The sequence below is a fragment of the Gordionus sp. m RMFG-2023 genome, chromosome 2 (genome assembly GCF_954871325.1).
Source record: "Gordionus sp. m RMFG-2023 chromosome 2, tfGorSpeb1-WG-v2, whole genome shotgun sequence".
In the NCBI taxonomy this organism is placed as follows: domain Eukaryota; kingdom Metazoa; phylum Nematomorpha; class Gordioida; order Chordodea; family Parachordodidae; genus Gordionus; species Gordionus sp. m RMFG-2023.
In genome coordinates, this window is record NC_088776.1 from 5297154 (window position 1) to 5364367 (window position 67214).

General features: G+C 27.0%; 2 protein-coding genes across 2 annotated transcripts; both read right to left on the reverse strand.

The window, feature by feature from the left end:
* Window positions 1-2869: 2869 nt before the first annotated feature.
* Window positions 2870-9266, reverse strand: LOC135923669 (WD repeat-containing protein 82-like). Its single transcript, XM_065458541.1, has 9 exons — window positions 9067-9266; window positions 8922-9019; window positions 8813-8879; window positions 8670-8769; window positions 8506-8622; window positions 8231-8386; window positions 7873-7942; window positions 5725-5867; window positions 2870-3162 (listed from the first exon to the last, which is right to left on the reverse strand). Exons 1-9 carry the CDS (start codon window positions 9225-9227, stop codon window positions 3133-3135), a joined length of 942 nt encoding a protein of 313 aa, XP_065314613.1. The 5' UTR covers window positions 9228-9266; the 3' UTR covers window positions 2870-3132.
* Window positions 9267-28252: 18986 nt separating this feature from the next.
* On the reverse strand, window positions 28253-60175 carry LOC135924003 (ubiquitin-like modifier-activating enzyme 1). Its single transcript, XM_065459046.1, has 27 exons — window positions 60032-60175; window positions 59811-59912; window positions 59657-59766; window positions 59441-59609; window positions 59224-59358; window positions 54700-54900; window positions 46048-46180; window positions 44299-44396; window positions 43351-43491; window positions 41815-41997; window positions 41316-41423; window positions 40044-40127; window positions 39697-39879; window positions 38850-39015; window positions 37108-37190; window positions 36617-36754; window positions 36128-36335; window positions 35858-36021; window positions 35591-35737; window positions 34928-35002; window positions 32258-32471; window positions 31847-32025; window positions 31563-31649; window positions 31302-31406; window positions 31173-31256; window positions 30688-30788; window positions 28253-29022 (listed from the first exon to the last, which is right to left on the reverse strand). Exons 1-27 carry the CDS (start codon window positions 60068-60070, stop codon window positions 28722-28724), a joined length of 3738 nt encoding a protein of 1245 aa, XP_065315118.1. The 5' UTR covers window positions 60071-60175; the 3' UTR covers window positions 28253-28721.
* Between the last annotated feature and the right edge of the window lie 7039 nt (window positions 60176-67214).

A 67214-nucleotide genomic window follows, 5' to 3' on the forward strand; every position in this document is an offset into this window, starting at 1 on the left:
TTGGGCAAAAAAATTTTTTAAATTGGTAGACAACTTGTGTAATATATTTATAGGCCAGTCTGGAATTTATGAATTTAGTTATGCAAATTTATATATTTTTTCTTCATAAAAAAATTATAACAGGCTGAACAATTGTACAATAAGTTTTTTTTAAATTAGTAAATATATTGTTTCTTTATACAAAAACAATAGTTAATTTTAATTTATTTGTTAACTTATTTTACTTTCTGCAATTTGTATATTCTAGCAATGATAAAGAGAAAGGTGATAGGAAAATTATTTTTTCCCCATAATACCAATTAAAAAGCTATGATAAAAGCCTTCCTCGTTAATTCCAATTGTGCATCATATTTTAAATTAGGATTGGGATATGCAGAGACTGAAAAATTACAAAATTGTTATAACTAACAAAAAAAACTAATTCGAAACTGAAGTTTCAAGTGTTTAGAGTTAAATTTATATAGGTAATCTAATATAAAACAATATGACTATACCAATCCAATATTTCAATTTACCATCTAGCATTGAACAAAACTATTTTTAGACAAATAAAATAACTAATTGTACTAAACTATGAGGACAAACTTTGGATATTAATTTATGTAAAATATGTAACTTAACATAAAAAAAATAATATCTACTTTAAAAACAAATAAAATTTTTATTATAAATGGTTAAAATATTATGTACAAATATTTTTTAATTGGATTCCCTAAAAGGAACCATGCCATAGTAATATTTAAATATAACAATTTGCATTTTTCCCTGAAAGAAAAATTCTCAAATGTCTTGATTTTTCAGCATAAAAGTTTGTATGTTAAAAGGGAAAATAGTTTAGTTTTATATATTTTTTTATTTTCCTTGTTAGGAAGTGATTCGAATTTTAGTTAGATGAGATACAATTGAAGTCCCTAGATTTGCCTGATCACCATGGATTTTAGGCAATCCATCTGGTCTCAGACTATCCTCTGATTATAGATTACAGGTTCGAGAATGTTTAAATATTTGATCATTTTTTTTACCCCAGACCATAATAATTTTTCTCAAAAATTACTTTTTCTAAGCATTTTAGTAATATTGAAAATTGTGGTATTTTTGACCTTAGTCTTGTTTGGGCGACTTTTATAATGGTCTTTTTGTTCAGGATATTCATTTTTTGGATTCATAATTCTGCAATTCCAAATAAATTTTACAATTCCGTCTGATGAAAACATTATTGTCTAAAGACTTCCTTTTAACATTAAATAGAATACTCAAGGAGCCCAATTAACTGTACTATTCTTTTGGTAAACCTGATCAAATCGATAAAGATAGCAATTTATTGCTGTGGGAAAATTTATTCCTTTTTACTTTTAAGGTACTAAAGATCCCAGATAATATAATAAAAATTTTCAAAAATATAAAACAAGATCAATCTTTGACGAAACTCATATCAAAAAAATAAATAATATCAACTACAAAAGTTTTTTATAGGAAAGAGTTGTTATTTTAGCTGAATGTTGGAAATTAAATCTGTAGAAAAATGTTCCCAAAAAATAATCAAATTAATTATAAATGAAGGTCTCAAGCTATTAATTTATTTTTAAAAGACTAAATGGTTTTGGATCATCCGAATATATTTACATCGAACAATCTTTAAAATTTTATTGCTAATGGGGTTCTACCACTCATTAATTCCACTATTTTTTAAAACCAGACAAATTGCTTAAATATAAAAACTTATTACAATCTCGACTTTAATATGAGCTATTTGGATGAGAGATCTATACCTGGTCCATGGAAGCCTGACCCAAAATTTATTTTTTGCCAAGCCCAGGGTGGTTAAAATTTTAAGAAAAATAAGGAACGGCTCTTTTAAAATTTTACGAAAAATCAGTAACCCGTTAAATTATTGCAAAACAATTTTCTCAGGTGATTACATTTTTATTAACAAAATCCGTAATGTATAATTTAAATTTAGACGGCTCTTAAAAAATACAAAGAAAATACGCTACCTATAATTTAATTTCAAATAGTATTAAATATTAATCCAGCAAAATGTTCTTGAAATTCAAGAAAAAAAATTTATCATCACTTATTTCCCAGTTTTAATCTTGTCCTTCTTTACCCATTGCAGAACTCTACTAAACTACCATCTAGTTTGAGGTTAATTGCCTTTTTCCTTAAATTGAAACCGAATTAGTCGATTGCTTTAAGCCCCTCGAAACAACAATCAGAAATTTTTAGGGATGTGAACCCTCCTTCTAAAAAAATGGGTTTGGTGAAAAATCTCTGAACCCGGTTCAGGGTTCGGAGACCAGAAAAATAATGACTTATTAAAATTAGTTAAAATAACAGAAATATCCTTTTTTTAAAAAAAAAATTACTTTAATTAGTTTTGCCATTAAAATAATTTATCATCATAATTATAATATATTCATGATTTTCTACTTACCTTTGTTTTACTATCAATTTAATAATCCACAAACAACAATATCCTAAAATAGATATTATTAAATATTATCATCATTTATAAAAAATAAAAAAAAAACTTTCAAAATCTGCTTTGCTGTGTAAAATTTAAAAATTTTTACGAAAAATGCCCGACTTTTAAATATAACAAAAAATGATTCCACGAAAAAATGTTTTTTTAAAATTAATCATTTTTTTTGAATAAAAAAACAATTGTTTTAAATAGGAAATCTTTTATAAATGAAAATCGTAAATTATATGTTTTTTATAAGTTTAAAATATTAAAAAATAAATTTTGAAAAAAAGCCTGGACCATGAACACTAAATTTTTAAAAAGGGTTCGGCTTTGGGTTCAGCGAAATATCGAGAATTCGGGTTGAGGTTCTCATCCCTGGAAATTTTAAAAAAGCAAATGGCGTTTGCTGTTAAATATTTATTTTTAATAAACTATTATAAAAATAAGTATAAATAACAAAATATCCAATTTACAAAAAAAAATAAATTCCAAATTAAGCATGGTTATAGAACTTTAAGATATATAAGTTTTTTTTATATAATATATTTTTATATTAATATTATATCCGATATAATAAAATGTATAATATATTATTTAATGTATCCTATTTTCTATTCGTCGTTCTCTTCTAGTCCAATTAATGTGAGATTTCGTTTCGTTAGTAATCATTCTTCCACGTTTGGGAGCCATAAATTCTAATTTATAAAATGAAAAAAATAAATTACAAATAGACAAACTTAAAATATCTACTTTTATCTATACCGGAAATGAAAAACCCCCCAATTTATGAAAGAGATTTAAGGTTCGAATTAGGATAGACGCCATTATTTTAACTTTTACCCTCCATATCTCGCGAACCAATTGAGTCATAGCTTAAAAAATTAAACTGTATGGGTTTTCAAAACATATATAATCACCGGAAACTAAATTTCACGTTGAATGTTTAATATTTCTACTAATTATACAAATATTACAAGATGAAAATTGGTCGGTTACTTTTAATTTATTTTTATTTTACTTTTTACAACAAATATATTTATTATTTTTTTGTCTTACTTTAATTTCTTCTTTTTTAAAACATACACCAATTTTTCTTTTTCAATAACTTCTCTCAACCAAAAAAAATCAACAACAAATTTTCTCCCCAGAATTAATAACGAAAAATTTTTCCAAAAACCCGATAACTAACTTTTAATTATTTTTTTCTTCTTTTTATATTCACAATACAACTTAATAATAATAATATAATAATTATTTTTTTTTAACAAAACGATTGCGCAAAATAATATAATATTGAATTAAAATAATAATAATAATATACTGAAGTACACTAATCCTATTTAAAACAAATAACTACAATTAACTTCTTTTAATGACTATATTATAATTATACTATCAACTATATTATAATTTAATATCCCCAAACATCACAGAATGATCCAATTACTTATATCTTGACACTTTCGGACGCAAACATTTAATGTGAAATAAACTTAATTTAAAAAAAAGCTGTAGGTTGCATAAATTAGCAATTAGAACCAGGGCAAGGAACTTTAAGTCGTGGATGCCTTTAGGCAGGGTTGACAAGTCAGTCGTGAATTATCGCAAAATATAAATTATACAACTATCATTACCAAGTTCTATTTATTTTGAACCTTGGTTAACCAAAAATAAGCTTTTATATAAATATATCAGACCTGCAGGCCCTGCCCTAATACCGGGTACAAGGGTAGGACGGTATATTTTAATTTTTTAAAATATATCTGGCCAGGGCCTGACCGAACAAAAAAAAATTAGAACCAGGGCAAGGAACTTTAAGTCGTGGTGCCTTTAGGCAGGGTTGACAAGTCAGTCGTGAATTATCGCAAAATATAAATTATACAACTATCATTACCAAGTTCTATTTATTTTGAACGTTGGTAACCAAAAATAACCTTTTATATAAATATATCAGACCTGCAGGCCCTGCCCTAATACCGGGTACAAGGGCCGGACGGTATATTTTAATTTTTTAAAATATATCTGGCCCGGGCCTGACCGAGCTAAAAAAATTAGAACCAGGGCAAGGAACTTTAAGTCGTGGATGCCTTTAGGCAGGGTTGACAAGTCAGTCGTGAATTATCGCAAAATATAAATTATACAACTATCATTACCAAGTTCTATTTATTTTGAACGTTGGTAACCAAAAATAACCTTTTATATAAATATATCAGACCTGCAGGCCCTGCCCTAATACCGGGTACAAGGGCCGGACGGTATATTTTAATTTTTTAAAATATATCTGGCCCGGGCCTGACCGTGCTAAAAAAAATTAGAACCAGGGCAAGGAACTTTAAGTCGTGGATGCCTTTAGGCAGGATTAACAAGTCAGTCGATTGACCTAAGGAGTATTTGACCTGGTCTAATACTCTAAAATGTTATTGATGAAAGCATTTATCAATCTAATTTGGTTACAATCTATTTAAAAATATATTTGTCATCATGGCATCTTATAATTTTATATTAAAATATAAAAATAAAATAATAAAATAATTTTTCTCATTATTAATTTGCATTTTTCATTATTATTTTTTTTTACAATATGATATAAAACAATTATTCATTGTGAAATTTATATTATAAAATATAAATTATATTATATTGTGCAAGTAGATAATATTCTCAAAATCCTTTTTACACACATGCATTTTTTTAAATAGCTATTTATTTTTATTTTATATAAAGTAAATACAATATATTATATACTCAAAATATTATTTACTTTATTTATAAAAATATTAGTTTATTCTTAGAAATGCAATATATAATATATATCCTCAAACTATTATTTACTTCTATTTATATAAATATCATTAATATATTATATTCTAAAAATATTGGCTTTATCATGCATTTTTTATATACAAATTAAAATTATCACTACATTATATCATATTCTCATAATATTATTTACACAAGTATTTTATTTAGAATGAATAAAATTTGGCTGAAAAATGGTAAAATACCAAATAGATGAATTTTTGTATACACCAGGTCGAATATAATTTTAAAAAAATTCGGGCAGGGCCTAAAATTATAAAACCCGGGCTGGGCCGTAAAAATTTATTTAAAAAAAATCCGGGCTGGGCCTATAAATGATACCTCTGCAGGATTCTGATATATATATAAATCAATTTCTCAAAAAAATAATGTTTGGTGTCCCAAAAATAAACGCAAATTGTATTTTTATAATATTTATCATGTAGTAACATTCTTACCATTGAGGTGCAAGCACTAGCCAACATCATGTATTTGGGATTAAATTGGACGCATTGCACTGTCCCAGCATGATCACCTGTCAAAGTGGCCAACTTAGCCCCGTTTTCCGTCTTCCAAACATGAATCTTACCATCAGTCGAGCCTACGAAAAAAAATTAATATGTTACACAACTTCGTTTTAAATTAAATAGGCAACGAATTATAAAGTCGATTATAGGAATGCGTGATCTGACATTTTTAAAAATGATTGAGTTAAACTCTATAAATTGATAGAATTAAAATTAACGCTAACCAATTACGATCATCCTTTAAAATTAGCATTCCAATCCCAGACCAACTACATAATTTGAAACATCAATTTTTCCTAAACTAGGTGACTAACCATTATTAAAATTTGATACATATTATACACACAAACTAAAAAACAAACAATCTTGTTTACTAGTTTTTTTCACATAATTAACACGTGTAAACATGTTAGTTATAACTAGAACCATGTACTAACCAATCCGAGTTCAGTTTGAATAAAAAGTAAGATTGGTTGACCTCAGAAAGACATTTTCTTAGATTATATTTATTTTGAACCAGATCTGACCTTAAAAATTTTCTAACCTTATAGTTTTTTTATGGAAATTATTTTCAAGAATCATAAAATTGTTAATTATCATCATGCATTTATAATTTTAATGATTTCATAAAAATATGGTGGTTTTAAAATCCAAGAAAAAATATTACTAAAAAAATTTTGGATTGGGTAAGACTGAGAGAATCTTTGGATTAGATAAGCCATACCATTTTTTTATCAGATCAGACCTGAAAAAATAGTGGGTTATAGCTAAATTCACATAAAAATCCAATTGTGCATTTGTTAGCACAACAGGAATCAGTTGGGGCATTGAGAAATAGAAGAATACAATATATACAATAACAATTACAAACCAAAAGGAATCTCTTTATACAAAAACAGTCATTTTAAAAGAAAATAATTTAGATGTCAAATAAATTACATTATTATTATTTTTTAAAATACTTATTTCAAGATTATAAAATTTTAGATTTTTACATGTACAATAATAAAATAAATTATATAAATCAACAAATTAAGCCAAATTGAACCAACTTATTTGGGATAGATTCTAAATCAGTATAACAAAATTTGGAAATTTTGCTTATATCACATAAAAAAATTTTAAAAGTAGTAATATTGAAAATCAGGGTTGGCAAATCAGTTAATTGGAAAAAAAAAATTATAAATATGTTTGCAAATAGAAAAAACAATATAAATAGAAATACACATGATCACAATGATAAATATTTATTGGGTCCCCAATATCAAGGGGAGTCTCTTACTATTAGTGAATTTATAATAAAGAATGTGATGTAATACAATACAAGTATTACTATTAGAAAGTGGTCATGATCAAAATATTTCAAGTAAAATCATAAATTTAAGAAGTAAAAGTGGCATGTTTAATGGCAAATTATGTGGAAAGCAGTATATTCCATAAGAAACAATCAGGTTGAAATGGGCTTTGATCACCTTGCCCATTAAGAGGGGTGGCATTTTACTAACAATACCTAGTTCTACTTCTTCAGATTGGTAATTTAATATTCTTACCAAAACAGAAATCGATTGAAGATCTTAACAATAGGAAAATTGATTAAAAAATATTTAAGAAAATGAAAATATTGAATATGAATCAGAACAAGACTTTGCCACAGAAAGCAAAATATTAAATGACAATGAATTTAAAAAATATTATAGATTAATTTTACTATTATACCCAAAATAAGGTTAATATTGTCTTAAAAAACAAATATTTGAATAGTTAAATATAGAACCCTATTGAAAATAATATCTAGGTAGTAAACATTTGTATTTAAATTGAGTTTCTTTAAAAAAGGAGCTAAAAATGGTGGAAATTAACATCATTGTTCTCAGAATTGGAAACAACTTTTAGGATTTATTTTTTAAAGTATATAAATTAAATATTGCATAAGAAACAAATATTTCATCTTTATTTCAAATAAGTTTTCTAAATTATGAGTTTTAGATATATAAGAATGATCCACACAATTTAAAAAATGATTGTGGTTCATGCTGGTATAAGAATGTATTTTAAGTATTAGTTTTTTAAAAAAAAAACCTGATAATAAAAATTGAGCATCAGGGCTGAATGAGGCTTCTAATGGAATTCCTTTGTTATTGGTATGACCCTAGAATGTTATAAATTTAAAAAAAATTTAACCTATTTAAATTTTAGTGTTATAAAAATGACAAATATTTTTAATCTCTTTTTTATACTGATATATCAAAAAAATTGTGACATTATTTTATTATTAATATATATTTTTGAAAGATAATGTGTCTTGGAAATTAAAAATTTAATGCAAATTTAATTGATGCTTAAATATATAAATTTGAAAGATAATGTGTCTTGAGAAATTTTGATGCAAATTTAATTGATGCTTAAATATTGTTTTATTTAAGAATATCATGTGTACCGTAAAATTTTGTAATGGTGTGCCTTGAAAGGCATCCAAAAGCCTTATAACTTGGCCATTTGTAGAAATACATATAAATTTGCCATCTGGGCTAAATTTTAATCCAGTCCAATCACATTCTTTTTCTTGAGCCAGGCAAAATGTATTAAATGGGCCCTAATAAATGAGGAGAAAACATAAATAGCTAAATTATATAAATTACAATTTTAACTTTTTAAAATACAATATAAAAAGAAATTTGGTTAAATATAAATGAGTTATTTAAATTATGTAACTTTATCAAATGAACGCAAATCATATAATTTGATAGATTCTGAATTCATTCCAGCTGCAAAAATGAGACCTTCAGGATCAAATGCTGCTATTGGTCTTCCAGGCAAATGCATTAAACCCTGTATAATTATTAGCCTAAACATATAGCATATAAAAATGATATTACCTGACAAGATGGTGATCTTAGGTCCCAAAGTCTTATTGTTTTATCTAAAGAACCAGAGAGGAATGTGTCATCAATTGGCGACATTGATAAACATACAACTCTAATAATTTAATTTAACTATAAATAAAAAAAATTGTTTTAACTTTTTAGTATGTCCAGTAAAGTATCTGATGTATTTATTATCGTGCAAAGATAAATATCTGATTGTATCTATATTAAATGTGAGGTGATAAAAATATTAAAATTAAAAACCATCAATTTTTGTTGATCCATGAAGAGCAGCATTTGGGTGATGAGTACATGTAATTAAATCGACACCATATTTTTTACTGTGCAAAGTTCTTTTAATTCTAATTAAATATAATCATATTTTAAAGGATACATTAATATAGCTTACAGGCCATTCTGACAGTCATATATGATAATTGAATCATCGTCACTACTCGATATTAATATTTCTCCATTATTAGAAAAATTTAAACAATTAATTTTATCAGTATTTTCCTTAAAGACTTTAGCAGCCTTGAAATTGCACATAACATTTTCGGTTAGCTTCATCGCTTTTTATTCAAATCGAGAAGTAGGAATGTATGAAAATTCAATCCAAAATTATTATTTATAATTTAGTTTATACGATTGTAATTTTTTTTCATAATTAATAAAATAAATTAAATTAATTATTCTTCTAAACTGGTATTTTTTTGAGGTTTACCAATTATTATATATATTTGGGTTTTTATAAATTCAATTATAATATTTAATAATGTCAACCAACCTGATATCATAGTTATTCTTGTGTACAATCATGAGAGATAAGAGTTCTTAAGACTTAATTTTATCCTATTTTTTATTTTAATTTTTAATTTAATCCATAAATACGGATTATTTATGTATATTACTCCATTTTTGTGTCTGCTCGCTCAGTAAAATACTTAATTATAAGAAATAACACTATAAAAAATAAGATACCTATGATTATCAGGAGACACTTGCTAAAATGAGATCGTGTCACTAATTTTCATTTCCCCCCGACCCTCCTCCATATCTTTTCTTAAATTTCAGTAGTTTTGATTCCTTCTTTAAAAGTATCAGATTTGAATTTTTTTTCCCACAAAATGTTTTTAATGTTAATTAAAGTATTATATATCATAGGCGTAGCCAGAGGTGGAGGGCAAGGGGAAATTCTCTCCCTTCAGAAATTTATTACTTTTGTGAATATCATTTTAAGCTAATAAAAAATATCTCCCTTAGTCCTCCCCCCGCTCCCTGACCTCTAAAAATGTATTCATATATTTTAAACAATAATTTGAAAGAAAGAATGTAAATGTTGATATTTTTTATAAAACTATTCATCATAATTTATACATTTTTGGAAAAAAGCATTTATATATATAAAAAGGGAACCAAAAATATTTTTTAAGAAATGGAATATAAGCCAAAGATAAGTCTTAAGACAAAAGTGAAATGAATTATAATTATTAATATTAGATCCATAAAATTACTAAATAATATAATATATCAAATATATTTTTTTATAAAGTGAGTAATATTTATCGTAATAAAATTAGAATATAATTATAAAACTATTGATAAAATTAAATCAGAAATTAAATAAAAAAATTAAAGCACAATACAAACAATGGAATTTTATATGTCGTAGATTTACAGTATATCTATTTATCAATATATGACAATCAAGTAATTATTAACAATATAGCGAATTATATATTTTACAGAAAAATATTGATAAGGACATCAGAAAATAACTTTTAAAGACATTGTGGGATGAATAATATGTAGATTAATTTTTAATATCATATTCTATTTAAAATAAATAGATGGCGTTAAATAATTGAATGCAAATTGTTGCTACAATTATTATCAAGAGAATTGATTAGTAAAATTTGTAAAAACTGTAATATATTCTCTAGCTGTCAAATATTTCTGTAAAAATGGAATTTTACCTAGTATTTTGTAACCAATTCTATATAATAGAGGAATATCAACTATATTTCTACTTACTTTTTATAAATAAATTTCTTATACCTGTTTGGAATAAATTATTGGTTTTATATTAATGTATATACAAGTAATTTATTATATTTTATATAAACTAATAAAAATAAATTTCTCTAGGCTTATTTTTTTTATTAAAATTAACCTCCTATCTTGTAAAAATATTTTATGACTATATATAGACTAAGGTAAGCCTGCCGAAGGCCCAGCATAAGCGGGCCGAAAGCCCGCCCAAAATGTAGTCTGGGGGCGAAGCCCCCAGTAATTAGATAATTCCCCTCCCTATTAGGAAAATCCTGGCTACGCCTGTTATATATAATATATAAATTTTATACAGCATCTACATGAGAGAGGGGTTAGAATCAATATGCATCCATTTCTATGAGGAAAGGGTGTAGGTATAGGATCAAAAATATGCTAAAAAAACACATTATTTATGGATTAAAGATAAAAAATAACTTATAAAATTTAAAATTTTATTAATAGATATTTATTGTGATTTTAATGGTTAATTAAATTTTAAATAATTTATTCACAGATAAAATTTGGTACAGTATAATTTATACAAGCTCATAGCAAAATTTTAGAATAAGTTTAGTTATAACTATTTGATTGGTTATTACCAACAAATATTTATTTGTTATTCCTAGCCTAAATTAAAAGAGTTTTAATAATATTTTGTTGGGAGTAAATGGTGGTTCATTATAAGATCTTCTTATTAATATCATGGTTTTGTTATAAAGATTATGCGAATTATGCTGACGAAGACTATATTTTTTTTAGATTGTTAAGGATGGTTTTTGGGAGAAACCATACCAACAATAAAATTTTAGTAGACACTGTTTGCATATATTAATATATATTACAGGCTTGGGAGTAACGTAAAAATATAAATACAGATTTATATTTATTTGAATATTTTGGGATATGTTTGGTATTTTTAAATATTATATAAAATAATAAAAAGTATTTAGTATTTCTAACGATATTTTTAATTCAATACAAATAAATACAAAAACTTTTACTATTTACTATTTTCTATTTATAAATTTAATTTTAATTATAAATCAACATTTATTAATTCAAACATTAAATTATTATCCCGAGATGGTGAAAAAAATAATATCTCATCTCATCCGATTTATAATATATGAAAATATTGATTCCACCATTTCGGCCATGTTTTTAGGTTTTATATTTATTATAGTATCAGCGAAATGGAGAATATAGATTGGGCTGAGTTTTTTTATTATTAATCTATTATATTTATATAAGGAAATCTGTTATAACCTCAACATCCTCTTCTAATTGTAATTTAACCATCTTAGATGGTAATTTTTTTAGAATCAGCAGTATAATAAATTAATATAGTGAAAGCTAAATGTAATTTATGCTTAACTAAAAATAACACTAAATTAAATTTTCTTAGAGATCTTTAGGTTCACTTGCCTTAGGCCTTTGGCTATATTAAACTATAAAATTAATTTTGGGCTCTCAATTATTTTTTTGTTAAAATTTATTTTTCTATAAACTTTGAATTATAGTCATTATTTAGAAAGGTTATTAATTTTTACTAATTTTTCTTTCAAGAAGGGTTAGTTTTGATCAATTTTTTTGACCAAAAACCCGTCCAAGCAATTTAACCACACTAGCTTGATATATGGAAAAATATTTAAAAGCTTTCATTAAATTTTTTTAAAATAATTATCACAACTTAACGCAGAATATGGGGAGCCCGAGATAGGTTGCCATAAGGATTAGCTGGTCACTCTCTCTAATTTTTTATATATTGGATTATTTTTTACCAAAAATTTATCAAAATGTATTTTTTTACCTTGTATCTTACACGTGTTCATTTATTCTATTGTTTATCCAATACAAAAAAGAATTTTAAAAAAATATGTTTTATCCTGTTGAAATAATATCGTCCTACATTTTATAGCATATAATTTACCTATTTATTTTCTGATATTTTATATAGATATCACTAAACTTTAAACAACATATCATATCAGTAAATATTCAAATAGTGTAACCCATGACCGGGAAAAAAATATATACAAAAAAGATCGGAGTTTTAAATGTTTTATTGAGGAATTAAATTATTAGGGGTAGTATTGTGAAATGATTCAATTAGAGCCGATTTTTAAAAAAAACACTAAATATTTTAGCTAGAAAAATATTGTCTAAGCCTCGAGATTTAGCAAATAGATGTCTAAACCTTTGTGCCATCCATGAGGAAAATTTTCAGGCTTACATGATATTTTTCTGGACAAAATTTTGAGTAAACCGTTTAACAACACCAATTAGAGGTTAAGTAGCCATAATAATCGTAATGTAAAATCTTATTAACTCAAGATTATAAATAACTATTTTAATATTTATAGATCAGATTCCTGATAAAAATAGCAGTTTGGGTTTGGATAATTTTATCATTATATTATATATCGTTATACTATATCAATTATAAACTATGGCTAGTCAACACCGGATATAGATATGTTTGGGTTACCTTATAATTTATATTTCATTAAAAGTTATATCAGTTACGAGGAAAAAAACATGGCCAATAATCCCCTTGCTTATAAAAGTCAAAAAGTAAAACTTATTTGGGAGTAAATAGCGTTTATATTGCCCAAACTCCGTTTTATGATAATATCGAATCGATGCATCTCCAGGTATTGAACCTGAACTTCATCCAGTTAACATCGAAATAGTTTCACATATGATACTATTAACACAGATGACAAAGTAGTTTTCAACAATTATAGATGATATCTCATTCTTATTTCAAAATCTTTAATTCAGTTCAAAAATAAATATTTTTTGAAAAAATTATTCTTGAGGATTAAATAATAATAGCATGGTCAACATTTGTTCTAGAATTTCTTTGAAAATAATTAATTCGGCCCAAAACAGAGTGGTTGAAATATTGGAGTAAATTATAATAGCAGACCAATTCAAAATAAACTTGAGCCGACTCATGTGGCTAATTGACCGCTCAACGTGTAATATTTTAATTAAAGAGGTGGAAAATAGTTTTCAACGACATGTTTTTCAAGATATATAAAATTTATTAAATGAACCCGGTACACTCTTGATATTCCATAACAACGGTTCTGCCTAAACATTTTTTTTAAAACCCCATATTTTAATTGGTACTAAAAAATAAAATTATGTTTTATAAATCATATATCCTAGAATAAAATTTCAAATAACAATCAATAACATACAGATACATATAATATATTTAATAAACTTTTATATCATTATATTCACATTATTATTTAATTAAAATATCATTTTATCCTTTGGTATAAATAAAACAAAAAGATTAAAAAATATCGTCTGCTTTTTAAAAATATTTTATTCATGTCAGATTGGATACACTGCAATCACTGTTCAAGACAGCCTGAAAAGGGTATTATATGTTTAATACATTGTATAATTTGTAGTTATTTACACGTAACCCTTGAGTGTTATTCTGGGGTATAGCAAAACCCCTATTTAAATTGGTTTAGTATTACAAAAAATATGATTTATATATTATCACCAAGTTTTTCAATAGCCTTATATTTTATTATAAACTATATTTCTGCAAAGTTTTATTTATTTTTATTGAAGATTTTAAAGGCTTACACATTTAAGGGGGGGGGGGGAGGATTGTAAGTCTTATAATTTAAAAAAAAAATTATTTAAAAATAAGTTTGTGGTATTAATTAGGTTTTTATATTAAATAATATGAGATAATTTTGTTTTATTTTAAGAACTGCATAAAAGTTCTCATGTTCTCATTTATTTTTATTATTTATTTAATAATAAACTTTTTATATCTATAATGAATTCAAGATTAACTTCATAAATGTTTAAAATAGGAACGCTAGTATAGCTACGTGAGATAATACTAGGGCTGTGCCGATCCTATTTTTCGATATTACTATAAAACCGATCCAATAACTGACCCAATCCGATATTTAAATTGATTTTTATTAGCCATATAACTTTTGAACCTATGTCATAAAAAAATTACCAATTAACTTTCACGAATAGATTAAGTGTATTTTTTTTTAATTCTCCAAAAGTTAAGCTTCTCGTTTAAAATATGGGCAATTTTAATGTCTAATATTGTTAAATGATTCTATTTCTCGGTTCTTAAAAGGTGCTAAATAAAGATTATAGCCAAAATATCCGCCAATATGCTTATAATATAATTTTGGCTAAAAGCTTTAGCTACTCCCATTTTGAAAATCGGGTAAATCGAGCGGTTTAGCAACACTAACTGAATGTGACTCGTTATTAAAGCCTTGCAAAGTAATATTTTTTATGACAGAAACTCGACCCAAACTTGATCATAAAATTTTGCTAACCGAACCCGGCCTGAGCCCGAGGCACGAATATTTTGTTCCAGCTTGACTCGAGTAAAATTGTTATGGAATTTGGACCAATTCTGTAAACAATTTTATAAAAATAAATAGATAGGATCAAAAATATTTATAACTGTTATATATCGCAGATAATGGCTAATAGTAGAATATAATATTAATTAAAAGTTTATACTAGGCGGCAAAATGTAAATTTAGGAAAATCATTTATTTAGGAAATGGAAATTACGTAGATGAATGGAGGATGGCATGTGTAAGATTAAAAAATAACGTGTGATTCTGATTGATATTTCGCTGAAACAAAATTATTATTGAGCATAATTTTAGGTGTGGTCGGGTCTCGGGTCGGGCTACCTCTAAAAACCAGCTTGAGCCCGAGAAAAGGGAATCTTCAATGTCCGTATTCGGGCCTAGTATTAATGTAATATAAATAATTGGAAATTAATTCTTTTTAATGAAAATTTTTGAATTTCGTGATCATTTATAACTATTATTTAACATAATTATAATACGCAGATCGGAATATAGTCAAATGGTCGTCAAAAAAAAATGGACAAACTCCCTAATTTATTATAAATGATTTTAATTTAATAAATCATTTTAAAATACTTTCAATATAATTAGTGTCATAATATGAACTTACAAGAAAGCTTCGACGACCTAAAAAATCTGATAAATACTCCGCCTACGTTAAATTCTTATAATCCGGATCTACCAATAGGCATTGCAACTGATGCTTCAAAGAAAGGTCTAAGCGCAGTCTTATTTCATATTGAAGGTGATGGTAAAGAGAAACCCATTGCTTTCGCGTCAAGAGCTATATTAAAATTAGAGTTTAATTACACTAATATAGAGAGGGAAGCTTTATCTGTTATATACGGTAAAAAAGTTTCAAGAATATTTAATTGGTACGAGATTTACAATAATCACAGATCACAAGCCACTCGTTTATATATTTACGAAGGGACTTAAGGATAATTCATTAAAATCAAATCTTAACTGCTTATGTAGTCTAGAGTGATAAAATTGCATTGTTAGGAAGGACCTGGATAACATTTTCGGAGATTATCATAGATATTTAGCGGAATTTGCAACTGAAGATGATCGCCATAAATCAGCTGATGATAGCTTAGTGACATATAAAGCTGCAAGCGATATAGCTTTGATAAAATTACAACCTACTCATAATTATCCTTAAGTCCCTTCGTAAATATATAAACGAGTGGCTTGTGATCTGTGATTATTGTAAATCTCGTACCAATTAAATATTCTTGAAACTTTTTTACCGCGTATATAACAGATAAAGATTCCCTCTCTACATTAGTGTAATTAAACTCTGATTTTAATAAAGCTCTTGACGCGAAAGCAATGGGTTTCTCTTTACCATCACCTTCAATATGAAATAAGACTGCGCCTAGACCTTTCTTTGAAGCATCAGTTGCAATGCCTATTGGTAGATCCGTTTTATAAAAATTTAACGTAGGCGGAGTACTTATCAGAGTTTTTAGGTCGTCGAAGCTTTCTTGTAAGTTCATATTATGACAACTCCATTATCCATGATAGCTTAGTCTAGTTTGATATCTAGTTTAACAATTCTCCTCATAGTTGATTGATCCATTTGACCTAAATTATATTTAGTAGAAAAAAATAAATTTAACAGATTTTAACATCCCTCCGCTGCCATCATAAAGTTTTCTAGAAATATTAAAATGTTACGAGATTATTTTATTTAATTTAAAATAAATCAAAGTTACAAATTTAATTTTATATAATTTATTTTAAAATTTTACATTTTTTTATCAAATCAGGCTTATATAACAATTTTCATAATTAATATATAAAAAAATCAATCTACACAATTTATATAAAAAAAATCAATTTATATAAACATAAAAAAAAACAATTTAAAGGTTAGTATTAATCGGTCATATCAGCAATTAGAGATCTGCAAAAGTAGATCCAGCCCCTACTCCCCCCTCACCTAAAGGGACTAAGGGCTGGGCCTTGGAAATATTTTTAAAATATATCTAAATTTATCAATTTTTATGTTGAATTTTTTATGTAAAATAAAAATATTTGATTTTATTTATAGAAACTACGCCATATAACATTATATCTTTTATTTTGACTAATTATAAAAAAAAATTACTATATTTAAATTTCAGGCCGGGTCAGTAAAACATTTTAAAAAATTACGGGTTCGGACCGGGCCAGCAAAACTTTTTTAAAAAAAATTCGGGCCAGACCAGACTTGAAAAATTAGGCCCGATGTAGATCACTAAAAATTAGAGTTGTTAAAGGATCTAGTTACAAGTATCTAGATCCTGTATCTAGATATAAAGATGTGGTATCTGTATCTGTATCTAGATAGATTTTTGATTAAAATATCTGTAACTAGATATTATTTTAGACGATGTATCTGTATCTAGATCCATTTAAAAAGTATCTTTTAACAACTCTGCTAAATATAATAACTAATTAACAGAGTTGTTAAAGGATCTAGTTACAAGTATTTAGATCCTGTATCTAGATATAAAAATGTGGTATCTGTACCTGTATCTAGATAGATTTTTGATTAAAATATCTGTATCTAGATATTATTTTAGACGATGTATCTGTATCTAGATCCATTTAAAAAGTTTATTTTAACAACTCTGCTAATTAATAAATAAAAAGGGTGAATCCTTCGTCAATATTTTAAATAACCAATCGTTTCGTTGATTGGTTTTCGTTAGCAGATATTATTGATCGTCAATATTTTCGATTTCGAGAGAACAGTAATTCGGGTGGGGGGGGGGGAGAGGGGATAAATTAGTTCGTAATTGAAAATTATTAATCATGTTTGAAAAATTAAATAAGTGTCTACTATATTTCTTGCCCAGTTTTAGAAATTAATTTTGATTATCAAAAACAGGAAAACAGCAATAAATACATTTACGCGTTCCTGTTTCGTTGCTATCAAGAAAAAATAAGGATGGCCCTTTCTACTTCCGTTCTATATTTGGGAAACATTCCAGAACACGTTTTCTGAAAAGAATCATAATTTATATCTAAATGCCGTAGTGCTCAGATTGTGTTTTGAATTTCTTTTATAAATTTACCATTTTATTCTCAAAAATAATGATGGCCGGATTGGGCGGATTTTGAACGAAAAAAATGAAGTGACCTCTTCGGGAATTGAGAAAAAAAATCTAAAAATATTTTGGTCACTTTAGTAAAATAAGTTGTCTATAAAGACATGTAATAGAAATATGTTTTAACATAAAAATTTGCGAGGATATCCGCCAGAAGAACGTTCATAAAGTTTAAAAGCCGCCAATTCTTAATCTTCGAGATTAAAATTTAACTTTTGTCTAAAGCAGCTTCATTTTTCTGTTCCCAGTTAAGTAATGTGAAGAAGGTCTGGTGGCCAGTTATCCTTTTCTAAATACTCTACATACTTACAAAAAAAAATCTATGAATAATATATAAATGCTTCAAAATAATATTTAATATAATATCTAGTTTGGTATATTGGTCAATTTCTCATTTTAAAAAGCGCACGCTAATTTTTTCCCCCATATTAGTGGGGGCATTGAGAGCGACCTTGCACGCTCCCTCGACTATAGCCATGACCTTATACAAAACAATAGTTTAGATGATTATTAAAAAATGCTTGCTAGCGTTTAATCTCTATTACAGTTTTATACCTTATTTTACCATAATTTAAATAAAGAAAGTTTCTTTAAAATATCTAGCACTTACACTTTATTTTATAGATATGAAATTTCATCTAACCAATTGTGGACATATCTATTGTGACAGCTGTTCACAAACGGGTATATATATATAAATATACTAGATTATATAATTATATCGGACTTTTTTAAGGGATACTTTTAAAACTTATCAAATGGACAACTTTTAAAAAAAAATTCAATTAAATTAATAGGAAATAAATTTGTTGTTAAATAACTTGGATTAGGTATTCTAATTTATCAAAATAAACAAATTATTCTTAATTTATTTATATTAAAAAAAAAAAATTTAGTTATAAAAATTAAATATTTGTACATTTTAATAATTTTATTGTAAAATTTAAAGGACTAAGAGACGATTAAACTATCGCAATAATAAGACGATTATATTGCAAAAGTATCGTCCGATACAATAAATATCAGGCAAACTATCGTAAAATAGTATCACGATACTTTGCCAATTCCGAATATAATATGATGTTTTTAAAACATTTTTGAATATTATTTTTTTTTAAAAAAAATTCTAGATTCAATATGCTTTATATGCCAGAAAAAATGTAACAAAACTTTATTAAGCGGACAGGTTAGAAAATATTTACCCTGAAACTTTAAAATTTGTTTATTAGCTTAAGCCAGAAATCGAAATATTTTTTCAGGACCGTTTAAATTTGTTGAAAAAACTTCAAAAACAATGCGGCCAACTTCATCAAGTAATAAATTTTTTAAATTGATTATTTTAAATACTTTATCATTATATTCAATCCCAAATTTAGATAATAGAATTTCAACAATCTCATCAAAATAGATTAAATGAATTTAGGAAGAAAAAAGTGAGTATTAATGTTTTTTTTTTCCATCTTAAAGTAATATTGATTCATTTACCAATCAATGATCCGAATAAAAAAAACCGCGAGGGTCAAACCAGAGCTTTTAAAGTCAGCTCAAGCCCGGAACATTCTCGGGTTTATGAATTTTAAAAATATGCAACCCGGGTTGGGGCCAGAAAAATCAAAAATCGGTTGTCTCATTTTAAAAAAAAACGATGATTGGAATATTGTCTAAAATTAGTTGGACACAAGGAATTGAGTAGGATTTTTTTTTTCTTCTTTAATATGGTTTTATAATAAAAACTGATTAAAAATCTTGGACTACGTAGAAGAATTTTTTAGGAGGGAGGAATTCAAAATTGTTTGGTTAGACATTTGGGGAACAAAGACAATGGCAGGGGAAAATTTATGGACAGTTTATACCCTGTGATATTTTCTAATCGGGGCGAGTTTGAAACCCCCATTTCCCATAAATCGGTTTAGATTCACTTCCGATAATCAAAATATCCATCTCAATAAGAATAGAAAATGTTTGTGATCTCTAATTCAGAACACAATTCTTTTTTAAGTTCCAGTTTAATTTTTTCAGGAATGATTTTTTTCATACAAAAATCTATCAGACGCCGTAATGATTTATGGTAACCTGGGGAAATTTCTGTAGCGTCGGTAGGCATTGCGGTAAATTTTTAGAATAATATTTTCCTTCCCATATGTGCCAATTAAATATGGGACTTTTAATGTTGCGGAATATTCCCGAAGACCGGCCCTTACTCCTCAAGAAAATATTAACTATTTGATATTTATTCGCTTTTAAGATAAGTATACTAAAAAAAAAAACATAAGTAAAATGTAATGATTGCATTTAATATTAAATATGTATAAGTATAATGTAATACCACTCCAAAACTCAATAAACTATTTTATTACATACCAAACATCACCTGATAAAATCTTAAAGAACAAAAGAATAATAATTGTTTTTCATCTCTTATTCGAAATTCATTGAAGAACGTCTTTAAATGTCAATTATATATCAACAGATACAACAATGAGAACATGATTGTATAGCCGGGAGGTAGAGAAAGTAGGGCTAACGGACTGCATTTCGGCTATAAAACGAACTTGGGCCTCTGAGAACATGCACGGGGAAAGAAATTTGGCGTGGGATTTGAGCCTCTATACGATTAAGAAGATTATTCTTTATACCTTCCTAAAATCCTTCATTTTTTTATTCTAATTGCAAGTCATCATATTTCGAAAGTTATTCGGTGTTCAATAGACCATGAAAAACCCCTTGTAATGTGTCACTTTTAATTTTTATTTTGCTTTTGATTGGTCAAAGAACTTTTGCCTTTGATCCGAGTTCTATGTCTAATATTGAAAATTCGAGTAAGAAAATCAAAAATTCATAAGTTGGTTTCAACTTTGAATCCCGATTATTTTGAAATCCTTTACAAAAAGAAGGGATTAAAAATCTAAGTTGATTTTGTTTATCGAGTCCATTGGCATCGCTAGAGAGGAAGAAAACACTCCCTTCAGCTCAACGCATAATAAATACCCCACTTAAATGATGATAAAAGCCACCTATCTTTAAAGTAATACTTATAATATATTTTTTTTTATACATGAATATAGGCAAATGAAGGTTGCAGTGATCAAATATTAATATCGTCACGAGAAAAATTGAGGGAATATGTAGCGATAGTAGAAAAGTTGGAAGAAGAGAACAGAAAATTGAAAGAAAAGATAAATCATATGGTAAAAATGTACACATTTAAATTATTTTAGTAATATAACCTAATTTTTTTTTAAAAAATCCCGATTCGGATGGATTTTATATATGTAAGCCTCTTATTTGGCAAATAAAGATCCAAGCCTTTCTTCCATTTATGAGGGCAAAATCTCCAGACTCATACATAATATTTTTGCTAAAATCTTAATCCGGTCAATTTTAAAAATCGACCTAAACCGGGCTTTTTTAATAAATCCAAAATATTAACCTATCATTTTATAAATAATAAAGAAAGAAAGAAAGAAAGAAAGAAAGAAGAGAGAAATTCTTTTATTTTAAAAAATCCTAAAATAATTTTTTGTTTTATATTTTATACAGGGGCAATATATCGAACATTTAAGGTATAATAATATTTTAAGATTTATATTTCAAATATATGGGAATATTTTAATATAGGAAATCTCGTCAGATTTCGACCAATGAACGTCAAGTAAAAATATAAGCATAATTATAGATTCTTTTTCAAAGAGTAATATTTATTAGTTGTTGCAAAGTCTCACCGGGGGAAAAAAATCCCCGATAAGGATTGGCCTATATTATAAAATATTTAAGTTTTAAAGAAAACTATTATTTGATGTATAATCTTGAATTATGGTGCTATAGTCGCTAATATTTAAAACATATTTTATTTTTGTTTTTTTAAAAAAAAAAAATTTAAAGAAAATAAATGATAAAATTAAAATTTTAAAAATCTTATCACTGGATTAGTGCTCATAAAAGGCTAGTTTAAGATTCAGGCCACTCGCGATTTGGCAAATAGATGCCCAAATTTTTCTGCCCTATCTATGACCAAAAGTCTATTGGTTTACATAAAATTATTTTGGTTATAACCTTAACTTGGGCGGTTTTTAAAAATCGCCCCCAATCGGGCTTATAAACAACCACTAACCAGGATTATGTTTGCTTGCTATAAAATAAATTTTCCTTATGCATATTACACGATTAATAAATAGAAGAGGGAAAGATATAAAATTTACTTTTTGCATTATTAACATAATTTTTAAAATTTTGGGATGCTGTAATTTCTCATTATTTATAAAAGGAGAAGGATTTCAAGGGATCGCAGATAAATCATTCTAAAGACTTGATTTTGAATCGTATCCCGGGTGTGTGTGGTACCTTACCCTAGAAATTCCCAATGGATCTGTGATCAAATTTGTAATCGATTTTGATTTTAAAATTCGTTTTTTAAAACCAAAATTTCATGAATGGGATTACGGCAAAATTAATGTCTTTGAAAAAAATAATAATGAGAGCTATAATAAAGAATCTCAGATCTTAAAGATTCTAGCTCTGCCCTACGATCGCATAGTATAATAAAAATCATGATTGTTTTTTTTAATCAAAAACCGTCAATATTTAATTAAATATCAGAGTTGTTAAAGGATCTAGATACAAGTATATCTAGATATAAAAAAGTGGTATCTGTATCTAAATCCATTTAAAAAGTATCTTTTAACAACTCTGCTAAATATATATCATTATTTAAATTAAGGGTTCGACAAAAAGCCCGACAGACAATAACGACCAGAACAATTCATTTACACGTAATAATATATAATTTTGATTAAGTTTAGATTTAAATATATATATTTAAAAATATGTAGTAAAATAAAATTCAACTAATCATTATTATTTTTTTTAAAACTTATACTCAATAATACCTAGACTGACAATGCATTCATAATAATGCATTTAAATCGTTGAATGCAAATCAGCTGGACCTGCCATTTTGGCAACCCATGTAGTAATTATTCTCATGTTAAAAACTACTATTAAATTCATAGCTTGCTTCCTTATTATCTCGATGAGCAGCCAATTCTTTTAATAAAGTTTGCGTCAAAGGAATAAATTGGCCTCTCGTTAAAATTTTTTAATAATGATATGGGTAATTAAAATGGTCTACCCAGTTGTTTTCATTGATGTACCTTTTTAATGAATGAATCGTCAGTCTAGGTATTATTATATGTCAATGACTCAGCATCGGGTATTGGCTGCCATTTTTGTTTTAATTATGCGGGTGTGAAAATTTTTTATCTAAAAATTGGATTCTTTTGTAATATATTTTATTACTATATATTCCATCCATTATCATCAGCACCCTCCCCCGACTCATAAATATCATCATCAAAAATCGAATTGACAGGGTCGATATCAGATATCGGTGAAATCGGATTCGGCTTTTACGCCCCTTCCCCATATATGTATAAATTTATACTAATCTTTTTATAATCAGACGCCACACCAATGAATAGGGTCCAGAATGAGTCGCCATTTTGTGGAGTTTCTACTACAGTCAAAGACAGTGCCGGGCTAAAACGAATGCTGAGTAGTGGAGGAAGAAATGGCTCTTTAAATAATAGTTTTAACTTGGATAACAATAGCAATCGGGACAATCGTAGTTCCAAGTATTCTAACGGTTCAAATACAACCATTCAGCGCACTCCATTACAGAATACGAATACCGGATACAATAACCCCGATAATGTCAAAAAATATTGCGCAATTACCCCTATGAAAGATCAAATGAGGGATGGTATGAACAGGTAGTTATTACATTATTCAAGGAATTAGGGATCGGATACACTGCATACAAATTTTAATATATCTTATTGCCCTCCCCCCTATCCCAACTTAAACAAAATTTGTAGTCGTTTTGTGCAATCTATATGTTTGTATAATTATTTATTTATTTTAAAATTGAAATTATTATATATATTAAACTAAATAAATTCACAATTTACCGAAAACTCATTTTTAAAATTGAGGGGAAGGGTGGGTGTGGATTCCATGGTATGACTATTGGAGTGCTCTACTCGACATATAGAAAAAAGTGGATGATAGTTAAAAATATTAAGATTTAACAGTTATATGGAATTTTTACTTTATTTATATCTTGAAGACCTGCAGATGTTAAATATTTAGGGTCGGTTCGAATTTGAAAATATTTTTACCTTCAAACCCGGAACAGATTAAAATGTTAAATCTGGCCGGATTTTTTTTGAAAAATTTTTTGGGCACCGACCGGATATTTTTAGATCTGTTCGTAATTATTAAAATCTTGCAAATTCTTTATATACCCGGTGGTTCAAAAAAAACGACTCTCTCTTTATAAAACATATAATTTAAAAAATTTATGAAACTTAACATCTTCTACATTTTTTTAGAATTCCATTTTGATAAGAAATAACCCCAAAAGTAGCGTTTTAAATTACCTAACTTTGACAATCTCGATTGTGGCTTAGTCAAGCTTTTAGCCATGAATAATTGAATTAAGCCTCTAAGTTGAGTCTCAACTTGAAGATTGATTGGAATATTTTTGATTTAAAACATGGCTAAAAGTGCTTTATAATTGCCTAAAGATAGGTAGTTTAACAACACTACCCAAAAGACCCTCAATATTTTTTTCTTCAAAAATGGGATAGATGGGTTCTATATTAGACTATAGCAGGGCAATCGCCTATGGTAAACAAATCTGATCATTAAATGCGGTTTGGTTAACACCCCAAATAAGTGCTGCTAAATGGCTCAATTTTAAATTTAGACTTTAGCCCAAATAATATTATAGATCTTCAAAGCTTTCTGCCATCTATGAGCCTAATCTCCAGGCTTGCTTAATATTTTTGGATAATATATTGAGTTAGTTTTAAAAAAATCTAGCCGTTTATCAACACTAACCAAAAAGGGCCAAATGATAAAATTTTATAAATTTATCATCAAAAAATCATATACTGACAAAATTGTGCCGCTAGGGAAAAAAAATTGAAATGCACCAAGATTGATTCTTGGATTTACCAGGAAAAATGGTATTGACACTATATACCCCAGATTATCATCCACGGTATTATCAAGTGTCAAACCAATTAAAGTCTTTAATTAAATTTTTTTTAAAAAACCTTGATAGAAAATTCGTGAAATATGGCCCTTAATTTTGCAAGGAAAAATATAATTAAGTTAACTATACCAATGGAAAAGGGAAATTGTCAGCTGTTCGTTATAAAAGACAAATAAGAACCGATCCCAATTTTATATATTTTGAGAATTTATTGTAATTTAAATAAAAATTTTAATGTATGCTTGAGTGACGATATTTAAATTTGTGAAACATTTTGAAAATTAAAGGCGAGCGTCCAGCTATAGTCCAACATATTGGGAGCCCATCTATCCCGTTTTTTTTAAAAAATAACTGGGGTCAAAATATTTAATATCTTCACACGATTTTCTCAAGTGATGCGGAAATTATCTATAGCGAAATCACCGCTGATTTATCACAAGCTATGATATTTTTTGAAACCTATATTTCACGATTTCATTATTTTCCTCAGTATTTGCTTTTAAAAATTACGCAGCGATTAATTTCGCATCGCTTGAGTAAATCGCACTTAATATAAATGAAGCGTAACTCCCTTTTAGAGTAATAAAGATTTTAAAATGCAACCTTTCATGGCATTTCAAGTAATTGAAATTATCTCTTTTTTGTCAATGAATATATTTTTGAAAACTTATTTTTTGCTATTAGGGAGGGGTGTCAAATAAGAATAGGTTTTAATAATATTGAACCTAGTGTTGTTAAACGGCTCGTTTTGAGCCGATTTTTAAAAAGGGCTAACTCAATATTTTATCCAGAAAAATATTACGCAAGCCTGAAGATTTTGCTCATCGAAGGAGCAAAGGTTTAGACATATATTATCAAAATCTCGAGGCTTAAGCAATATTTTTCTGGCTAAAATATTGAGTTAGCCGTTTTGAAAAATCGAAACGAGCCGTTTAACAACACTAATTGAACCCCAAAATTTATCCTTTTTTGGCTTAATAATTGGTAGCAAAAATAATCATTTAAACAACTTTTAAAAGTCGATTTTAATAAAAAAACATATGGTAAAGCACTCCAACAATCAAGCAAGCTCGTTTTAAAGGTAGAAAGAAAGAATTATAAAATTTATATTTCTTTCTTTCTTTAAACTTTATTATATTTTAGTTTGAACCTTTTATCAGCGAGACCCAATGTTTCCATGAAAAGTCACACCTCTTCTATTAACGACAAGTATAATAATTACGAGAAAATGATAAATAACAATGCGCTAGTAACATTAAGAAATGAAAACAGGTCGAATAATTGCGTTACCAACGAATATAAAAGTAATTTTTATAAAAAAATCAATTTTTTTTTCTTTTCAAAATAAATTCGATTTAATCCTATTTTATAATTTCATCACTTAAAAAACATTGGCCACTATTTCGAATTTTAGCCAATCAGGAAAACCTTATGGAAATAAGAAGTAACCAAAAAAATCATCCAAATTATATGAGCTCACGCATAGAATATATTTTTTACCCTCTTAGGCCATTTCCAAAAAAAACGTTTAAGCGGGTTTTGAGGTATTTCAGTAAAAAATATTTAAAAAAATAATTCTAATCCCCATTTAATCACAAATATAAAGCAAACTGATTGATTTTTTACTAACAATTAAATGCCGCCTTAATGGGTATCCATATACTATATAAAAAAATTAATTCGACAACTCGGGAGCAGAAAACCAGCGCAACCAGAGTTAGTCGAAAGTATAGAGAACAAGCTTAAATGAGCCAACAAAGCAGCCGCCGACTGGGGAGAGTTCCTAGAGCTGATAAAAATATTGTCATTTTTTTTACTAGTTTTTATTTATCGATTTTACTCTGTGTTGCTGTAAAAGAATCTCTAATTTTTTATACCTTTATAGGAACTAAAAAAAATTGCTGATAACATTATCTAAAACCATTTTGGAAAAACGTACTGTCTAGAAATAGCCTTAGTGTCTTCCGCTAATCAAGAGTGTCAACTTTGAACTCACCTAAATTCTTAATACATTTAAAAAATATGTATTTATTTAAAAGGGAACATCAATGATCCGATAAGAAATAAAATCAGCTCAAGTTTCGTAATCAAAGTTTAAAAAATAATAATATTTGATATGTTAAATATTATATGTGGCAATGGCAAGTTATAATTTACATGAATTGTTTACCATATTAATATATATTCCAAATCGAGTTTTCTAGAGAAGATTTCTTAAACATTTATATTTAGAGATTTAAAAAAAATATAATGAACCCTCAATCATAGCGATTTAGAACTAAATCCCAAAAATTTTGACCTAATCTAGGGTCTTTGTTATATATTTGAATTAGACCAGTAAGCCGAATAAACTTACAACGTTTTACAATGAGATTGGGAGGTGTGGATCCCAAAAATATTTCCATGATTTGGGTCAAAATTTTGGATCTTTTCTCATTTAAATTGCAAAAAATATGTTCAATTAAGATTAATTTAAATTTTTTTTTTATATTGTATTGTCTCAAATATAAAAAATTGTATTAAGTTTAGATTTTATTAACCATTAAATTCTAAAGTGGGATCTGACGGCAGAATTTTCTTGAAAACTTCTCCATTTAGAAAAATACTTAATAAGCTACTAACAATATTTAGAAATTAAAACTAATGTTATTTTATAATATAACCCAAGTCATTAAAAATTAGAGGTTACGTTAACGCAGATTTTTTTTTAAAATTGCTAAAAATATATTTTTTTTATTATAATTTTTTAGATGCCTCAGATCATAAATTTCCCTACCTACAAAAAATAGTCGACATCTGAAATAGAAAACACTTGTAGTTTTAATAGCTATATTTTATAATCACAATGTTTTGTTTTTAATAAATCACAAAACTATGAATATCTCTATAAAATATATATTATTCATTTAAAAAATATTTATTGACATTTAAAAAAAAATAATTAGTTTTAGCGAATTCAAACCCACCGAAAAAAATGAATAATAATATTGAGATTAATAAATTAGATTTGATTAGTTTTCATGTTAACATTTTATAGTTATATATTTTTTTGCCGCGTTTTCATGACTATAATATAAAAATAATAATTTTAGTGAAATAAATATAAAAAATTTTCTAAATGAATGATTTTAAAGATTAAAGTTAGCGAAATTTTAAAGTATTAAAGAAAAATCTTGAAACAGCAATCAAGAGGGAATGATCAATTTAACTAACGGACATAAACTTTATGAGAGTTTAGATTCAAATTCAAATATAAAAAAAAACTTTAAAATATAAATACGCAGGTATAATCTAAAAATAAATATATAAACCATTTGTATTCATTTGAGACCGAGTTATATTTAAAAAATCGTTTTAAAACGGCTAAGAAAAGACAATTTTTTTTAACATTCGCTATAAAAGAAAGTCAATCAATAAAAAAAACATTAATGAAAAAAGGGGATAATTTAAAATTCCCTGATAATCACGCGTTCATGATCTTTTTCTTCTCTTTCTGCGATCCACTCTTATTGACAGTCATAGCCTTGGACGATATAACTTTATTAGCATTTTCGGCACTCAGAGAAGGATTGGACGATATATTGATATCAATCGGTTGACTATTGCTGCCGATGTGACAATGAAAAGAAACGGGTAAAATGTATTGGATGTAAGGTATTTCGATGTCCACCCCGGAAGAATCGTTGCAACATAGTTCGAATATGAGGGCCTTCACCCAGGGGTCTATCTTTTTTTTGCTTATTTTCCGGACAAGTTCTGTCATTCTAATAAGTAAAAATATAGTTAAAAAAATATGAGATCAGAGAAAACAAATATTCTAAGATTATGATATAAACTAATTAGAATTCCCCATCAATTTGTAAAGTCGCATCATATGGATATTATTAGTTTAAAGATTTACAAAAGCTCACATCTAGGAAATAATATTAAAAAAACAGATTTGAATAACTTCGCAAATACTTGCAACAATCAACATAAAATCTATTTTTCATAATAAAGTCTATAACATTACTAATGCTTTAAAAATATACTCAAATCCATAAATTCTATGATATATAAAATTTTGGTCATTTTGAAATTTATATGGGAATAATCGCCCTGTCAAACTACTCGCAGGTAGGTGGTGATATTATACTTAAATTAATTAAATGCAACTAAATCAAATGTCTAAAAAATTGATTATTTAGATATTTTGTATATTAAAATAGATCTAGTACTATAAGAAGCAGTTAAAAGATTGTGGATCAATTTAATTCATAGTGAAAAAATTAATATACATACCTTATGGAATATTAAACAAATATTTCGATAATTTAATAATTATAAAATGGATTGGTGCATTAAAACGAGTGGTAAATGAAGGAAAATTATTTATTTTATATTGGTCGAAAAGTTAAAACTAGTTTAACCTCATTTATAAAGGTTATTTTTACTCCTTTTAAAAATTATTATATCGGTTCACTCCAGGTCCCTTATATTATGTAAGTAAAAATTATATTTATAATAAATAACAAGTCAATATTTGTAATGTTCTTTATAAATAAAATATAATTTCGAATCCCTCAACAAATACTAAGTTAGAAACCCTGAAATTCCTGTTTCTCAACTTCATAGGATTTTCCATAATTTTTTCAAATATAAAAATTGAAATATCAACAAATATTTAGTATGATTTGGAATTTGAATAAATTTGGCTCAAACTATTTCTAAGTTTAAATAAAGCATTAATGAAGAAAATACTCTTTCCCCAGAAATTGACAAGTAATGAAATCTAAACCTGAATAATTGTTTTATATTTGTCCTGCATGCGAAATCCTGACACTTAAATGACCAAAATCTTGATTTAATTGCTTTTCTAAAATAGGCTAAATCTAGGTTTTTTAACAATACTAGTCCTGAGTTAAATTCTCCTGTGACAATCACTATTCAGGTCGACTCATTTATTTATAAATGCCATCTAAAATTTTATGAGTCAAATCTTGTTTGTAACTTTATTAAAATTGATAAGATGGTTACGATATAATAATTTTTTCATATTTCATTAAGCTGTCGGTTTCATTAATTGTTAAGTTAAGATAGATATTCAAATTTTAAACTATAAAATTGTTTAAAATAAATTATGGCCCTAATATTGTATAATTACATAATTATAGTATCTTCTAGAAATAAAATAAAATGATAATTTTTTAATCCAAGATCCGTGAAAAGAATGATAAACATAGGATGGAAAATCCTATGAGGTTGGGAAATAGGGTTTCAGAATTTCTATCTGCAATATTTGTCGAGGGATGTGCGATCCGTTTTTGTAATTGTTGGTTAAAAAAAAGTTTCAGCATAAAAAGTTATAAAGATTAAGATTATCATAAAATATGAGTCAAAAAAGATAAATTAACAATTTTAGTTTTGCAAAAAAAAGTGTTAAAAGTTACTTCATGGTTAGCCGCTCCTTCTTTTTCTCGGGTGAAGTGAAAAAGGAATAAAGCATAGACACACCGTGAGATAGCATCGTAATTTCTAATTTGTAATTTACCTGTAAACAAAAAATATGCATATTTTATAACAACACATAACAATCAAGATAAATAAATGAGACACACATTTAATTTTTTTTTTTAAATCAGCAGCACAAAAATGAGATTTATTATGCCTTTATATCCAATATATTTGCTTTTTGGATATTATTTCTAATAAATATTAAGAATTGAATTCGCTATTTGTTTTGAATAGTCCGTTATTCACATTCGGCTAACACATTATGAATATGAAGAATACATTATTTAGTGACAGAAACATTTAATCGATGACTATGAAATATTCGTTTGAAAGAATTGGATAAATCTAAATCTTCCTTTTTTAAATTTAGATGCGTAAAAATGTAAGGCTATTATTTTTTGAAAAAAAATAAATAATTTACCAAGAAATATTTCAAAAAATTTTCGAGTGTTATGTCCCCTTGAACTTCAATTCTGTCCCATAGCGTAAATTCTGTATCGTAATACTAAAAAAAATGAAATGATCAAATAAATCTCATATAATATTTAACTTTCATTTTTGGTGGAGCTAAAGGTTCCGAAAATTCCATATAAGGTAAGGCCAGGTTAAAAAATCCGTTTTTATAATCCTCTAGTTTCGTTTTCCCTTGAACTATCTGTTAAAATTGATTAGGTAAATAATTAATTTCCTTTGATCATTCCATTCATAGTTGAGTGTTAAAATAAATTTAATTTTTGAATAATATAAAATTTACAAAATTATCAAAATTCCTGGACAAATAAATATTTTTTTTTAAGAGTTTAAAAATTACTTTGTATAATTCAAGGCATACTAAACCAGCTACAACTGCGGTGGATGTGGCGATGGCCGGAATTATTTTACCAGCTATAAGTTTGCTCTGATTTATGAATAATTATTATAAATAAATTGCTATTTATATACAGAGTAATTTGTTGTGAAAGTATTAAAATTCCTTAAACTTCAATATCTAAAGTACATTTTAATAAGGCATATCAACTGATAGAAAATATAAATAAGATAAATTAAAAGTAATTGATAAACATGCAAGATTTAAACTAAATCTGAAAGTTAAACCTTTAATCTATTAGCGGGGGCAATACCGTAATTAGCGGCCCTTAGATTGGAAGCGGCGACTATGAAATCCATATGATGGTTAGAGTCGTTGTCTTTTTCAAAATCTATAGGATGCTGGGTTAACCCGAGGGAGCTCAATATTTGGGGAGTAGGAAGACTGTTTTTTAGTGCTTCTAGGGCTTTTGAAAATAAATCATGTTTAAAAATACAGATGTAAAAAAAATATTTCGAGGTGATGACCCTAACCCATGAGTTTCTAAACATTTTAAATAAATATTCTCTAATAATCTGAGAACATAATCCAAAAATTTTCATTAGTCAATTCGCTCTAATAACAAGGTAATAATTCTAAAATAGTAACAAAAAAATTACTATGATCCAAATCTTATTGTTTATATAATTTAGTTATACTAGCGGTGGTCGCGTCCATTGTGTTATATCCTTGATTACCTGCGGCCGCGTCGGCGTCGTTAGTGGAAATTTTTACGCCCGATTTAGGTGAAAATTCGGGGAGAGAAACTTGATCGGCTAAGGTGGCTATGTTGGAAGCGTGTGGCTTGAATGGTACGCCGTAGTTAAAGCAGCGTAAGGCGGTGGCCGCCTTGACGAATTCTAAATGAGTGGGCTGAATTATGATAGGGGAAGGGAAGAAAATAAAAAAAAATTTATGCATTTATGATGGCTTATTTGGAAATTATAAAGAAGGTAATATAATCATTAGATTGTATTAATAGCTGAAATATTCAAGAAATAATTACTTATGAGGGCACCGATATTGTTAATATCAAGTGGTATCTATCTAAACGTTTGCTTCATCGAAACTACTACCAAGTCAAATTAAGTTTACTTTTTTCCCAGATTGCTATTTAATTATTCTTATAAATTCTTAAACTTTTTCATATAATCAGATAATGGGTGCATTCCATTTACAATCTACCAAAAAAAATTATTTTCGGAAAATTTAGATTTTTAATAAATTTAGTAAACAAACTAGGGGTTCTTGTAACGTATATTTGGGCAAAATTTCAGCCTCCCGGCTGTTATACTTTAGAATTACAAGGAAGAAAATGGAATATTGGGGGGGGGGGAGGGGGAGGAATGATTAATGGTGTAGGGTGCAAAGTTGGAAAGGAAATTTGGATCGGAAAAATGCAAACCAATTCTCATAAAAATAATAAGATTTTTATGCGAGCCTTGAAACAAAATATACTCTTTTTTTACAAGGGAAATTTATTTTAAAAGCTAATATATTTTGTGAGTCCCATATTCAAATTTAAACATTCAAAGCACTTAATGACAACCTTCACAAGGTAAAAATAAGTATTATAAGATATAAATATCCCATTCACTCCTGGCATATAAACTATGATATTAAATAATTATATAATCATAAAAAATATATAATATATGAATTTTTTTATATATAAGAATTTTATAAAAATTTATTATAACAATATTTAGCTAAATCATATGGCGAATCAAATTTTTTTACCCAAATTAAAAAAATTAAGCTATGATTGGTTAATCGACTTTATTTACATTTTTATTAAAGTATCCAATATGATATTTCAGATCTTTTAATGTTGCGTTAATGTGTTACTTTCAACTTTAAATCACATTTTGAGCGCGTTTTTTTATAAATTTAAAAATCTGATTTTACCGAAAATGTATTCCATCATGTTTGAAATACTTACACTATAAATTTCAGACAATTTGCCACATTAACTTTTGAATTTTATAAAATTTATATTAGATTTTCCATAAATTTTTTATAAAATTTATATTAGATTTTCCATAAATTTTAAATACAAATTATAAATGACTTCAAAGGTTAACAATAAAATTGTCAATTCATGAGATAGGTATTCCAAACATGATGAAATGTATTTCCGGTAAAATCAGATCTTTAAATTTAAAAAAACGCGCTCAAAAAAAATGATTTAAAGTTGAAAAAATAACATATTTGAAGCTAACATATACATTTTATGCTATAGATTTTAATATTCAGCAAGAGATTCGAAAGATGATGAAGTTAATCTTCCTTTGCCATTTCTTCGACGAAAGGTATATACTACAGAGTTAATTTATGTGTATATAAGATTGATCTATTATATTTTATTTCTCGATTCGCGGATATGTCAAAGCGCGAGGATGTTAAGCATATTCCAAACACTTGTCATTAGAATATTTTGACAAAATATTTTAGGGAACTAATTTATCAAACTATAAAGGCATATAACTAATATTCGAATAAATACGACAAGAGGCATTTTTTTAGATTTTATGATAAAGGAAGGAAAGTTCTACTGAATATATTCTACACCCAACTCTTGATAAAATCGAGTAGAATAGTTTGTATGTGATACTCCACTTAATACTTCCATATATTTCGAGAGATATTTCAATAGTTAACAATGAATGCCTTAAGAAACGTCAGGACCTGGCCTGTTAAAGGTAAATCGACTTTTTACGGAAGTAGTATTCTCAAATGACCTATCTCTGAGTAAGGAGGGACGCGGTTCAATCGATGTAATGTCAGACAGTGACATCTGCATCACCAAATGGTTCGATAATAGACCAGTATACATGACCTCTAATATTTATCAATCAGAACCAATTGATTTTGTCGGGGATGGTCAAAAAAAGTTATATTATGGTACGTTCATATTGTATCTTGAAATAAGATAAAAATATGGTTGGAGTTGATAATTTAAATAGAGTAATTTCAAATTATTAAAAAAAATGGACCAGTTTTTAGGCACGCGTTCCGAAACTCAAATTTATTGGCTAAAACAGGAAAGCAAAAAAAGTCTTTGCTTCGGATCCTCAAAAAATATTTCATTTTGACAAAAAATTCTAAAAAAGATCTTGAAGGGATCGAAGTTCGAAACCCAGACCCGAATTGTCATTTAAATTTATATTAATCTTTCTGTACGCTTAAAATAAACATTAAACGCCAGATAAAAAAGTTTTATAGGTAACGTCTAAAGTGGTAAAGGAGTCGCTGATAATGAGTTTATATTCTAGTAGGATGTTATGAGAATCAATACATTAAAAAAATATATGAAATAATGGCCTTACATTTGTGGAATCGAATTTGATAAATCTAGGGCATCGTTTGGGCCCAGACCAAAATGGCGCACCTGAACTAGTGATCTAGAGTTTAAAATATTAAAAATTTATATGATGGGTAAACTTTATTGATCTCAAATATTTAGATAAACTAAAAAAAACAGTACAAAAAAAGGAGCGCTGACATTTTAAGATCCCAAGATTTTATTTATCGAGATTTAAAAAAAACTTCGTAAAAAAAATTAATGTGTCTTTCTTTTTAAACAGTTCAAATTAAAAAATTAAGACCTATTTTTAAAAATATAATTTCGGATGGGGCATAGGACATATGACAAAAAATTATTAGGTTGTTGTTGTTGTATCTGTCGATTTGTAATTTGACATTTATGGACGTTATTAAATAAATTATTTTCTAAAAGAAAAAGATGAACTATTAATTTTCTTTCTTTGATTTTTAAAACAGTTATATTGTCCGGAAAAAAAACTTCTTTCCTTTTCAGGTCTAACCTTTAAAAAAATATAGATCCGACGCAGGGTTATAGTAAACAATGGTGCAGGTCGAATTAGAAGAATCATTTTTTTATTAATAAGAGGTCTCTAAGGAAAAGCGAAATTCAGCCAATGAAAACAGGGGAACTATCCAAGAAATTACTATAACGTAAATATGATTACTTGATCGGGTGGGAAATTAAATAGAAGTTGTTGTATATTGTTATTAAATAACTCATCGAATCTTTTACGAGCCCATAAAACGGCATCTTGTACCGAGGTACATTTTTCGTCCATCAAACCATATTTAATGGTCAGTAATGTTTCCATCTATATATTAGATAAAAAAAATAATATAATTTATACATAATTATGGATGTAATTTGTTATGATTAAAAAAAATTTGAAGGTTTAAATATGATCTTAATGGATTTTAATCGCGAAATTTACGTTTTGGTTGAGATTAGTCCCTTGTCCTCCGCCACTATTTAAAATTCCCGTCAGGTTACTCTGATTATTTGGATTGTTTTGGTTATTGCTATTGCCCACTGGATTTACGAGTGAATTATTGGCTATGTATTGCTGAACCGTGGCCGGTCCTTGTTTGAAATAACCTTAATAAATTAAAATAAGCCTTAATTTAAAAAAAAAACCCATTTTTTACATACTCAAATACCGACTTAAAAGGACTTTTTTTTAAAAAAAAAATTAAATTTTAACCTTCGAATAAATCTCTAGCCCATTGCAAACAGTGTTCAATTTGGTTGGGAAAATTTTTGAGGGTGCATATTGGTATTGACTTTTCTGGCGGGTCGTGATTTCTTTCTTTCTTTCTTTCTTTCTTAAGAGAAGAGAAGAGAAGAGAAGAGAAAAAGAAAGAAAGAAAGAAAGAAAGAAAGAAAGAAAGAAAGAAAGAAAGAAAGAAAGAAAGAAAGAAAGAAAGAAAGAAAGAAAGAAAGAAAGAAAGAAAGAAAGAAAGAAAGAAAGAAAGAAAGAAAGAAAGAAAGAAAGAAAGAAAGAAAGAAAGAAAGAAAGAAAGAAAGAAAGAAAGAAAGAAAGAAAGAAAGAAAGAAAGAAAGAAAGAAAGAAAGAAAGAAAGAAAGAAAGAAAGAAAGAAAGAAAGAAAGAAAGAAAGAAAGAAAGAAAGTTTTTTACATACTCAAATACCGACTTAAAAGGACTTTTTTTTAAAAAAAAAATTAAATTTTAACCTTCGAATAAATCTCTAGCCCATTGCAAACAGTGTTCAATTTGGTTGGGAAAATTTTTGAGGGTGCATATTGGTATTGACTTTTCTGGCGGGTCGTGAGAGGAAGAATAACTTTCGGTTAAGTCAGGAAGAATTACCTTTTTATTTTCGTACGGGATTATTATTCATGAAAAGGAAGAATAAGGATTAAAAGAATACAAAAACTTCATATCAGTAGGTATTATACAATCTTAACAGCTGATCGAGAGAATACATTTTTTTGGGCATACAAAATAATGTGTAAAAATTATATTATGAGCTAATTAAAAAAAATACTAGCTTGATTACTAGGAGATAGCAAATGTTAAAACTTAATTTTTCATGCGATTTTCTCCATATCAAATGCCCAATTCGATTTTCTCATAGCGCTAATCCCCCCTCCCCACCCTTCCCAATGAACTTGAAAGATAAAATTATTGATAATAATTAATAATGTGCTAGAAAATAAAACTTGAGTATTTCCTTTTGTGCCTAATGTACCAGACTCCAAAAGTGGTTTTCTGTAGTATACGCATCTTCTATCCATGTAAATCCCTTCGTTGTTGAATATTATTTTATTTTAAAAAAAAATTAAATGTTATATGTATTTCAACCTTCGAAAGTATGAGTGAGGCTATTCCAGACTTTTAATAAAATACGTTTCCTACTTAAAATCCAACAGATATTTTGATCTAGATCTTTAGAAACAGTTTACGCATTTTAGGCAAAGTATAATCTGTGCAAGATCATTTTGAATTTATCCCGATAGTTTATGAGTTATAATGTCTAGAAATATAAAAAACCCAAAACAAAACGACGAAAAAAAAGCAAAACAATTTTTAAACAATTTTAAAAATTAAAAAAATAAGGATTTAAAAAAATGAATCATTTTTAAAATGATTGTAAAGGGTAAAATAGTTGCTATATTTTCTATAAGAATCTTCAGTTGAAAGGTTGCTCTTGCTCAGTTTGGGCACAATGTTAAACACTCAGAAAATGCAAAGGCTTAATGATAAAATATTTTTAAAAAAATTAATAAAATAAAACTAACAGTTAAATATTTATATATAAAAATAAATGAATCTATTCTTTGATTCCATACTTTATGTTATGTTCTTCATAAATAATTTCTTTTAAAAATATGTTATTTTATACACTTAACTAATCTAATTTAATAGGTAATAATCATTTTATAAAAAGTAAATTTATTGTATTTAAGATACTATTACATAGCAAAAGATACAAGTTTTTTAAAATCTTGAATCTTTTAGAATATTTTTAATAATATTCTTTTTTTACAAAGTTTCTTGCCCAACTGTGATAAAATCTTCTTTTGGAATCAAATCACAATGAAAAATATTAAAGTAGAAATTGTCAAACAATCTCCTAAAAAAGTGTTGTTAAATCGGGTTGGCAAAAATCATGATTTAAAAATTCAAATTATCTTGCAAGTAAAGACTTTAAAAAGTCAGGAAATGTTGAAAAATTAAATAATGATATGTTGTAATTCGATATTTTTTTCAAATAAAAATGCCAAATGAAATTTAATTTTCTTCAAATTAAAATTAGCTATTGTTATTTCTCGACCGATTAAGAATTAGCCCAATTTAAAATTCTTATGGTTGAAAGAATTTGTAGAAGTTTATCAACACCATACATGCTGATAAATCATCATTTTCTAAACGATGCAATCAAGCTTTAACTCTTGCACACTTCTGATCCTACCTTTTAAACCTGAAAGATCGTTCAAATTTAACAACCAATGAATGGAAACTACAATGGAATACTGGGGGGGGGGGTATCCAAATACTGACGTTTTGTCTAATCTTGGTAAAGTTTCAAACAAGATCTATAAATTGAAATATGGGAGTGTAGCAAAATGCAAAATTTTCACTTTTATTGGTATTAGCATAATGATAGAGGGTTAAAGGGTGGACTTTAAGAATAATAATACCATCTATTAATTATTTTAAAGTCCCTAAATTGTGTTTAAGCAATTTTATAAGACCATTTTTTATTAAAAAAAACCCATAATCTAGTTAATACTATATAATCATGTGCATTTTTTTAAAATATTTTTCCCTATTTGTACAGGGAATGGCGTTATAATAATTTTCTGGGTAAGTTTCTTATCGACAGGATCAACAGAAAATTAGATCCAAAAACAAATAAAATGTTTAAAATAATCAACAACCAAAAAAAAATAGTACTAACTCGCATCCACGTTATCCAAAGCGTTCACTACGATGGTGAGCGATTTGAAAAAATCGTCATCGTAAACTTTTTCCGTCTCCGGCCCGACCCTGTTTTCGTGAGGTTTCAGGTTGAAATTGGAATTCATTAATTTGGCGGCGGCACAAGCCACCTCACTTTTCAAGCGCTAGAAAACATGGTATATATATGAATAAATTATAAAAAATTCCACTTTTTATTACCCCGCTCCCCCCATCGCAATTATCTAAAACTTATTACAACTAGTTTTAATAACAAGGATAGGGCAGTAACAAGGTTTGTAGCTTTGCATTCAACGTAAACGATAAAAACTTATACATTTTTACAGCTTATTTATGTCAAGCAATAGCCACAAGTTAGTACAAACAATTTGGACTGAAATTTCTCAATTTCAGGCATCATAATTTACAAGGCTATTTTATTTGAGGTCTAAAATATACAGTTTTTTTAAAACTAAAATGCTTACCCGCTTATGTTTTTCACCAGCCTTCATATTTATAAACATCGTCGATGAAAATTTTTTTTGATTTGCATCTTTATTTATTCAATTTTTAAACCGATAAAATAAAGAATATCGTGATAAAGGAATAAATCTTATAAATATAAGTTTGCTTAATTAGCCCTAAAAATATTAAAATTAACTTCCTCTCTCGCTCCCCGCTTAAAATATTATAAAAAAATTTAACCATCCCATTACCTAGCATTACCACTAATTCTTACATGGCCAAAGATGGGTTAGTTATCTACCCATTAAAAAAATGTAACTTATAGCTAAAAATTTGCTATTTTTCTACCCAAAAATTAAGGTGATATGGTATAATGCACTTACATTGACATCCCAAGGCCGAAATAGAAACTGCCGATTTAAGTTTGATTTTTCTATTATGTCCATGTCCGTTATCACGAGGCCTCCTTTGGCTGTCAGAGGATTGGGATTGATTTTATCGGGACAGGCCAAACCTATCATCGCGAACAATTTCAGCAGTTCGCAGCCTATGGCGCCAGCTCCGACCTTTGATAACGATTAAATTAAAAAAAAATCCTATTAATTTATATAAGTTGAAAATGCTAATTTAAATTTAACAAATATGGTAGCACTTGTCGTTAAAATGTCAGTAAAAGTTTGAAATAAAATTCTGTAAAGTATAATTTATTTTTTTTAAAAAATTTTGTCACCAAAAAGCATTTTTGAGCAGCTAGTTTATCTTGAAATTCTTTACCAAATATAATCATCTGGCTATGGTATCGAGCGTAATTTCCCTAATTATATATTATTTTTCACAATTAAAAATAATTAAATAATAATATAATCAGCTGGCTAATTAAGATGGGATCCATTCTGACTATTTAACAATCTGAAAATCTGCATTGGAGATAGTTTAGAAACCAAATTGAATTCCCAACCAATTTTGACGGATAAAAACTAAATTCCAATGCGGTTTCTAAGCTCGATCTGGGATCTAAATACAGTCGACAAACTTCCTTTTTTTTTAATTTTCGGATCGTGGAGTGGTTCTGTCTTGATCAACCCTAACTAATGCAGCCTACCAAGGACTATTAAGTCTCGGCTTGGTCTCAATTCGTTGCTGAAGTAAAATTATAAACAGCTCAATTTGAGTTGATTTTTAAAAACGGCTAACTCAATATTTTACAGAGAAAAATATTATTCAAGCCTGAAGATTTTTCTCATAGATGGCACAAAGGTCTAGATATCTATTAGCAAAATCTTGAGCCTTTAAGCAATATTTTTGTGGCTAAAATATGAGTTAGACGTTTTTAAAAATCGGCTCAAATAGAGCCTAGCAGGCCCACAACAAATACAATTAATATTTTTCTTATATATCCGGCAAAGATGTACCAATTTTATAATATCGGAACTACCTAAAGATTTATATTTAAAAATGCTTGGCCAATGTGATTCATGGTATTAAAAAAAATTGGGTAAGATAATATCGGTAATCGATTGATATCAACTTTATATTGACGGTATAGAATAAGATCAGCCAGCCTCGTAAAATCTGTATAAGTTTTTAAAAAAATCTGTACTAATACATTTAAAATATTTAGTAAACATTTTTTTTACATAATACATCCTTTGCCACACAATAGGCTAGACATAGAGAGTCGATTAATATATAGAGCCTTTTGATAAGAATTCTTAATATGATTTCAAGTTAACTTAAAGAGGTTAGCGATAAGATGGTTTTTGTTTTTTCATTTTAAGTATATTGCAGTTAAATTGTGTTAAACCTTATTCTGGTAATAAATAAAACTTGATAAATGTAATTCAAAGGTTAAACGATAATTATTCAATAATAAAATTTTTAATGGCATTCATTTAAATTAGTAATTCACAAAATCGAAGGGGGGGGGGGGGAATAAAATGAAGATTTAATAGAATTGAACGAATTCGCCGTTTACTTTAGTGACATATAAAATTAAAATCACCTGATCATTGAGCATATTGGAAGGCATGGTATCCATTTCAGCGTTTAAACATTCGAAGGCGTCGAAATAAAACCACTGGAAAATGGGATTGAATTTTCCGCTACACGCCTAGTTATTATATTTAAGTGTAGTTAATACATAAGGGTTTAAAGAAATCTTAAAAACTAAATCATTTATCACGTGTTTTATTTTTATTTTGAAAGACGTGATTTTGTCAAAAATCGTATCCCAACCCATCCTGAAAAATATAACAAGACATTTTGCCATGAACTTTTGAACCGGAAATAAACAAAAATTTATGGCGAAATTACTTGAAATTCACAAGGTCAATAAATCTGCATTAAGCGCTTTAACATTAACACCCGCCAGCTATTATTTAAAAAAATTTAACCCGCTCGCCCGCCTAACACGGAGAAATTATTAAAAACGCGTGCCATATGTTATTTTAATTTGCTATAAAAAACTTGGGAATTATTGTAACAACGCAAATAACATTTACCTTCATGACTTCTTGGGCCGTTATCCCGCCTATCACACTATTGATAGGGCACAACTGGCCTCTCGCCGTATCACAGAATAACTTCAAAACTTTGGTCTCATTTTCGTCAAGTTTGGCATTTTTTTGATCATCTTTGGGTGTTTTTATAACCTTAGCCATGTCCAGGAATAAGTTGTTCTCTTCCTATTACAAACGAGTTAAGTTAAATATATAAATATAATTGTCATTAACCGACCAAATAGGCTTAATTGACCGAATGTATATCTGACGGGTCAAATATTCGATTTTGCCGATTTTTTAAAAAACAGCTCTACTCAAAAAATGCCTAATTTGGTTATGAGAACTAAATTGCGAAATTTAGAGAATGGCTAAAATCCTGAGATTTTCGACTGCGATTTTGATAGAATAAGATAACATTATTCAATAGTTGTACTATGTGTGCCTGGTCTTAGTGAATGTGCCCTAATATATCTGATCACTAATCCTTAAAAAAAAGCAAATAACAAAAAAAAATACACTAATATTTCAAGTAAATATGACGAAGAATTGTCAATAACAGCCATTTACTCAAATTAAGGAACCGCATTTTTAAAAAAAATAAGGACATCTGACCTTTCGATTAGTATCAATTCATAATAAACTCTGGCCAATCTAAAATCGGAAAGAAAACAAACTAGTAAAAAAATATGTTAAGCAAAAAAGCTGGTGCCAATAAAAATCTTAAGAAGAAATGTTTGCAAGGGTTGGTTGCCTTCACAAGAAATTCACTTCATATCAGTGAAAATCCTTATACTAATAAAGAGTTAAAAGAATACATCCCATTAGAGAGCTCTCTTAGATAAAGTTGTTGAATATATTTTCGATTGTGGGAATGATCTATAAACTAAACATTAAATCATCGGCATTAAACTGGTGGAAGGGAATTTTCGCAAGTGATATATGATGGAGTAACACTTGAATAATAACTCAGTTGAATTCGGGGAAAAAATTTTTGTTAACAAACCATTTTCTAGAATAAATCCCTCAAAAATATCAGTTTAAATTATATAAATTCATTTTAATAAAATATTTTAATATACTATTATAATATAAAATAAATTATTAACTATCTGGTAGAACTAACATTCTAATAAAACTAAAAATGGGCCCAAAGGAAACAATGTGGTATTGGATTCAATTTCAATGTCTGACACCAAATCTAAGAAAAGAAACGGGGACATATTAACTGATGATTGAGTGTAAGATGTACGACATGTCCAACTTGGCATTATTTTAGCAGAATCAATCCGCTCAAAATTGAGCATCAGTTTCGATATTAAAACTATACAAACAATCCTCAACTAGCGGAGTTAAGGATTTTTTTATCATGTTATAATAAATATATTAGAAATCAGAAGATTCTCTAATATATAAAGAAATAGGACCCGTAAAATAGCCCATGGAAAATATGTAAATAAATAAATGTCAAAAACGAATTAAAAATTGATTCCTCGTTTTTATATATATTTATATATGTGAAATATAAAAGTAACGAACGGTGGTAGAAGGGTATCGTTGGTATTTATCGTAGAACAGGGCGAGGGTCTTGAAGGCAATGTGTAAAATGGCGGGTCTGTCAAGTTTGGCCGAGTCTGAAGAAACGAAATCGGGCTTGATAAAGGCTTGGGTGTAGGGAAGCTTTCCAAAATTAATGGTATCACATTATAATATAGATTGGAAATAGAGAATATATGAGATACTTAATATAAAACACAACATATCGTGGGTTGGTCCAATGGGTGCACGCTTTTAAAAGAAATGAGAAGATTGGCTACATTTATGAACAAAATGGTGGAAAAATATTTGCAGAACAAAATGACTTATTCTTTTTTTTGTACCTAATTTATATTAATTTTACATATACTATTTTGTTGATTTAAGGCAAAGCTAAAATATAGTTAATTAAAATTTAACCAAGTGCTTTATTAAAACCCTATTTAAGGTTATCTATCTGCAAAATTTTTAATATGTAAAAATGACACTTTAAACCAATAATTACATCGAATAATAAAGGTCAAATAACATATTGTAGATAATATTAGTAAATTTATCCATTATTAGATAATAGAAAACAAATCTAAAATGATTTTAAATAAAAATTAAAATGCTTATATTCCTTTATATTTTTTTGATTGGTTGTGACAAGAGAGAGTAGTTGCCTGATTAAGACAAAAAAATCAGGGTATGAATTTTTTAGTTTATGCCTTTACGACTAATTGTGTACTAGCTAGATTTTTATATTAAAAAAAAACAAATAAGATATAGCACTCATCTGAACCCACGATATATTTAAAACTTTTGTAAAGTAAAGCTGCATGATCCATTTGCAGTCAGCGACCTTGTTAGAAGTGATGGCCCAATATTACTAACAGATCTAAAGTCGTCTAATATCGATGTATATGAATAGATTTAAATCAAAAATATTTTTTTTAAAACAAAACTTACAAAATGCAATATTTTAGGGATCTTGACTTGAGAGGCAATACCGCCACCCGAATAATCGGCAAATTTCGACGTATCTCCGATGCTAAATGTGTAAGGTCCTATTTTTTTTTAAAAAAATTTATAAGATTCTTTAGGTAATAATACCGAATGACGTTATAATAATTATCTAGATACTGCTAATTCATTCATTTAAAATGTGTTTCAATAAGAGATCTGCAAAAGTAGGCTAGGCCCAAACGGGCTTCAGGCCTTATATTTTTAAAAAAATTTGGGCCAAGATTTAGATTTATCTATTTTATATCGAATTTTTTATGTAAAATAAAAATAAGTGATTTTATTTATAGAAAGTAGACGCCATATAACATATGGCTTTTATTTTGAGTAATTATAAAAATTAATTTCTATATTTAAAATAAAATCGGGCCGGGCCGGGTTTGAAAAATTAGGCCCGATGCAGATGATCAATTTTTGGGTACCATTTTATTCAAATAATATGGGGGGTGGGGGGGGGGGGGGAACCTAAATTTTTCCAAATGCATTTTAATAAATAAATCGTCCATCTCGGTATGTATCATGTCATTGGTACTAATAGAGGAAGGGTCAAAAGCACTCTCTTGCGAGTATAAATTTTTTTTTCATAGAAATATTTTATTTCTAACATCTATAAATTACGTAAAAAAAACTATACATTCATTTGTAAGACATCAAAAAAAATTTTTTTATATTTCGAGCATAAAATAATATAATATTTTAGCGCTTATATGTCCCATCACCAATTTAATGAACGACATTAAGGAGCTCAAAGGATCAAGTTAATATGGAGAGGATGTCATTTTGATAGGGAAAAATAAAATAAATTGGTGCAAAAATAGTTAATGTTTGTATTCATTATTAAATTAATATCATATATAAATAAATATATAATGGCAAAACTTTTATTATGAACATATTTTTTTTTATAGAAATTCTCATTAATTAAATTTTATAACAAAATTTAGCATTTTAAAAACATTTTAACCATCCAGACCGAAAAGGCCAAATTAGATTTTAAACGTATTTCACATAAGATGGCAATGCATAATAAAAATCATTTTTTCCCCCTAATTATCAAAGTTATATATATCAAATTTAATATTCAAAATTGAATTAGTTTTTAATTAAAAATCAGAAAAAGGTAAAATTGACATTCTTGCAACTTTACCACGATGGTAATATAAAAGATACTGAGTTTCGAAAATATTTCTTTTAGTAAACATTACAAAAAATGTGGGCATAAATTAATATTTTTTCCCAATATCCAACCAAACCCAACTAGTTATAATCTGCTAATAATGTTCTTATTTATAACATTTTAACGCTTTTTTTTTATAAAGTAGTTTTAATTTATGGTCATTTTGAAAAAGGTTTATAATCATATTATACAACGTGTAGCATTAACCTGAAATATATCATTTTAAACCTAGCAAAATATAAAAGGATATAAAAAAAATATAGCATCCATTTTTTTAAAAAAACTAGGCAAAAGCATGTTAATTAGGGTTAGCATTCTAACAGGATATTCAGCAAACTGTTGATATATGGTCACAGGTGGAGCCCAACTCCAAAACAGCTTGGCCAAGTTTTGGGGTCGTTAAAGGAAAGTAACAATTAAACCTTGAGGCCTAAGTATATTCGTTTTTCACTCACGCCACCCCAAGGCGGACCAAAATGATTTTGCAACGCTGCCACTAATAAATAATAATATTATACCCAAAACTTTGATAGGTCTCGGAGGACAACCGTTTAACTCGACCATCCCTCGCACTTCCGAGAAGGTGATGTGGTCGTTATCTTCGAACCCATGCCTATTCTCGTCTAGACAGGTTACGACACCAGATTCTTCCTATTATTTTTTGAAAGGGAATTATAAGCATATGGTATGGATATTATAAAATTTAAAAATGGCGTTGCTAAGGGCTTGGGGGGACATTTTTGATGCCTAAATATTCTTATTATCTGAGCAAAAATAACAGATAATTTAATTTTTTAAGATTCCAAATTATAAAAGCTACTAGCTTAGCGAAGCTAATTATCAATAATCAAATCCCACTTATTAGGAATGGATAAGAGTTTCTTCATTTTCATTCACCATTTTTGTTTGGTAAAGGTCCAAAACGGATATTTAAGTAAGAGTGGAGAATAAATGTGATTGATTAGTATTTTACATTTACGCCTCATTTAAAGGAAACGCGTTTTGTTCGAGTGGTGCGGTATTTTAACGAGCTGCGTTATTACAAAATCAAGTAAATAAATAAGTTTAATTTATAAATATGGAGCAAATAGATGAAAATGCTACAATAAAATTTTAAAAACATATGTTGGGACGTATATTTCAAAAATTATTGCTGTGATGGATCATTTGTGACGGGTTATATACCGCACCGCACGCAACATAAATGACGCATTAATTTTTTAAAAAGGAGCTCAGTATAGACGAAAGCGGTTGACCTCTAAATAGCATATATTGAGTATGTTTTAAAACGTTTTCAAAATAACTTATTCAAAAAATGGCCACCATATCTGAAGCGAGGAAAAATTAAAATTCAAAAGTAATATAGAGGCTTAAATTTTGATATTGAACTTAATGATCATAATATAATTTATAAAGATGCATTAATTAAATATAGTTATAGTTTTCACTAAGAAGTTTTGAATACTGACTTTGACTAAGAAGTTTTGTATACTGGTTTAAATTTTAGAAATTTTCTTAGAGGCTTAAATTTTGATATTGAACTTAATGATCATAATATAATTTATAAAGATGCATTAAATAAATATAGTTAGAGTTTTCACTAAGAAGTTTTGGATTGAGGTCTAAATCGCATTAATCAAAATAGCCAGAACATACTCATTTTATGTTACCACTAGTAAAATTTAAAAAATATAAATAACATAAATATATATTTAGAAAGATTAATAAATAAAATATATTTAATATATATTAAATAATTATATTAAAATATTAAATATATATTTTAATATTATATATATTTATATGCATTTATTAGATATATAATAAATAAATATACCATATATAATTTACCTATACATATATGATGTTAGTAGAATTTAGGTGTATATTATTTATTTTACATTACACCTATATACAGTGTTGTGTAGAATTGAAAATATAATTATTTAACTTGAAAATGGTTATATATTCTTAAAATTTTAGTGCATACAAATCAAAAAATATGATCAATTAATTTATCATATAATATGTCCAATGTTTGTTTTATTTAGTTAATATGTAAAAATAATTATTATCTAATTCATATTAAAAGTTGTGGGCTTAATAGATCCTTGCTTTGATACAATCAGTATTTATGGGGTGAAGCGTATTAGCTATTTACCTGTATATAAATTATAGGTTTATAAGGAGAACTTCCTTTGGGTAGCTATGAAAAAATATTTAGGGTAGAGGGTATTGTGTTTTTTATCAGTGACGAATCCATTTCCTACAAAATCTTAATATGATTTTTATATTTAAAAAAAAACTAATATGATTTAGTTAAAAAAATATATAATTTTTATAAATTTTTACTACATTAAAAAATTTACTATTACTTTCCCAATACAAATATTAAAGGATCTTATTTTGATAGGATTATTATATTTCATTTAGTTAATTTACGATTTGTTCCCAATTATTTAGTTAGAAGATATAATTATATTTAATTTTTATAATTATTTAGTTAAAATATCTATCTATTTAATCTATTAGACCTTAATTCTCATAATGTAATGTAATCCATTTAGAATTTTCTTACAATGTGAAATATTTTAATCCGCCTTCATTTACTATAGCCCTATTCAAATTAACTTCAACTCTAGATATATATCAAAGCAATATATGAAATTGTATTTTTAAATAATATAATAAAATAAATTTAACTCACTCATCATTACTTGTTTATTTAGAGTATATGGTTTTCTTTACATTAGTCTTTCAAGTACATTCTCAGCAATTATTCGTCAAATGTTCGTATATAAGTCTTAGTGCGAATTTGTAAGTTTTTCAATCCAACGAAGCACGTTCTATGAATTCCCAAAATAGATCTATGTCCGATAATGATCGATTTATTCTACCAAACCAACTATTTTTGTAGGATAGGAAAGGTTTGAGAGATGACTCATCCAAAGGGGTAATAAACAGGGCTTGATATACTAGGTTGTTTGGGGCTTGTCTGAGAATGTGTCCTAATATTTCGATTTTTCTATATTCACATAGTCTATATATAGGGAGGATGTCACATCTGGACCAAAGATTATCATTCGAAGTATTATAAGGATAGAAAGTTTTGGTTATATATCTAAGACATTTGTTAACAAAAGTTTGCATCTTTTTACTTTCTTGTTTAGTATCTTTCCAGGTTTCTATACCATAGATTAAAGAGGGGAATATTAGATTTTTAAATAATCGAATCTTTAAAGGAATTGATATTTGATTCGAACTCCATATTTTCATAAAAGATCTATATTTCAGTCTGCCTTTATTTAATTTAGCTATTAGGTCTAGTTTAATATTTCCTTTTCTATCCAGTATCACTCCTAGATATTTTAATTTTTATACTACATACCCTACTATTTACGCCTGAAATATAGCCCGATAAATTCTTTTTGACCAATATACAAACTCCACATAAGTTTTTTTTCTGTTTCGCCCGAGTTAAAGAGGAGGTAGTCTTTGCAATTTAGTTTACAAGTATCTAGTATACAAGCTATATCAACCGCTAGGGTGTCTAAAATTATTCTTAGTTGAGCAAACTTATTATTATTCAAGGATCTAGCATTTAACGATATTACTCTTAGAGAACCAAAAAAATTGTTCATTTATAAAATGTTAGTAAATTTATTTAATAATTAAAAAATTAGAAAACAATTTTTAGTAGCTAGTTTAAAACAACTTTATATAAAAGAATAAATTATTTGATGATTCATAAAACAAGATTTAGACAATATAATTTTATTAGTGTATATAAAAAATAATCAACATTTATAAATTTATTAGAGATAAAAAAAATCAATATTTTATAAATGTATTATTGTAAGAAAAAACGATAATATAATTTAAATATTGAAATATTATTAGTTTTAATATTTAAAATTTACTAAAAATGATATTTTATCTAAAAATTGAGAAATATCATTTGTTCTTTCATAAATTGTTGTTAAATTTGCAATTTTTTGATCAATTTGTTCGTATTTTCTATTTTTTCGTTGAACGGTGGATCCATTGTTTATTTGTATAATTTTTAAGTCATTATAATGTTGATGATTAATTAAAATTTTTATAAGAATATAAATATTAGGATGAGCATGCACAGTCTTTCTCTTTAAGGCATGATGGAATCCTTCTTTTGGCACTGATTCCATGTTGCGTATGGCCACAAGTTCGGACATGATCTACATGGATGGAACTTTCCATGTAGCTCCTACGTTATTTTATCAATTATATACCTTACATGTTATGTACGAAGAGGTTATGATACCCTTCGTTTATGCACTACCAGATAAAACTAGGGACACATATGTCCGTCTTTTTCAAATTATTAATAATTTTTGTTCAGAACGCCAAATATCTTTAAATCCTAGATTTGGCCAAACAGACTTTGAGGCCGCTGCTATATCAGCTCTCAAGTTTGTATTTCCCAGCATGATTGTAAAAGGTTAAATTTATGATTTTATTCTAATATAATTTTGTTTAGGTTGCTTTTCCCATTATTCACAAGCCTTATGGCGTAGATGTCAATCTCTTGGGTTGGTGAGCATGTACCTGAACCACTCCAATGTTCACAAAGTTGTGAGACGGATGACAACTTTGCCCTTTTGTAAGGAGGAAGATCTTTCTCGAGTAAGGCAAGATTGTTATATCATGGCGTCTGAAATTCCCATGCTCCTGGATTTTATGGATTATATGGATACGACATGGTTAAGCCATAATGCTATATTTCCCCATGGCATATGGACAAGGTATATAAAACATAATTAATAAATTCAAAATTTTTTCTAATCTTTTTTTAGATATGAAGTTGATGGCCCCCGTACCAATAACCATTTGGAAGGATTCCATCATGCCTTAAAGAGAAAGACTGTGCATGCTCATCCTAATATTTATATTCTTATAAAAATTTTAATTAATCATCAACATTATAATGACTTAAAAATTATACAAATAAACAATGGATCCACCGTTCAACAAAAAAATAGAAAATACGAACAAATTGATCAAAAAATTGCAAATTTAACAACAATTTATGAAAGAACAAATGATATTTCTCAATTTTTAGATAAAATATCATTTTTGGTAAATTTTAAATATTAAAACTAATAATATTTCAATATTTAAATTATATTATCGTTTTTTCTTACAATAATACATTTATAAAATATTGATTTTTTTTATCTCTAATAAATTTATAAATGTTGATTATTTTTTATATACACTAATAAAATTATATTGTCTAAATCTTATTTTATGAATCATCAAATAATTTACTCTTTTATATAAAGTTGTTTTAAACTAGCTACTAAAAATTGTTTTCTAATTTTTTAATTATTAAATAAATTTACTAACATTTTATAAATGAACAATTTTTTTTGGTTCTCTAAGAGTAATATCGTTAAATGCTAGATCCTTGAATAATAATAAGTTTGCTCAACTAAGAATAATTTTAGACATCCTAGCGGTTGATATAGCTTGTATACTAGATACTTGTAAACTAAATTGCAAAGACTACCTCCTCTTTAACTCGGGCGAAACAGAAAAAAAACTGGTGTGGAGTTTGTATATTGGTCAAAAAGAATTTATCGGGCTATATTTCAGGCGTAAATAGTAGGGTATGTAGTATAAAAATTAAAATATCTAGGAGTGATACTGGATAGAAAAGGAAATATTAAACTAGACCTAATAGCTAAATTAAATAAAGGCAGACTGAAATATAGATCTTTTATGAAAATATGGAGTTCGAATCAAATATCAATTCCTTTAAAGATTCGATTATTTAAAAATCTAATATTCCCCTCTTTAATCTATGGTATAGAAACCTGGAAAGATACTAAACAAGAAAGTAAAAAGATGCAAACTTTTGTTAACAAATGTCTTAGATATATAACCAAAACTTTCTATCCTTATAATACTTCGAATGATAATCTTTGGTCCAGATGTGACATCCTCCCTATATATAGACTATGTGAATATAGAAAAATCGAAATATTAGGACACATTCTCAGACAAGCCCCAAACAACCTAGTATATCAAGCCCTGTTTATTACCCCTTTGGATGAGTCATTTCTCAAACCTTTCCTATCCTACAAAAATAGTTGGTTTGGTAGAATAAATCGATCATTATCGGACATAGATCTATCTTGGGAATTCATAGAACGTGCTTCGTTGGATTGAAAAACTTACAAATTCGCACTAAGACTTATATACGAACATTTGACGAATAATTGCTGAGAATGTACTTGAAAGACTAATGTAAAGAAAACCATATACTCTAAATAAACAAGTAATGATGAGTGAGTTAAATTTATTTTATTATATTATTTAAAAATACAATTTCATATATTGCTTTGATATATATCTAGAGTTGAAGTTAATTTGAATAGGGCTATAGTAAATGAAGGCGGATTAAAATATTTCACATTGTAAGAAAATTCTAAATGGATTACATTACATTATGAGAATTAAGGCCTAATAGATTAAATAGATAGATATTTTAACTAAATAATTATAAAAATTAAATATAATTATATCTTCTAACTAAATAATTGGGAACAAATCGTAAATTAACTAAATGAAATATAATAATCCTATCAAAATAAGATCCTTTAATATTTGTATTGGGAAAGTAGTAGTAAATTTTTTAATGTAGTAAAAATTTATAAAAATTATATATTTTTTTAACTAAATCATATTAGTTTTTTTTTAAATATAAAAATCATATTAAGATTTTGTAGGAAATGGATTCGTCACTGATAAAAAACACAATACCCTCTACCCTAAATATTTTTTCATAGCTACCCAAAGGAAGTTCTCCTTATAAACCTATAATTTATATACAGGTAAATAGCTAATACGCTTCACCCCATAAATACTGATTGTATCAAAGCAAGGATATATTAAACCCACAACTTTTAATATGAATTAGATAATAATTATTTTTACATATTAACTAAATAAAACAAACATTGGACATATTATATGATAAATTAATTGATCATATTCTTTGATTTGTATGCACTAAAATTTTAAGAATATATAACCATTTTCAAGTTAAATAATTATATTTTCAATTCTACACAACACTGTATATAGGTGTAATGTAAAATAAATAATATACACCTAAATTCTACTAACATCATATATAACACTGTATATAGGTGTAATGTAAAATAAATAATATACACCTAAACTCTACTAACATCATATATGTATATGTAGGTAAATTATATATGGTATATTTATTTATTATATATCTAATAAATACATATATAATATTAAAATATATATTTAATATTTTAATATAATTATTTAATATATATTAAATATATTTTATTTATTAATCTTTCTAAATATATATTTATGTTATTTATATTTTTTAAATTTTACTAGTGGTAACATAAAATGAGTATGTTCTGACTATTTTAATTAATGCGATTTAGACCTCAATCCGACGAAAGATGGCACTGCTGTTTAAAATACAGCTATATATTAGGAAGTGAATTTCTAGATTAAATCAAATTTTTTTAAATTTAAAAATATAAATAAACACGAAAACTATAAAAAAACAAAAATACTTTTTACATGATACATAATATTTTAAATGTTGTGGTTATCCACTTTAGTGTTGTTAATCGGATTAGCCGAGTCGGCTCGAACAGAGCTGACCCATTTGGGTCGTTTTTTTCGACCTCGACCCGAGTCCAAGCCAAAAAAACGACCTCGACCCAAAATATGTGTCTTTTTTTTCGACTCAGACTTGAAGTTTGGTTGTTTTTTTTTCGACTCAGACTTGAAGTATATTTTTTTAAGGCCAATATGTAAAAATATATTTTGCAAACATGTTAAATTAAAATTTCAGTGAAAATGTACCATAAGAAAGTGACAATTGTCTTAATGTCATTTTTAACAATTTTCATTTTTTTTAAATACAAATGGGTAGCAAACATGTTAAAATAAAATTTTATTGAAGATGTACCATAGAAAAGTGACAATTGTAATAATCGCCATTTTTGAACTTTTTCCAATTTTTTTAAGGCAAATGGGTAAAAATATATTTTGCAAACATGTTAAATTAAAATATCGTTGAAGATGTACCATAGGAAAGTGACAATTGTCATAATCATCATTTTTGAACTTTTTCCAATTTAATTGATGCAGATAGATATAAATATATACTGTTAACATGTTAAATCAATATTTCAGTGTTGAAAAACCTTGAAAAAAATTAAAATAGCCATGTTGATAATTTTTTTAGAATATTTTGAAGAAAATGGTTAAAATATAAATTATAAACTAGTTAATTAAAATTTCAATAAAAGCCATAGAAAAGAGATAAAAGTCATAATTATTTTTAAACTCTATTTAATCAAATAGTAAAAATCTTATTTGTAAAACATGTTATATTAATATTTTAGTGTAGAAGAACCCGAGAAAAAGATTCATGGTGGCTAACTATCTCATATAAATACTTATTTATTTTTGGAAATTTTATTTATAATTAGTATTTCAAAGCCTGTTTTTATAAGAGTTTCCGCTATTTTTTCAATAAAGTAGCGTCTTATTAACCACTTTTTACAATACTTCGAAATTTTTTTTAAATATCTCTATATCCACAAATAAAATAAATATGATTAAAATATTAAATATATTTTATTTTTTTTATTGTATTTAAATAATAATATAGTGTCATCCCCAACTTTAGCGATGAGAAAGTATGATCCGAATAAATAAACTTTCTTATTTAATTTAATATAATAAAATTTTTATAGAAAAATCATTAAAAATATTAATTTAAATTTTTTTTAGATTTATAATATAGCGGCTAGAGTATTTTAAGTAGTATATTTTTTTATAAAATAATCTTCTATACTAGATAGCTATCATAGAAAATGAATATTCGATGACTTTCAAACAAATTGAGTTAAACATTCTCATGAATATTATTTATATTCAGACAATTATCAGCATATTCGAACTTCTATCCATCAAATACTTTCACTTAAATATGATTTCGTAAAACAAAATTTTCAGTGTGCATTTTGACTAGCCAAATACTTCCGGTTAATTTAGAGCATTTAGAGCAAATTTACCGATTGTCAACCATGCTTTTTAATACTAACAATAAATAAACTAACTTTAGTCACGCTAGACACCATGACTGATAGCGGTGGTTCTCCGTTGGTATCGAAGCAGGTGAAATTCGGCCCGAAATCGCAAAATATTTGTCCCGTCAGGCCTTTTGAAGAAGCGGAGCAAAAGGGGATATCGCTGCCATGACATATGTTGTCTATCCTCGTGACTTCACTGTCGGATTCAAAATTGCACAATACAACAACCTTTTTTTTTAAAAAAATAATAAGACATATTATATAGTATAAGTAGTGGTAGAGATTTGTAAAATAAAATAGGTGGATTATTTATTATATGATCTTTCTATCTAATCATAAGCTGATAAAATTATTAAAATCTCTTTTCTTTAAAAGAAATTTTAAAATGTTTGTATTAAAATACAGTTAAAAGGCATAGATTTAATGGGTTGTTAAAATTTGACAAGCATTCGTCCTTATATAAACAAGCGTCAAAATAATAATTTAAGGGGTCAATTTTTACCCATTGCCCTCTATCTAGATCAAATTTATCGGAAAAATAAATAAAAATTTAAAAGACCCTTCAAAAATGGTCTTATATACCCAAAATTTTAAGTTTAACGTTTTTGCTTAACATTTGACTATAATTAAATCTCATTCCAAGAAGGTGGTATGCTTGGAGTGTCATCATGTTGCAGAAAGTGAGAAAGGGATATATTTTTTTAAAAAAATAGATCATTTTGGATAATAATTACATTACTAAGATACAAAATAGGTATCTTTTCATATCATTATATTAACAATACTTCGCATTTAGAACATTTGGTTACTGTAATACTAATTGCATATTTTTTTTAAATGTTGTCTCAGCTTCTCTTACTGCCCTCAATATTGACAATGAAAGAATCAAAACAATCAAATCGCCTGCCAGTATCAATTATGAGACATGTTACTCTAATCATTGTTTTGTATCTTGAAATATAATCATGAATTCAAAAGTAAACGTACAAGAATTGTTCCAAATACATTTTCTCCCCATGGCGATTCCAATCATTTACAACCACCAATTCATTGAAGTAAGAAAAATATACCCTTTAATACTGTGATGTTAACATTCGAAAATCCCTTGAATTATTAAGGGCCTGCGTATCATTTTTACTTCGTTTGATATCATTTTATAAAATTTATTCTTCGACGAATAAATAGTTCAAAAAAAAAAGATTTTATAATAAATCTAAAAGGGGATGGATGAGATTATTATAATTTGTGCCATCTTTTTTCGTCCCTTGTAGGCATCATTGATTTCATTATGATTCAAAATATCGTTATTGCTCTCATTCCTATTCCAACAGTGCCATCTCTTTAGTCCTAACAGATGTTGCTCATAGATGGCACGAAGGGTTTAGCGAAATCTTGATGCCTGCAATCTTTTTCTTATATTTATATTGATTTCGCCGTTTTTTTAAAAAAAATCGGCTCAAAACGAGCCCTTTATCAACACTAATATCACTCTTTATCGGCATAACGTATATAGTAAGAGAAACAATGACAAATTCAAGTAATCCAGTATATCTCTTGTAGATTTCAAATCACATTTAGATCATTTACAATTTTTTTTAAAATGATTACTTCGTATAAAATAATTGACCTTAAGGATAATAAATAATTTTGAGTTTTTGTAAAAAAAAAATCCATATGGCGTAACAAAATCAAAATAAAAGGCATCAACGACACTTTCCAAAACCCATGATTCATAGCAAAAATTATGATTTAAAAAAATTCATAATTTTTTTTAAAAAAAACCCTGATAATCGTAATGTTGTAAAACGACAATATTTAAAATAATAAAAAAAAAATTCTTTCTAAATTGAAAAAATTTGAGAATATTTAAAATAGATTTTCTTTGATAAAAAAATATTGTATTTTTATAATTGATTAAAATTTATTGTCATTTTTTGTTTTTTTAAAAAAATTGCTTTAATATAAATTATAACATTTTAGCCAATAAATAGTAAGATTTAATTATTTTTATAGAAATTTAAATGTGTCGTATCTAAGAATTGGCATCAGATTGGAGCCTTTTTTTTAATAGATAAACATCTTGGAAATAATAAAACTGTTAAAAATTATCATAAAACAAAATGGAGGCTCTCAAATAACCCGGTCAAAAAAATTTTCAGGGTAGGATAGGCAAGAAATTGTTAAAAACGTGTCCAAAACTGATTTTATTTGCCGATACTGACTTATAATATTTTGATTGTTTTGATAACTCATTTTAACGTTCCAAGATGATTACACATTTTTTTTAAAAAAACTATCCATCTTGTGCCAATCCCGAGATATACGCATTAGAGGTCCGCAATAAGCCCCCGTTCGATTTCGAACATTGGGCGGCTGAGTCACGGGGTTAAAAAAATATTCTTAAAACAATAGTCAGGCGATGGGCGTGTGAATTTGAAATAATTTAATAATATAGCATAGTTTAATTAAAAAATTTAAATAATTAAACAGAGTGGGCGGGTCATAAAATTTTTAGATAAATGGACGGACGGGTGAATTTAGAAATCAAAGACCGAGTGGGTGAGTCGGTTCAAAAATCTAAAACAAAGGCGGGCGGGAGGTCGGGTATAATCCGCACGTTGCAGACCTCTAACACGCATTTAGGCAGGTCATTTTAATATCGACTCATCTCTGTAGGATAATGTCGAATGTGAATTATCTACATCATTACCTCACAGGTTAAGTGAGAAAAGGGGAAACGGTATTTGGTTTCTCGTTTGAGGAAAGGAAATCCGAAAATCATAAGCGCAATATCTTATAAGATTTTCAAATTTATTATATTAAATACTCACTAGATTTATACAAAATGTATGTATGTATTAGGATAAAATAAAATATCACATTAATATTGGGTTTTTAGGAAGAGGGATCCCAAATGAAGGTTATGTAATTGGACTTGTGCAGGGCTATTGGGAGCCTTTGCCTGAAATAGAATCTTCTCTCTGTGTTCATCAGTAAGTATGTGCAAACCTAAGTTCTTTGAAGAAGGATAGTGCAAGGCTATCATACGTTGCTGAGGTAATGGGAACATTGTGGTATAAAAAGATTGTGAAATATTTATAGTGATTTTTAACTGCCCTTTATGATAATTTTGGAGATAAGATTTATAGGATCAATCCAGGTAGCATCAGTGTTTTTCATCATATTTGAAAAGACCAAGAGGTTATATGGTGAATAGAATCAGGACTTACTTTATGGCATGCATTGCATTGTTAACCTTAAAATTTGTCTTTGTAATGGAAGTGCAGGCTGTGACATCCATTCGAATAGATAAGACAAATACAAAAATCAAATTTTGAGCTCATTTTAATCAGTGGAAGTTTTGAAGCCATAGTTTACTTTACCCAAATTCGTATAGCACAAATGAAATCATGATTAAAATATACTTCGCCAATGTTTATAATATTGTGTGAAAATTCATTCCTAAATTCCTAGAGCACCAATTGCTTTAAAATTCTGTATTTCATTTTTTCTTCTCTATTTAATTATTGGAACAATAATTCCTCAAAGTTATCTTTTCTAAATCTTCAGTTGCAAACTAATAATGAGCTAACATGTAATTAATACTGCTTCAATTACTCAAATAAACTATTACTCTGGTTGTAGTTCTGCAAACAACTTGAAGGGATGGCACAGGACATATCCTAAGGCAAAATCAATGCAATCCTTCAATGTGGCCTAAAATCTGCTCATCAACCTTAGAAACATTCTGTCTCTTCAGATCTGAAGGAAAATGACTAAAAGCATTATTTAAATCCCATGAAAAGGAGGCCAATTCCTAATATGAGATTAATCCTATATTGATAGCTCTTTGCAATATAAAGTCCAATATATATCATATCTTAAAGAGCAGTAAAAAATAAACAAATATTCAGAAATATTTGATAATTATATTTATATATCAATTATTTGCCCTACATTAGCCACATACAGTGGCCTAACATTATCCTTCTTAAAATTGGACTCATACATCCATACATTTACTGAACCCTAGGAAAATTTTATCCCAGACAAAGGCTCACAATCATATACAGGTCCAAATACATTAACTTCACCAGGTCTCCTTCCCAGAGTATCTAATGTAAATATTTTTAAAAAAATTTAATCTTTTTTTTAAATATTATTAGTGATCTGTATCAGGCCTAATTTTTCAAGCCCAGCTTGATCAAATCTATTTTTTATTTGGCCCTCAAAATAAAAATCAATTGTCAGCCCAGCCTGGCTCAAATTTATTTAAATATAGAAAATTACTGAATATCATATTTAAAAAATCAAAGCCCAACCTAATCCAATTTTTTTTTTAAACTATTAGGCACCCCAAACCATATTATTTTTAAAAAATAGGTATAGACCCAACTTTGGACCAGGATTTGCAGATCTCTAATATATATAAATTTTTTAATTTTAATGTTTTTTCTTACTTATATAAGTTTTATTGTTTTATGTATATAAATATAATATAGTATAAACTATATAAAATAAAATACTTGTCATATATAAAATTAAAATTACTGTATATTTTAACAAAAAATCCTGAGTTAAATTTCCAGTATAATAAGATACTGCGACATATGGATTGAGTTCAGCTAATTTTAAATAACAAGATTTTGATCTATTCTTCCCAATACAATCTTCATTTAGGTAAAACTTTTTAATATAAAAAAAATATGTAAAGTATTAATATAATTTGATTTATAAACTTTATATATATATATATAATAGTAAATACTTGAGAAGATAAATCAGCTAAAGTGGTTTCCTTATTATCCCATAATGTGACACTTTTAACACCACCTAATATGATATTTTTGGCAATTTCAACACCTAAACCATCCATTCCACAAATTAATATATTAGATATTGCCATCTTTTTCATTGCCTCTTGGCCAAGAACATATCTTTTAAATAAAACAATATAAATTGTTATGAATTTTTATCGACTAACAGTTGTCGTGAGTACAACTCTTCATCAATTTCAGAGTTCCTAGAATTCTCACCATTGTTTTCTGTGTGATTATTATAATTTTTGATGGTTCCATTAGTAGTAATATCCATCTAAATATAATATTTTCAGTATTAATAAATATAAATTACAATACGTTATTATGAGTAATTTGATTATGTTCTGAATGTGTATATTTATGCTTTTTATGTGGGGGTGAACAGCGATTCTCGGAGGTTAAAGAGGAAAAATCTTCCATCTAAATATTATAGTTATTTAGTATTAAAGACAAATATATTGAATATTATTTTTTATGTAAATCATTTTATATATTTGACATATTAAAAGTAAAATTACATAAATTAAGTATTCACTTACATCAGATTCATTTGTTGTGATAATATTATTCCTTTTCATACGCCCTAAGGTATGTATGTAAGAATTAAAAATTATTGATTTACATAATTTTCATGTTCTATAATATATTTTTTAATATGGACACATAGATAATCTGCATAATAATACTAGTTTAATATATTTAGAGGATTTCTTATTGATTTCCTTAATTTTATGAAACATGCAAATATGTATGTATTAAGCAAATATCGCGCGTAAGAAGCCTTATAAATATAAAAAGGTCCCACTAAGTGTGATTAGTCACTAGTATAGGTGAGATATATGGTAAAGGAAATATTGATTTATTATATTTGTTTTTTAAGACAAAATAAGGTCATTTATATTTATATTTATTCGTTTAATTAATATCTCCTAGAGAAGATCAAGAATGATAATTACATTTATTTCATTATACATATCTTGATTCGTATATTATTTTGCTTGCAATATATTTGTTTTTCGTGAATTTAAGAATATAGCTGTATGCATCTAGAGAATTTAAAAGATATAACCTTTTTAGATTAGTTATTAGTACAAGCAAGTGGGGGAAGGGAAGGGGGGATTTCCCCAGTCTTAGAAAGTTTGTTAATTTTTGTAAGTATCATAAAAAAAATTATCCTATACTTTTCCGCCTACTACATTTCCCAAAAAATGGGTACCATGGTCTCATAGGCGTAGCCAATATTTTCCTGTGAAGGGGAAGGGGGGGGGGAGTGATAATCATTTTCTGAGGGGAGGGGGTTGCTTCTCAAACCTCCCTTTTGCCCTTGACTCGCTTTTGCGCATCTTTTAGATAAGTACCTAGCCGATATATAGTTAGAAAATATTTTTTAGGATAGGAAGTTAAAAACAACTTATTATATATTTAAAATGTGCAAAATTGGTTACTAAGAGATGGTATCAAAAAATAATCTTGGCATGATGGAACAACTAGAATATATATTTATTCTAATTTGTATCATTAATACAAAACATTTCTTAAATAATATTTAGGTATTATTGATATTCACTTTTTTTATATATAAAAGATTTTATACAAGAAAATATAAATTATAGTCATTAGTTAGTTTTAAAAAGTTAATAACTTTTACATTCTTTCTTTAAAATTATTGGTTAATATATGCACATAATTTTGGAGAAAGGGGGGGAGAGGGTTAACGAGAATACTTTTATTAGGTTACAATTATATTTACCAAAGGTTACTTATTTCTGAATAAGAGAATTTTCCTTTGCCCCCCCCCCTTTTTCTATCCACAGCGCCTACACATGATGGAAAATTTACTATATGCATTTACCTCACCTGTGTAGTCCTTAAAAAATTTAGAAATTATTGATTTCACCTTTTAAATTGATACTCCCTTCATAAATTTTAAAAGGAATAACTTAATTTATTAATGATCTACTACCAACTAACAAAATATTGTAAAAAGAGTTATTTTTTAGAACATGAATTTAATTAAAAACCCCCACATTAACATTGAATGCATTGTTATAGTATATTGTCTGGTATGTGTTGTATTCTTATAATATAAATAATTTCTTTAACAGATGTATTAACTTCGTAAGGGCTATTTTGATTATTATTATTACAATAAAAAAGTAATAGTAAAAAAGATCATTCATTGATTATTGTAAAAATTGATCTTTAATTTATTTTGTAAGAATAAAAATAAGAAAAAGAAATATTGTTAAAATAAATCATAGAGTATTGCCAAGCGATCTTAAATTCAAATAAAATATATATTTTAAAAGTAAAATTTCCATAATTATATCTAGATAATTTACATCACAATAGAACGTTGTTTATTCTTTTTATTCGATTTATGAAACCATGAATATAAGTTACGGATAGAATCTTTAACCCTTTATAATTACATTTAAAAGGATAGCAGAGTGTGTTCCAGAAATTTAGGTTGTGTGCAATATATAGATTTGTTCGATGTTTAGCAATAACATTGTTATTTTTACAGCAATACATTTTTCCATATTTTATCTAAAAATTTAATAGATAAACCCCCAATAAATTTATCCTACCCCTGGGTTCCCCCCTTAAATGCCCACCCCCTACCCCCTCATAAAAATTGGATGCAAACTGTTCCTACCTCCACCGCTCATGTAGCCGAAGTCTACATTTAGGAATTGTCTAATTGCAAATAATAATTTTTTTTAAATAGTGATGAAAATTTTTTATAAAAAGTAACTTTAAAAAGTATAATCCGATCCGTTCAAGGTCTTTAAAAAGATGGCCTAAAATGTTCCGATAAAATATATAATAAAAAAGCATTAAAAAGTATCTCCCCTCTCTATACAGAAATCCTATACCGCAGGCCGGTATAGGTCAGTTCATGAGGTACAAGGTTCGATGATACAATGGATTGGCTTAGGTTTTGGGTCGTATCTTCCGACTCGAACCCGACTCAGCAATTTAATAATGCTATGCAGGAATAAATTACAAACAAGATTTATTTTTAACTTTAAGATAACCGTAAAATAACTCCCATTTTTCACCTAGAAAAATAAACATATTGGCAAACATATTTTCAAATTTTCAAAAATTTTTCAAAGTAGGAGAATTAACTTCCTTTTTTACTAGAAAAGTAGAAGTATGAAGTAAAATATATTTATGAAATTTTCAAAACTTTGATGAAAAAGTTTAAATAACTTGTTTTTCTTTCCTATGAAATAAAAAGATTGGCAAGACATATTTGTATCTAAGAAAAGAGCGAAATAACTCATTTTTTATATGTAAAATAGATAGATTGGCAGAAATTTTCAAAACTTAAAGGTCTAATAACTGATTTTTTTTACTAGAAAAAAATAGGAATATTGGAAAAATATATTTGTGAAATGAGAGTTGTGTTAAATGCTAGAATAAGAATGGGGTTTACTAGCAGGAGAATTGATATTAGAGATTATGTCAATATTTCTAGGGCTCAAGAAAAATATAGATAAAATAGTTATAACATCTCCAATTCGATTAATTCTTAAGGTTATAATGGCTTTTATTATAGAAGAATGATTTTGGTAAAAAATAATTAAAAGAAAAGAAATGAGACTTAAACCATCGCATCCTAGGATAAGAATAATTATTCTTGGGATGATTACTATAAGAATTATAGAGATTATAAATAAATGCTTATTTACATCCTTTAATATATAATAAAATATGTATACTAGTACATTTAATGAAATTAGTGTGAGAATAAAAATAAAGGACACCGAGAAGGGGTCGAATAAAAACAAATCTTATATTTTTAAGTATAATTAAATTATAAGATAATTTTGTTGATAATATAATTATAATATTGGTTTGTATAGTTATAAACATAATATTATAACCACACAAACCAGCAGTTTATTTTTGTTTACCCCCCTTTTTATTTTCTTATTTATTGTGAATTGATATAGTTTATAGATATCAATATTAAAGTCACAGTTTAAATTTAATTCACAAATAATATATTCAACCCCTTATCATATCATTAATGATATAAATAATAAAATAAAAAGGGGAATAAAGGATCTTAGCAAAAAAGAAGAATAAAAGTCTGTTTTTTTAACCCCCATAGAGATACGAGTAAAAATAAAACTGGAAATTAAAATTAGAATAATTGTATTAAGAATAATAGTATATATAAAGAAGTAAGAGAAATTTATTAAATTGTAAATAATAATTATTTCAGGAAATAAGTTTAGGGAGAGGGGGGGGGGCAACTAATGTTAAATATTAGAATTATAAAGAAGATTAGTGTATCATACAAAGATTTTATATTCATTTGAGATTTAACTAAGATTATATTTCTGGTAGACATTTTATTACACACCAGATAAAAGATAAGAAATATAGAAGGTCTGATAAACCCGTGAGATACACTTATTACAATGGACCCTTCGAGGGAGATAGAATATTGACAATATTCTGATAGTAAGAAAAGTTATGTGAGACACTCTAGTATAGGCAATTATAATTTTTCCATCATTATCAAATGATATTCCAAATCTAGATGTGAACATCCCCCATATAGGCGTCGACATCAGGATCCATAATAAATAGAAATATGGTCAAACTTTATATATCTTAAAGATTTATTATTCCTAATAAAACCCCATTAATTGACCTGCATAGGTGCAGCCAGGAATTTACTGAGGATAAAGGGTGAGAATATTATTAAAGAATCAGTACGATCAATTAAATTGTGTGTTAATTTATATATTATAATATATGGTTGCTACGGAATTTTTCCCATAAATGTTATTGGAGTAGGTCAACTTATTGCAAACCCTTGGCAAGTTACATTTTCTTTATATATCAATCATGGTATGCAGGGATTCGATCTTAACCCGGAGAATAAAACCCGGGTTTTTAGAAAAAAATTACAACCGGAACCGAACCCCGTTTATAAAATTTTCAAAACATCGAACCGAACCTGGGAATTTAGTTTGAACCCGGGTTCAACCGGGTTCTTTTTATTGTTTAAAATCATATATTAAGATATTTGTATAATTTTAAATATAAATATTAATAATTTAATTGAGATTTTATAATATTTTCGAATTTCCAATTAAGTGAGGTGTTAATAAATTTTAAACAACATAATTCATTTAAGCCATTTAAAAATTTTTTAATTTATTCTCAAAGATTCCTATTGGCGTGTTAATAAATTTTAAACAATTAAATTCATTTAAGCTATTTATTTTTAATTTTTAACTTATTCTCAATGATTATTAATTAGAGGAAAATAAAATTGAACAAGTCAAAATAAAAATTATTATATTGGATATTGTTAATATAAAGAAATACGTCTAAATAAAATTTTTAAAATTGATACATGACTTGCTATGTATTTTTAACTATATTTTGCCTATAAATAAAAGAAAAAATTTATTTTTTATACCAAATTTATGTCTAGTTTTTTAATTGATTTAAATATAGAATTTTTATTTATCAATTCAAAAATTCTTAACCCCGAACTGAACCCGGAACTAAACCCGGGTTCAAAAATATTTTCCTGGACCGAACCCGAACTAAACCCAACTATTTATTTTACCTTAAACCGAACCCAAACCGAACCAGGGCAAAAATTTTACCAGGTAATCCCTGATGAAGAGCTAATAAATTTACCAGTCTATTGAAATTCTATGAAAATTAAATTGACCAGTTTCCATCTACCTTAATGTGTTGTATTCTTATAATATAAATAATTTCTTTTAACAGATGTATTAACTTCGTAAGGGCTATTTTGATTATTATTATTACATTGAAAAAGTATAGTAAAAAAGATCATTCATTGATTATTGTAAAAATTGATCTTTGATTTATTTTGTAAGAATAAAAATTAGAAAAAGAAATATTGTTAAAATAAATCTTAGAGTATTGCCAAGCGATCTTAAATTCAAATAAAATATATATTTTAAAAGTAAAATTTCCATAAATATATCTATATAATTCACATCACAATAAAACGTTGTTTATTCTTTTTGATACTATAGTATAACAATATACTTTTGATGTTTACTGTGCTATGTTATTTATATTTAACACGATAAGTTTAATTCATGCTTGTTTCGCTCTTCACAAATTCCAATACTCTGATTCCATTTGTTCACCAACCAATATATATGATTCTAAGAAATAATACTTATTTTAGGAAGTGGAAAAATTAGTTTATATTCCTCATCAATCTCTCATTTTTCCTTGTTGGAAAAATAATTCAGTATAATTGATGTGAGCCATGCCGTACAACAGGGCCGTAGCCATACCCCTCTCCCTGCCAAAATAATATTTGTGGCCCTTAAACTTGGCCTCCTAATGTATTTTAGCTCCCAGAAATGGTTTCCAAAAATATTTCAGGCTCCCAAATTTTATTAAAAAAAATTCTTATTAAATTTTCATCCGCCATCTACATAAAATCTAAAAATGAAAAAAACAACAAAATTCTTATCACCTCAAATAACAAAAAGAGGTCATATCTATTATGGTAGAAATAGTATTGGAATCTATCAAATGCTGTTTTTTTTTACTTAGGGCTGATGAGACAAAAGATGCAGTTATGAAAATTTGAGTTTAATTATTCATTTTATTTTTTATGGAAAAATTAAGGAGAATTTAATAGGAATTTCTGATTCATGAAAGTGTTCTTACTGAAAGCATTATAAATTGCATGTTAAAACAATGTATTATTTAAAGATAAATTCATAGGCCAGGCATATGGTAGTGCAAATGTTAAGTCTGGTCGAAATGGCGGAGTACAAATTTTGCCCCAAAAAACAATTATTTAAGTTGTTTCAATCACAAGTTACATCTTGTTTTTAATAATTGATTTAACAATATTACAATTTCTTTAAGCGTTTTAACATATCGTGCTAATATATAGGCCATACTCTTTAGATACTTTTAGATAAGAGGTGACCATTTAGAAGCATCTTAATAAATACATATAATTTGCACAAAAAATACAAACTTAATAAAAACATATACTCATCACAGTATCGTTTATCAATTTAGACTATTGGTCTATTGGTGGAGAATTATTTTATTTTTCTAATAGAAATCTTAACTCGGAAATATTTACTCATGATTCAGTCGAAGCCATTTATCTGTTCTCACTGCATATTTAAGTATTTTCAATCAGTAGATGATATAGAATAAGGCTAAAAATCTTATTCAAAATATCTGATCCCCCCCCCACCCATCTCTCGAATAATCCTGGTTTAAAAGCCTAAAAAATTTATGAAAATCTTTTTAAAAAGCAAATTATATATGAAATTTTTTATTTTCATTTTATTCAAATCTTTTTAGAAAGATTTAATTTACCGACATTATTGTAACCTTGTAACTTGTTTTCATTATACCCCCCCTCCCTCCCCGACCCTTTAGAAATTTTCCATTCACCACATTTTCGCAACATTCCATTTTCTCGCATTTTTTCGTGTATTTTCTTAATTCCAAATTAGTCACTTTTTTTTATTAAAGATTGGATTAAGTATAATTTAATAAATAATTAAAGCCATTCTGCAGGAGTCTATTTAATACCAATAATTATACAATTAATAATGAACTTAAATTTTGCATAAATTATAATATTTTATAATAAAAATGTTAATGAGAAAATAACATTTCAGGCTATTTTTCCTACCAATTAATAGTTCATTATTATACAAATAA

Excerpts from the sequence above, each read along its gene's own strand:
- LOC135923669 (XM_065458541.1), bottom strand. The coding sequence starts at position 9,227 with ATGAAGCTAACCGAAAATGTTATGTGCAATTTCAAGGCTGCTAAAGTC. Across the intron at positions 8,880-8,921 it reads TGGATCAACAAAAATTGATG|ATACAATCAGATATTTATCT; the intron begins GTTTTTAATTTT and ends CATTTAATATAG. Across the intron at positions 7,943-8,230 it reads CACCATTACAAAATTTTACG|GGTCATACCAATAACAAAGG; the intron begins GTACACATGATA and ends ATAACATTCTAG.
- LOC135924003 (XM_065459046.1), bottom strand. The coding sequence starts at position 60,070 with ATGAAAAGGAATAATATTATCACAACAAATGAATCTGAT. Across the intron at positions 30,789-31,172 it reads ATTTTTTGAAATATTTCTTG|GTAAATTACAAATTAGAAAT; the intron begins GTAAATTATTTA and ends TTTTGTTTACAG. Across the intron at positions 29,023-30,687 it reads AAGGAGCGGCTAACCATGAA|AATGACAGAACTTGTCCGGA; the intron begins GTAACTTTTAAC and ends TTTACTTATTAG.